The sequence below is a fragment of the Bombina bombina genome, chromosome 2 (assembly GCF_027579735.1).
Source record: "Bombina bombina isolate aBomBom1 chromosome 2, aBomBom1.pri, whole genome shotgun sequence".
Taxonomy (NCBI): Eukaryota; Metazoa; Chordata; class Amphibia; order Anura; family Bombinatoridae; genus Bombina; species Bombina bombina.
Genome location: NC_069500.1, coordinates 1436997553 through 1437069641, shown reverse-complemented (window position 1 = coordinate 1437069641; position 72089 = coordinate 1436997553). Strand labels below are relative to the sequence as shown.

At 37.3% G+C, this 72089-nt stretch overlaps 3 protein-coding genes across 3 annotated transcripts; 2 read left to right on the top strand and 1 right to left on the bottom strand.

The window, feature by feature from the left end:
- Window positions 1-43631: 43631 nt before the first annotated feature.
- LOC128647611 (uncharacterized protein F54H12.2-like) lies at window positions 43632-44939 on the top strand. Its single transcript, XM_053700366.1, has one exon. It carries the CDS (start codon window positions 43632-43634, stop codon window positions 44937-44939), a length of 1308 nt encoding a protein of 435 aa, XP_053556341.1.
- Window positions 44940-45802: 863 nt separating this feature from the next.
- LOC128648342 (uncharacterized) lies at window positions 45803-49001 on the top strand. The gene is made up of 6 exons (XM_053700943.1): window positions 45803-45833; window positions 46864-46915; window positions 46999-47052; window positions 47135-47335; window positions 47425-47535; window positions 47627-49001. Exons 1-6 carry the CDS (start codon window positions 45804-45806, stop codon window positions 47908-47910), a joined length of 732 nt encoding a protein of 243 aa, XP_053556918.1. The 5' UTR covers window position 45803; the 3' UTR covers window positions 47911-49001.
- A 1578-nt stretch (window positions 49002-50579) lies between these two features.
- LOC128647610 (uncharacterized protein F54H12.2-like) lies at window positions 50580-51887 on the bottom strand. Its single transcript, XM_053700365.1, has one exon. The coding sequence runs from the start codon at window positions 51885-51887 to the stop codon at window positions 50580-50582; it is 1308 nt and encodes a 435-aa protein (XP_053556340.1).
- Between the last annotated feature and the right edge of the window lie 20202 nt (window positions 51888-72089).

The following is a 72089-nucleotide window of genomic DNA, read 5'->3' as shown; positions in this document are numbered from 1 at the left end:
CATATTTAAACACCTAACCCTACTCAAATGATTTAAATCTACTATTAAAAATTACTAAGTTACAATAAAATAACAACTAAGTTACACAAAATAAAAAACACTAACGCCTAGATTACGAGTCTTGCGTTAGCCTTAAAAAGCAGCGTTGAGAGGTCCCAACGCTGCTTTTTAACGCCCGCTGGTATTACGAGTCTGGCAGGTACAGGTGTACCGCTCACTTTTTTTCCACGACTCGAGCATACCGCAAATCCCCTTACGTCAATTGCGTATCCTATCTTTTCTATGGGATTTTCCTAACGCCGGTATTACGAGTCTTGGAGAAAGTGAGCGGTAGACCCTCTCCTGTCAAGACTCCCACCGTATTTAAAAGTCAGTAGTTAAGAGTTTTATGGGCTAACACCGTAAAATAAAACTCTTAACTAAAGTTCTAAAAGTAAACTAACACCCATAAACTACCTATTAACCCCTAAACCGAGTCCCCCCCACATCGCAAACACTTAAATAAATTTTTAACCCCTAATCTGCCGACTGGACATCGCCGCCACTTAAATACATGTATTAACCCCTAAACCGCCACACTCCCGCCTCGCAAACACTAGTTAAATATTATTAACCCCCTAATCTGCCGTCCCTAACATTGCAGACACCTACCTACATTTATTAACCCCTAATCGCCGCCACTATACTAAATTTATTAACCCCTAAACCTAAGTCTAACCCAAAAACTAACCCCCCTAACTTAAATATAATTTAAATAAAACAAAATAAAATAACTACAATTAACTAAATAATTCCTATTTAAAACTAAATACTTAGCTATAAAATAAACCCTAAGCTAGCTACAAAATAACTAATAATTACATTGTAGCCATCTTAGGGTTTATTTTTATTTTACAGGCAACTTTGTATTTATTTTAACTAGGTAGAATAGTTATTAAATAGTTATTAACTATTTAATAACTACCTAGCTAAAATAAATACAAATTTACCTGTAAAATAAACCCTAACCTAAGTTACAATTAAACCTAACACTACACTATAATTCAATTAATTACCTAAACTAGCTACAATTAATTACAATTAAATTAAATAAACTAAATTACGAAAACCCCCCACTAAATTACAGAAAATAAAAAAGAAATTACAAATTTTTAAACTAATTACACCTAATCTAATCCCCCAAATAAAATAAAAAGCCCCCCAAAATAAAAAAGTTCACTACCCTATACTAAATTACAAATAGCCCTTAAAAGAGCCTTTTGCAGGGCATAATGAATAGTTTAATATAGTTTAATATAGTTTAATGTGATTTAATGTAATTTTAGTATAATAGTAAGGGTAGGTTAATTAATAGTTTAATATAGTTTAATGTATTTTTAGTATAATATTTAGGGTAGGTTCATTAGTAGTTTAATATAGTTTATTTTAATTCTAAAGGTAAGTTTAAATTTATTATAAGATAGGGATGAGTTAATATTTAATGTAAAGTTAGCGGGTTGCTAGGTTTATTTAGTTACGGTGGTGTCAGGGAGCGGCGGGATAGGGGTTAATACATTTATATAGTTGCAGTGGGGTCTGGGAGCAGCGGGATAGGGGTTAAACATTTTAGTATAGTAGCAGCGTTTAGTGACAGGGTGTAAATAAAGTTGGGAAAAAGCTGAATAGCAGTGAGATAGATGACTGTTAGTTAACAACAGTCCACTGCTCATCATCCCGTACTTGGTAACCGGCTTTTTGACAGATTTTTTTATAAATATGGAGAGCCTATTCAAGTCCTCGACCGCGATGTTAGGCGAGCGTATTTTTAATGCAGCATAGTTGACGGCTTAATAAATAGGCCTCATAGTTTTAACATTGCTTAATATGTAGCCAAATTTGAAAAGCCATTTAGAGATTTCCCTGATTTACTATCCTTCGCAGCTAAGCTTGAAATTCCCATTCTCCACAAGTATGGAAGTGATGTGCAATGTAGACAACGTATTCATTTCATTGCAAAAATAATCAGGGAAGATATTTTGGCCAATGTGAAAAAAATCCACATTCATAGGCATTATGATTGATGGGTCTACAGACCATTGAACATGCAAATATTTATCGGCTAGATTATGAGTTTTGCGGTATGAGTGAAAAAGCAGCGTTAAGGCTCTTTTTCACTACCGCTGGTATTACGAGTTTTGCAGGTTTAGCTGCAACACACATTTCTTTCATGTAATTAGCAAGAGTCCATGAGCTAGTGACGTATGGGATATACAGTCCTACCAGGAGGGGCAAAGTTTCCCAAACCTTAAAATGCCTATAAATACACCCCTCACCACACCCACAATTCAGTTTTACAAACTTTGCCTCCTATGGAGGTGGTGAAGTAAGTTTGTACTAGATTCTACGTTGATATGCGCTTCGCAGCAGGCTGAAGCCCGGTCTTCCTCTCAGAGTGCAGTGAATGTCAGAGGGATGTGAGGAGAGTATTGCCTATTTTAATACCATGGTCTTCCTCTAGGGGATCTATTTCATAGGTTCTCTGTTATCGGTCGTAGAGATTTCTTCTCCTACCTCCCTTTTCAGATTGACGATATACTCTTATATACAATTACCTCTACTGATTCTCGTTTCAGTACTGGTTTGGCTATCTACTATATGTAGATGAGTGTCCTGGGGTAAGTAAATCTTATTTTTTTGTGACACTCTAAGCTATGGTTGGGCACTTTATATGTAAAGTTCTAAATATATGTCTATAAACTTATATTTGCCTTGATTCAGGATAATCAGTATTCCTTTAAAATTCAGACTGTCAGTTTCATTATTTGGGATAATGCATTTCAAATTATTTTTTCTTTACCTTGAAAATTTTCAATTGACCATTTTTTCCTGCGTGCTGTTAGGCTCGCGGGGGCAGAAAATGTTTCTTTTTATTGCGTCATTTTTGGCGCAGACTTTTTTTGCCACAAAAATTTGTCATTTCCGGCGCCGTAGTTGACGCCGGAAGTTGTATTCTGTTAACGTCATTTTTTGACGCATGCGTATTCAGACATTTTTGTGCGCCAAAAAATGTGGGCGTCGGTTTCGGAGTCAGAGGATGTGGCATCATATTTGGTGCCAATAATGTGGGCGTCGTATTTGGCGCCAAAAAGTGTGGGCATCTTTTTTGTTCCACTTTTTTCTTCACATTATTTAAACCTCACTTTTTTATTGCTTCTGGTTTCTAGAAGCTTATTATTTTGCATTCTCTCCCATTCCTGAAACTGTCATTTAAGGAATTTGATAATTTTGCTTTAAATTTTGTTTTTTTCTATTACATATTGCAAGATTTCACTGTTCCTGTTTCAAAAACGTACTAAGGGATTCCGTTGACTGAGTTCAGTCCTACCAAAGCTAAGTTCATTTATTTTCAATGTTATGAATGTTTATCTTTAGCTATGGTTTGTTTTAAGTTTCATGTTAAACTTTTGTATGCAGAATCCATTAGTATTTATGCTTTATATATTGCTATTCTTTTTACATCTTATGTACAAGAAATACTTAGAAGATTTATAAGAATATTTTTCTGATTCTATTTTAAAGGCTTTGTCTGACTTCGTGCCTTCTAATAAAATTTTTAGGTCTTTTTCAAACTTCTTTTTTATTGAAGTTTCAAATGACCAACAACATACTAATTTATCCTTCTCTGATGATGTTTTTTTCTCATTCAGAATTTTCTTCATCAGATATTTGACACTAACAAATCTACTTTTTTATTTTTTTATTAAAGTACATTTGTTCTTTGTTGAAAAGGTTTTGATTATTTTGGATATTAAGGTAACTAGTTCTTTTTTCAAGACTAGCTAACATTTTATTTCTGCTTATTTATTCTTCTGTGTTTTCAGAGGTTTTTTTCCAGTTCCTCATACTAGGGAACGGAATAGGCTGAGAATTTTCTTTTATTCCTTCTTCAAAGGTTTTAAACTATATTATTTGCCGGCAGTTAAATTCAATTTGGAAGATTCTCCAATTTATTGGGGCTATCTCTACTCCTACTAATTATGCTATTGTTTCTATAGCAAAATAGTATTTATTTTCCTTTAGATGGTTGTATCTTATTTATGGAAAATTATTTAGTTTCAGGTACTTTTCTTGGACCTGTGATTTATTTGGATGATGTTGCAATTGCTTCATTTTTTCTGTTTACTTTAAGATCAAGTATCAGATTATGATTTATTTTAGCATTGTTAAAGGGACAAAATTTACTAGACTAGGTGCTGTTTCATTTGTCTTGTTGTTTTGCATTTATTGATTATGCAAGTCCAGTGTATTGACTGGTCCTTTAACTGGACTATCATGCTAATAATTTCATTTGTGTCTTCATTTTATTGAATATTTTTGCAAATGAGGTTTAATCTATGTCTTTAGCTGTTTTAGCTAGAAGAAATTTGTGATTTCTAAAAATCCATATTTCTTTTGTTCTAAGATAATCAATTATTTGTTTTATAATTGGATTCAATTCTTAACTGTTACTCTGGGCTTCAAGATTGAGTTCTAAGACTCAGGGGCCTAGTTATCAAGCCGTCAACCTCAAATACGCTGGAATTCTGCAGTGTATTTGTGGCGAGGCTGATTAAACTTAGTTATCAAAGGCTAGAGACCGGCAAAAGTAGAATTTTGTGACGTAAACTTTGATCCGCCTGACTCAGTCCGACACAGATCGATTCTTACGTCACTCCAGATGTTCCGCACACAAGTGCGGCACAATCTGACTACTTTTGCTAGTTATCAAAAAACTAGCAGGTACGCTCGGCACTTTTCCGGCCCAGCGTACCTGGTTTTCAAACCGCCACCCTGGAGGCGGCGGATCCCATAGGAATCAATGGGAGTCTGACCATAGCGAAAGTACAAGTTCGCTGCTGCCAGACATCCCATTGATTTCTATGGGAGATGTCTGAACCTAACACCCTAACATGTACCCCAAGTCTAAACACCACTAATCTGTCCCCCCTACACCGCCGCAACTAAATAAAGTTATTACCCCCTAAACCGCCGCTACCGGAGCCCACCGCAAGCTACTCTATACATATTAACCCCTAAACCGCCGCTCCCGGAGCCCACCGCAAGCTACTCTATACATATTAACCCCTAAACCGCCGCTCTCTGACCCCGCCGCAACCTATATTAAATTTATTAGCCTCTAATCTGCCCCCCTACACCGTCGCCACCTATAATACATTTATTAACCCCTATCCTGCCCACCACTACACTGCTGCCACTGTAATAAATTTATTAACCCCTAAACCTAAGTCTAACACTATCCCTTACACCCCCCTAACTTAAATATTAATTAAATAAATCTAAATAATATTTCTATTATGAACTAAATTAATCCTATTTAAAACTAAATACTTACCTGTAAAATAAACCCTAATATTGCTACAATATAAATAATAATTATATTGTAGCTATCTTAGGATTTATTTTTATTTTACAGGCAACTTTCAATTTATTTTAACTAGGTACAATAGCTATTAAATAGTTTTTAACTATTTAATAGCTTACCTAGCTAAAATAAAGAGAAATGTACCTGTAAAATAAATCCTAACCTAAGTTACAATTAAACCTAACACTACACTATCATTAAATAAATTAAATAAATTAACTACAAATAACTACAATTAAATACAATTACATAAACTAACTAAAGTACACAAAAAAAGCTAAGTTACAAAAAATAGGTTACAAACATTTTAAAAATATTATACCAATTTTAAGCTGCTTACACCTAATCTAAGCCACCTAATAAAATAACAAACCCCCCAAAATAAAAAAATGCCCTACCCTATTCTAAATTAAAAAAGTTCAAAGCTCTTTTACCTTACCAGCCCTTAAAAGGGCCTTTTGTGGGGGCATGCCCCAAAGAATTCAGCTCTTTTGCCTGTAAAATAAAAATACAACCCCCCCAACATTAAAACCCACCACCCACATACCCCTAATCTAACCCAAACCCCCCTTAAAAAAACCTAACACTAATCCCCTGAAGATCATCCTACCTTTAGTCATCTTCACTCAGCCGAGCAGCGATGGAACTGAAGAGGAGACCCGGAGCGGCAGAAGTTATCATCCAAGGGGCGCTGAAGAAATCTTCCATCCGATGAAGTGATCCTCCAAGCGGCGCTGAAGAATTCTTCCATCCGAGCGATGTCATCTTTCAAGTGGAGCTGAAGAAGCCTTCTATCCGGGCGATGTCATCTTCTAAGCGGGGTCTTCAATCTTCAATCTTCATCCCGCTGACGCGGAACATCCTTCTTTACCGACGGACTACCAACGAATGAAGGCTCCTTTAAGGGACGTCATCCAAGATGGCGTCCCTTCAATTCCAATTGGCTGATAGGATTCTATCAGCCAATCGGAATTAAGGTAGGAAAAATCTGATTGCCTGATGGAATATAAATAATATTTAATAGCTACCTAGTTAAAATAATTACCAATTTACCTGTAAAATAAATCCTAACTAAGTTACAAATACACCTACACTATCAATAAATAAATTAAATAAACTACAATTATCTAAACTAAAATATAATTAAATACACTAAATTAAATTACAAAAACAAACAAACAAACACTAAATTGCAAAAAATAAAAAAATATTACAAGAATTTTAAGCTAATTACACCTAATCTAAGCCCCCTAATAAAATAACAAAGCCCCCCAAAATAAAAAAATGTCCCTACCCTAAACTAAATTACAAAAAGTAATCATCTCTATTACCAGCCCTTAAAAGGGCCTTTTGTGGGGCATTGCCCCAAAGTAATCAGCTCTTTTACCTGTGGAAATAAAGAACAACCCCCCCATTACAACCCACCACCCACAAACCCCTACTCTAGAACCCACCCTATCCCCCCTTAAAAAACCTAAGTCTAACCCCCAAGTGGTCCTTACCTGTCCTGAAGACCGGCGGAGAATGTCCTGTTCCAGGCGGAGAAGTCTTCTTCCAGACGGCGACCTCTTCTTCTTCCAGGAACCAGCCGTCTCGGAGCGGAGGAGTTAAAGACCGATGACCGCGGAGCTGAAGACCGTCCTCTCTGGAACTGAAGACCGGCGATGCAGGAACTGAAGATTGGCGACGCTGGAACTGAAGACCGGAGCCATGGAGCGTGGAGGATCCTCTTCATACGATCGCCGCCGTAACTGAATAGGAATTCAAGGTACGCGATTAAAAATGGCATTCCTTGAATTCCTGTTGGCTGATTTGAGCCTTCAAATTCAAATCAGACAATTGGATGACAACTACTTTAATTCTATTGGCTGATTTGAATAGCCAATAGAATAACAGCTACTGTAATTCTATTGGCTATTCTAATCAGCCAATAGAATTACAGTAGCTCTTATTCTATTGGCTATTCAAATCAGCCAATAGAATTAAAGTAGCTCTCATCCGATTGGCTGATTTGAATTTGAAGGCTCAAATCAGCAAATAGGAATTCAAGGGACGCCATTTTTAATCGCGTACCTTGAATTCCAATTCAGTATACGGCGGCGATCGTATTATTATTATTATTATCGGTTATTTGTAGAGCGGCAACAGATTCTGCAGCGCTAACAGATTCCGCATGAAGAGGATCTTCCACGCTCCATGGCTCCGGTCTTCAGTTCCAGCGTCACCGATCTTCAGTTCCTGCATTGCCGGTCTTCAGTTTCAGAAAGGACGGTCTTCAGCTCCGCGGTCATCGGTCTTCAACTCCTCCACTCCGCACCGGCTGGTTCCTTGAAGAAAAAGAAGAGGTTGCAGCCTGGAAGAAGACTTCTCTGCCTGGAACATGACCTTCTCCGCCGGTCTTCAGGACAGGTAAGGACCACTTGGGGGTTAGACTTAGGTTTCTTAAGGGGGGATAGGGTGGGTTTTAGAGTAGGGGTGTGTGGGTGGTGGGTTGTAATGGGGAGGGGTTGTTCTTTTTTTCCACAGGTAAAAGAGCTAATTACTTTGGGGCAATGCCCCACAAAAGGCCCTTTTAAGGGCTGTAATAGAGCTGATTACTTTTTTGTAATTAAGTTTAGGGTAGTGACATTTTTTTATTTTGGGGGGCTTTGTTATTTTATTAGGGGGCTTAGATTAGGTGTAATTAGCTTAAAATTCTTGTAATATTTTTTTATTTTTTGTAATTTAGTGTTTTTTTTTTGTAATTTAGTTTAGTGTATTTAATTATATTTTAGTTTAGATAATTGTAGTTTATTTACTTAATTTATTGATAGTGTAGGTGTATTTGTAACTTAGGTTAGGATTTATTTTACAGGTAAATTGGTAATTATTTTAACTAGGCAGCTATTAAATAGTTATTAACTATTTAATAGCTATTGTACCTAGTTAAAATAATTAACAAGTTACCTGTAAAATAAATATAAACCTTAAAATAGCTACAATGTAATTATTAATTATATTGTAGCTATCTTAGGCCTAGATTTAGAGTTTGGCGTTAGCCGTGAAAACCAGCGTTAGAGGCTCCTAACGCTGGTTTTAGGCTACCGCCGGTATTTGGAGTCACTCAAAATAGGGTCTAACGCTCACTTTCCAGCCGCGACTTTTCCATACCGCAGATCCCCTTACGTAAATTGCGTATCCTATCTTTTCAATGGGATTTTTATAACTCCGGTATTTAGAGTCATTTCTGAAGTGAGCGTTAGACATCTAACGACAAAACTCCAGCCGCAGGAAAAAAGTCAGTAGTTAAGAGCTTTCTGGGCTGACGCCGGTTTATAAAGCTCTTAACTACTGTGCTCTAAAGTACACTAACACCCATAAACTACCTATGTACCCCTAAACCGAGGTCCCCCCACATCGCCGACACTCGAAAAAATTTTTTAACCCCTAATCTGCCGACCGCCACCTACGTTATCCTTATGTACCCCTAATCTGCTGCCCCTAACACCGCCGACCCCTGTATTATATTTATTAACCCCTAATCTGCCCCCCTCAACGTCGCCTCCACCTGCCTACACTTATTAACCCCTAATCTGCCGACCGCAAAGCGCCGCCACCTACGTTATCCTTATGTACCCCTAATCTGCTGCCCCTAACACCGCCGACCCCTATATTATATTTATTAACCCCTAATCTGCCCCCCACAACGTCGCCTCCACCTGCCTACACTTATTAACCCCTAATCTGCCGACCGGACCTGAGCGCTACTATAATAAAGTTATTAACCCCTAATCCGCCTCACTAACCCTATCATAAATAGTATTAACCCCTAATCTGCCCTCCCTAACATCGCCGACACCTAACTTCAATTATTAACCCCTAATCTGCCGACCGAATCTCGCCGCTATTCTAATAAATGTATTAACCCCTAAAGCTAAGTCTAACCCTAATACTAACACCCCCCTAAATTAAATATAATTTAAATCTAACGAAATTAATTAACTCTTATTAAATAAATTATTCCAATTTAAAGCTAAATACTTACCTGTAAAATAAATCCTAATATAGCTACAATATAAATTATAATTATATTATAGCTATTTTAGGATTTATATTTATTTTACAGGTAACTTTGTATTTATTTTAACCAGGTACAATAGCTATTAAATAGTTAAGAACTATTTAATAGCTAAAATAGTTAAAATAATTACAAATTTACCTGTAAAAGAAATCCTAACCTAAGTTACAAATAAACCTAACACTATACTATCAATAAATTAATTAAATACAATTGCTACAAATAAATACAATTAAATAAACTAGCTAAAGTACAAAAAATAAAAAAGAACTAAGTTACAAAAAATAAAAAATATTTACAAACATAAGAAAAATATTACAACAATTTTAAACTAATTACACCTACTCTAAGCCCCCTAATAAAATAACAAAGCCCCCCAAAATAAAAAAATGCCCTACCCTATTCTAAATTACTAAAGTTCAAAGCTCTTTTACCTTACCAGCCCTGAACAGGGCCCTTTGCGGGGCATGCCCCAAGAAATTCAGCTCTTTTGCCTGTAAAAAAAAACATACAATACCCCCCCCAACATTACAACCCACCACCCACATACCCCTAATCTAACCCAAACCCCCCTTAAATAAACCTAACACTAAGCCCCTGAAGATCATCCTACCTTGTCTTCACCATACCAGGTTCACCGATCGGTCCAGAAGAGCTCCTCCGATGTCCTGATCCAAGCCCAAGCGGGGGGCTGAAGAGGTCCATGATCCGGCTGAATTCTTCATCCAAGCGGGCCAGAAGAGGTCTTCCATCCGATTGAAGTCTTCATCCAAGCGGCATCCATCCGGAGCGAAGCGGCAGCATCCTGAAGACCTCCACCGCGGAACATCCATCCTGGCCGACGACTGAACGACGAATGACGGTTCCTTTAAATGACGTCATCCAAGATGGCGTCCCTCGAATTCCGATTGGCTGATAGGATTCTATCAGCCAATCGGAATTAAGGTAGGAATATTCTGATTGGCTGATGGAATCAGCCAATCAGAATCAAGTTCAATCCGATTGGCTGATCCAATCAGCCAATCAGATTGAGCTTGCATTCTATTGGCTGATCGGAAGGTAAAAGAGCTTTTCTACTTTAATTTTAGAATAGGGTAGGGCATTTATTTTGGGATCCCTTTTTGTTATTTTATTAGGGGGCTTAGAGTAGGTGTAATTAGTTTAAAATTGTTGTAATATTTTTCTTATGTTTGTAAATATTTTTTTATTTTTTGTAACTTAGTTCTTTTTTATTTTTTGTACTTTAGCTAGTTTATTTAATTGTATTTATTTGTAGCAATTGTATTTAATTAATTTATTGATAGTGTAGTGTTAGGTTAATTGTAGGTAATTGTAGGTAGTTTATTTAATTAATTTATTGATAGTCTAGTGTTAGGTTTATTTGTAACTTAGGTTAGGATTTCTTTTACAGGTAAATTTGTAATTATTTTAACTATTTTAGCTATTAAATAGTTCTTAACTATTTAATAGCTATTGTACCTGGTTAAAATAAATATAAAGTTACCTGTAAAATAAATATAAATCCTAAAATAGCTATAATATAATTATAATTTATATTGTAGCTATATTAGGATTTATTTTACAGGTAAGTATTTAGCTTTAAATTGGAATAATTTATTTAATAAGAGTTAATTAATTTCGTTAGATTTAAATTATATTTAACTTAGGGGGGTGTTAGTATTAGGGTTAGACTTAGCTTTAGGGGTTAATACATTTATTAGAATAGCGGCGAGATTCGGTCGGCAGATTAGGGGTTAATAATTGAAGTTAGGTGTCGACGATGTTAGGGAGGGCAGATTAGGGGTTAATACTATTTATGATAGGGTTAGTGAGGCGGATTAGGGGTTAATAACTTTATTATAGTAGCGCTCAGGTCCGGTCGGCAGATTAGGGGTTAATAAGTGTAGGCAGGTGGAGGCGACGTTGTGGGGGGCAGATTAGGGGTTAATAAATATAATATAGGGGTCGGCGGTGTTAGGGGCAGCAGATTAGGGGTACATAGGGATAATGTAAGTAGCGGCGGTTTACGGAGCGGCAGATTAGGGGTTAATAATAATATGCAGGGGTCAGCGATAGTGGGGGCGGCAGATTAGGGGTTAATAAGTGTAAGGTTAGGGGTGTTTAGACTCGGGGTACATGTTAGGGTGTTAAGTGCAGACGTAGGAAGGGTTACCGCATAGCAAACAATGGGGCTGCGTTAGGAGCTGAACGCGGCTTTTTTGCAGGTGTTTGTTTTTTTTTCAGCTCAAACAGCCCCATTGTTTCCTATGGGGGAATCGTGCACGAGCACGTTTTTGAGGCTGGCCGCGTCCGTAAGCAACTCTGGTATCGAGAGTTGAAGCTGCGTTAAAAATGCTCTACGCTCCTTTTTTGGAGCCTAACGCAGCCTTTATGTGGACTCTCGATACCAGAGTTATTTTTATGGTGCGGCCAGAAAAAAGCCGGCGTTAGTTTTTCGGGTCGTTACCGATAAAACTCCAAATCTAGGCCTTAGGGTTTATTTTATAGATACGTATTTACTTTAAAATAGGAATATTTTAGTTAATAATATTAATATTATTTAGATTATCCCCATAGGAAACAATGGGGCAGTTTGAGCTGAAAAAAAACCTAACACCTGCAAAAAAGCAGCGTTAAGCTCCTAACGCAGCCCCATTGTTTCCTATGGGGAAACACTTCCTAAGTCTGCACCTAACACTCTAACATGAACCCCGAGTCTAAACACCCCTAACCTTACACTTATTAACCCCTAATCTGCCGCCCCCGCTATCGCTGACACCTGCATATTTTTTTAACCCCTAATCTGCCGCTCCGTACACCGCCGCAACCTACATTATACCTATGTACCCCTAATCTGCTGCCCCTAACACCGCCAACCCCTATATTATATATATTAACCCCTAATCTGCCGTCCCCAATAGAATGCGAGCTCAATCTGATTGGCTGATCGGATCAACCAATCGGATTGAACTTGAATCTGATTGGCTGATTCCATCAGCCAATCAGAATTTTCCTACCTTAATTCCGATTGGCTGATAGAATCCTATCAGCAAATCGGAATTCGAGGGACGCCATCTTGGATGACGTCCCTTAAAGGAACCGTCATTCGTCGGGAAGTCGTCGGTGAAGATGGATGTTCCGCGTCGGTGGGATGACCATGGATCCGGAAGAAAGAAGATTGAAGATGCCGCTTGATAGAAGACTTCAGCCCGATCATGGACCTCTTCAGCTCCCGCTTGGATGAAGACTTCAGTCGGATCATGGACATCTTCAGCCCCCCGCTTGGGCTTGGATCAAGACATCGGAGGCTCTTCTGGATCGATCGGTGAACCCGGCGTGGTGAAGACAAGGTAGGGAGAACTTCAGGGGCTTAGTGTTAGGTTTATTTAAGGGGGGTTTGGGTTAGATTAGGGGTATGTGGGTGGTGGGTTGTAATGTTGGGGGGGGGGATTGTATGTTTTTTTTTTACAGGCAAAAGAGCTGAATTCTTTGGGGCATGCCCCGCAAAGGGCCCTTTTCAGGGCTGGTAAGGTAAAAGAGCTTTTCTACTTTAATTCTAGAATAGGGTAGGGCATTTTTTTATTTTGGGGGTCTTTGTTATTTTATTAGGGGGCTTAGAGTAGGTGTAATTAGTTTAAAATTGTTGTAATATTTTTCTAATGTTTGTAAATATTTTTTTATTTTTTGTAACTTAGTTCTTTTTTATTTTTTGTACTTTAGTTAGTTTATTTCATTGTATTTATTTGTAGGTATTGTATTTAATTAATTTATTGATAGTGTAGTGTTAGGTTTAATTGTAGGTAATTGAAGGTATTTAATTTAATTTATTTATTGATAGTGTAGTGTTAGGTTTAATTGTAACTTAGGTTAGGATTTATTTTACAGGTAATTTTGTAATTATTTTAACTAGGTAACTATTAAATAGTTATTAACTATTTAATAGCTATTGTACCTGGTTAAAATAAATACAAAGTTGCCTGTAAAATAAATATTAATCCTAAAATAGCTACAATGTAATTATAATTTATATTGTAGCTATATTAGGGTTTATTTTACAGGTAAGTATTTAGCTTTAAATAGGAATAATTTATTTAATAAGAGTTAATTTATTTCGTTAGATTTAAATTATATTTAACTTAGGGGTGTGTTAGGGTTAGAATTAGCTTTAGGGGTTAAAAAATTTATTAGAGTAGCGGTGAGGTACGGTCGGCAGATTAGGGGTTAATGCTTGAAGTTAGGTGGCGGCGATGTTAGGGAGGGAAGATTAGGGGTTAATACTATTTATTATAGGGTTATTGAGGCGGGAGTGAGGCGGATTAGGGGTTAATACATTTATTATAGTAGCGGTGAGGTCCAGTCGGCAGGTTAGGGGTTAATAAGTGTAGGTAGGTGGAGGCGACGTTGGGGGCGGCAGATCAGGGGTTAATAAATATTATGTAGGTGTCAGCGGTATTAGGGGCAGCAGATTAGGGGTACATAGGGATAACGTAAGTGGCAGCGGTGTGCGGTCGGCAGATTAGGGGTTAAATTTTTTTAATAGAGTGGCGGCGATGTGGGGGGGCCTCGGTTTAGGGGTACATAGGTAGTTTATGGGTGTTAGTGTACTTTAGAGCACAGTATTTAAGAGCTTCATGAACCGGCGTTAGCCCAGAAAGCTCTTAACTCCTGTTTTTTTTCTGCGGCTGGAGTTTTGTCGTTAGATTTCTAACGCTCACTTCAGCCACGACTCTAAATACTGGCGTTAGAAAGATCCCATTGAAAAGATAGGATACGCAAATGACGTAAGGGTATCTGCGGTATGGAAAAGTCGCGGCTGGAAAGTGAGCGTTAGACCCTTTCCTGACTGACTCTAAATACCAGCGGGTGGTAAAAACCAGCGTTAGGAGCCTCTAACGCTGGTTTTGACGGCTAACGCCAAACTCTAAATCTAGGCCTATGTTAGGGGTGTTAGGGTTAGATAGGGTTAATATAGTTAACATATATAATATAATAACTATATTAACTATATTAACCCTAATATAATTAGAGTTAATATAGTTAATATAGGTGGCGGCGGTGTAGGGGGGTCAGCTTAGGGGTTAATATTTTCAATATAGGTGGCGGCGGTGTAGGGGGATTAGATTAGGGGTTAATATATTTAATATAGGTGGCGGCGGTGTAGGGGGGTTAGATTACAGGTAAAAGAGCTTATTACTTTGGGGCAATGCCCCGCAAAAGGCCTTTTTACGGGCTGGTAATAGAGCAGATTACTTTGGGGCAATGCAGTGTAGGGACACTTTAGTATTTTAGGGGGTAATACATTTATTATAGGTGGCGGCGGTGTAGGGGGATTAGATTAGGGGTTAATACATTTAATATAGGTGGTGGCGGTGTAGGGGATTAGATTAGGGGTTAATCATTTTAATATAGGTGGCGGCGGTGTAGGGGGATTAGATTAGGGGTTAATCATTTTAATATAAGTGGCGTCGGTGTAGGGGGATTAGATTGGGGGGTAATGTAGTTAAAATAGGTGGCAGCGGGGTAGGTGGCTCACATTAGGGGGTAATAATTTTAATATAGGTGGCGGCGGTGTAGGGGGATTACATTAGGGGTTAATAATTTTAATGTAGGTGGCGGCGGTGTAGGGGGATCACATTAGGGGGTTAGATATATAATATAGGTGGCGGCGGTGTAGTGGGCTCACATTAGGGGGTTATCATTTTAATGTAGGTGGTGGCGGGGTCCGGGAGCGGCGGTTTAGGGGTTAAGCACTTTATTAGGGATTGCGGCGGGGGATTGCGGTTGACAGGTAGATGCTTTAGGTGTTAGGTTTTATTTTGCAGGCAGTTTAGGGAGTTACGGGGCTCCAATACTCAGCGTAAGGCTTACTACGCATGCATTTTGTGGCGAGGTGAAAATGGAGTAAGATTTCTCCATTTTCACCACGTAAGTCCTTACGCTGTATATTGGATACCAAACTGCGCAGGTTTGGTATACCTGTCTATGGGCCAAAAAACTACGGCCGAAGGCAGAAATATACGAGCGTAACTTCTAGGTTATGCCGTATATAGGATACCAAATCCGCGCAAAATTTGGCGTCGCCGGCTTGTGCGGGCAACGCTGCATATCGGATCGGGCCCCAGGTCTGAGATCCTACTCTCAGCTTCTGTTAGTCTATTTGCATATAGTCTTACTTCAGTAGAAAGAGAATTAATATCAAGGGAAATACTAGAAAGTTCCTTTTTAATTAAATCAAGTTGTGGGAAAAAGAATTCTGTCATTTGCGCCATTAGGGGCTGCAGCTCTGAGGTGGGTCTGACAGTTTCAGTAATAGATTCTAAACTAACATTGCTTATTCTGGTTTTCCTAGCTTTTATTTTTGCAGGCATTGCGGGTGAGTTGTGGTGATGAATCTTTCCATAAAGAAATATAATATACAATACAAAATGCTGCAGAGAGTACTGCAGACTGAATAAAAAAGTGATACAAAAGTGAGAGTATGTGAACTCGAGTGTAACCAAATAGTGTTATATCATCAAACAATATAACAATGTGTCAGTTGTGCAATTATTTGCCTTTTCTTTTTTTTAAAGCAAAGGCTTTCACATTAAATAAAAACACGTGCAATGTGAGCGATTGTGTTTAAGTTTAGTTAACTTTTCCAGAGAACAGAAAACAGCAAGAGGAAAAAAAAAATATATATATTTATTTTTTGTGTGTGTGATTTATAGTGACAAAGCCTGTTTTTTAAGCACTAGAGCTGTTAAAGCATTATGAGACCAGAAATCACTTATATAACTCTATTAAATAAACAGAGCCTTCAGAAGAACTTAACTTGACTACCTTGATCGGAGGCCCCAAAAGACTAAAAAGAATAAACAATAAAAAATCCGGTATCCCACCCTATTTCCCGGGCTCAGCTAGAGGTCTTAACAAACATTTTTTCTTTATGTAGATAACAATTTCTTAAGACTTTTCTGCTAGTGAGTCCCTCACAGGGTGTTGTATTTTATGAACAAACCTATACCTTTAATATTAGACTGTTATTTCCATGGACATTATTGGATATTGAAATGCTAAGGGACATTTGTCTACAACATCAAGGAAACAAAGGGTTAAATGCAGACTGACCTACAGTTACCAATTTTTCCAGTTCAGAGGTGACGAGACAAAGTTTGGTGAAAACCAGTTGGAAATCTGATCAACCACTGTATGTAAATAATAGATCAAAAGGATACCACAGGATTCACTAAGAAAGTTTACAACCCTTACAACATTTAGCATTTCAGCACAGATTTTGTACAAGGCCCTGATTTTATCTCTGTTTCTACCAATAGCCTAAGGAAGTGACATTCTACCACCACTGATCTAATGGTGTCATCTTGTCTCTGACTGAAGAATTTACAGCTAAGTGTGGGCTGGGCTGTGTGAGAGAATGAATGATTATATAAGTTAGTAAGTTGCCATTGTAAGCTAGGCTAAGCTCTCTTCTCACTCACCTCTTCTCTTCCATCTCTCTCCCTCTTTCCACCTTCCCTTTCCTTCCCTTACATTAGTCAGTAACTTGTTTCTATGTAAATGCTTATTTTCTGTCTAATAAAAGAAATAATTTGTCAAGGTATATGTAAGGTTAATAAATATATATATTTTAAGGTTAATAAATATATATTTCTTTCATGTAATTAACAAGAGTCCATGAGCTAGTGACGTATGGGATATACATTCCTACCAGGAGGGGCAAAGTTTCCCAAACCTTAAAATGCCTATAAATACACCCCTCACCACACCCACAAATCAGTTTTTACAAACTTTGCCTCCAAGGGAGGTGGTGAAGTAAGTTTGTGCTAGATTCTACGTTGATATGCGCTCCGCAGCAAGTTGGAGCCCGGTTTTCCTCTCAGCGTGCAGTGAATGTCAGAGGGATGTGAAGAGAGTATTGCCTATTGAATGCAGTGATCTCCTTCTACGGGGTCTATTTCATAAGGTTCTCTGTTATCGGTCGTAGAGATTCATCTCTTACCTCCCTTTTCAGATCGACGATATACTCTTATATTTACCATTACCTCTACTGATTCTCGTTTCAGTACTGGTTTGGCTTTCTACAAACATGTAGATGAGTGTCCTGGGGTAAGTAAGTCTTATTTTCTGTGACACTCTAAGCTATGGTTGGGCACTTTATTTATAAAGTTCTAAATATATGTATTCAAACATTTATTTGCCTTGACTCAGAATGTTCAACTTTCCTTATTTTTCAGACAGTCAGTTTCATATTTGGGATTATGCATTGAATTATCATATTTTTCTTACCTCAAAATTTTGACTTTTTTCCCTGTGGGCTGTTAGGCTCGCGGGGGCTGAAAATGCTTCATTTTATTGCGTCATTCTTGGCGCGGACTTTTTTGGCGCAAAAATTCTTTTCCGTTTCCGGCGTCATACGTGTCGCCGGAAGTTACGTCATTTTTTTGACGTTATTTTGCGCCAAAAATGTCGGCGTTCCGGATGTGGCGTCATTTTTGGCGCCAAAAGCATTTAGGCACCAAATAATGTGGGCGTCTTATTTGGCGCTAAAAAATATGGGCGTCGCTTTTGTCTCCACATTATTTCAGTCTCATTTTTTATTTGCTTCTGGTTGCTAGAAGCTTGATATTTGGCATTCTTTCCCATTCCTGAAACTGTCTTATAAGGAATTTGATCTATTTTGCTTTATATGTTGTTTTTTCTCTTACATATTGCAAGATGTCTCACGTTGCATCTGAGCCAGAAGATACTACAGGAAAATCACTGCCTGCTGGATCTACCAAAGCTAAGTGTATCTGCTGTAAATTTTTGGTAGCTATTCCTCCAGCTGTTGTTTGTAATAATTGTCATGACAAACTTGTTAAAGCAGATAATATTTCCTTTAGTAATGTACCATTGCCTGTTGCAGTTCCCTCAACATCTAAGGTGCAGAATGTTCCTGATAACATTAGAGATTTTGTTTCTGAATCCATAAAGAAGGCTTTGTCTGTTATTTCTCCTTCTAGTAAACGTAAAAAGTCTTTTAAATCTTCTCTCTCTACAGATGAATTTTTAAATGAACACCATCATTCTGATTCTTTGGACTCTTCTGGTTCAGAGGATTCTATCTCAGAGATTGATGCTGATAAATCTTCATATTTATTTAAGATGGAATTTATTCGCTCTTTACTTAAAGAAGTACTAATTGCTTTAGAAATAGAGGATTCTAGTCCTCTTGATACTAATTCTATACGTTTGGATAAGGTTTTTAAAGCTCCTGCGGTTATTCCAGAAGTTTTTCCTGTTCCTAATGCTATTTCTGCAGTGATTTCCAAAGAATGGGATAAATTGGGTAATTCATTTACTCCTTCTAAACGTTTTAAGCAATTATATCCTGTTCCGCCTGACAGGTTAGAATTTTGGGACAAAATCCCTAAAGTTGATGGGGCTATTTCTACCCTTGCTAAACGTACTACCATTCCTACGTCAGATGGTACCTCGTTTAAGGATCCTTTAGATAGAAAAATTGAATCCTTTCTAAGAAAAGCTTATCTGTGTTCAGGTAATCTTCTTAGACCTGCTATATCATTGGCTGATGTTGCTGCAGCTTCAACTTTTTGGTTGGAAACCCTAGCGCAACAAGTAGCAAATCGTGATTCTCATGATATTATTATTCTTCTTCAGCATGCTAATAATTTTATCTGTGATGCCATTTTTGATATTATTAGAGTCGATGTTAGGTTTATGTCTCTAGCTATCTTAGCCAGAAGAGCTTTATGGCTTAAGACTTGGAATGCTGATATGGCTTCTAAATCAACTCTACTTTCCATTTCTTTCCAGGGAAACAAATTATTTGGTTCTCAGTTGGATTCTATTATTTCAACTGTTACTGGTGGGAAAGGAACTTTTTTACCACAGGATAAAAAATCTAAAGGTAAAAACAGGGCTAACAATCGTTTTCGTTCCTTTCGTTTCAACAAAGAACAAAAGCCTGATCCTTCGTCCTCAGGAGCAGTTTCAGTTTGGAAACCATCTCCAGTCTGGAATAAATCCAAGCCTGCTAGAAAGGCAAAGCCTGCTTCTAAGTTCACATGAAGGTACGGCCCTCATTCCAGTTCAGCTGGTAGGGGGCAGGTTACGTTTTTTCAAAGAAATTTGGATCAATTCTGTTCACAATCTTTGGATTCAGAGCATTGTTTCAGAAGGGTACAGAATTGGTTTCAAGATGAGACCTCCTGCAAAGAGATTTTTTCTTTCCCGTGTCCCAGTAAATCCAGTGAAAGCTCAAGCATTTCTGAATTGTGTTTCAGATCTAGAGTTGGCTGGAGTAATTATGCCAGTTCCAGTTCCGGAACAGGGGATGGGGTTTTATTCAAATCTCTTCATTGTACCAAAGAAGGAGAATTCCTTCAGACCAGTTCTGGATCTAAAATTATTGAATCGTTATGTAAGGATACCAACGTTCAAGATGGTAACTGTAAGGACTATATTGCCTTTTGTTCAGCAAGGGAATTATATGTCCACAATAGATTTACAGGATGCATATCTGCATATTCCGATTCATCCAGATCATTTTCAGTTCCTGAGATTCTCTTTTCTAGACAAGCATTACCAATTTGTGGCTCTACCGTTTGGCCTTGCTACAGCTCCAAGAATTTTCACAAAGATTCTCGGTGCCCTTCTGTCTGTAATCAGAGAACAGGGTATTGTGGTATTTCCTTATTTGGACGATATCTTGGTACTTGCTCAGTCTTTACATTTAGCAGAGTCTCATACGAATCGACTTGTGTTGTTTCTTCAAGATCATGGTTGGAGGATCAATTTACCAAAAAGTTCTTTGATTCCTCAAACAAGGGTAACCTTTCTGGGTTTCCAGATAGATTCAGTGTCCATGACTCTGTCTTTAACAGACAAGAGACGTCTAAAATTGATTACAGCTTGTCGAAACCTTCAGTCACAATCATTCCCTTCGGTAGCCTTATGCATGGAAATTCTAGGTCTTATGACTGCTGCATCGGACGCGATCCCCTTTGCTCGTTTTCACATGCGACCTCTTCAGCTCTGTATGCTGAACCAATGGTGCAGGGATTACACGAAGATATCTCAATTAATATCTTTAAAACCGATTGTTCGACACTCTCTAACGTGGTGGACAGATCACCATCGTTTAATTCAGGGGGCTTCTTTTGTTCTTCCGACCTGGACTGTAATTTCAACAGATGCAAGTCTCACAGGTTGGGGAGCTGTGTGGGGATCTCTGACGGCACAGGGAGTTTGGGAATCTCAGGAGGTGAGATTACCGATCAATATTTTGGAACTCCGTGCAATTTTCAGAGCTCTTCAGTTTTGGCCTCTTCTGAAGAGAGAATCGTTCATTTGTTTTCAGACAGACAATGTCACAACTGTGGCATACATCAATCATCAAGGAGGGACTCACAGTCCTCTGGCTATGAAAGAAGTATCTCGAATTTTGGTTTGGGCGGAATCCAGCTCCTGTCTAATCTCTGCGGTTCATATCCCAGGTGTAGACAATTGGGAAGCGGATTATCTCAGTCGCCAAACGTTGCATCCGGGCGAATGGTCCCTTCACCCAGAGGTATTTCTTCAGATTGTTCAAATGTGGGGGCTTCCAGAGATAGATCTGATGGCCTCTCATCTAAACAAGAAACTTCCCAGGTATCTGTCCAGATCCCGGGATCCTCAGGCGGAGGCAGTGGATGCATTATCACTTCCTTGGAAGTATCATCCTGCCTATATCTTTCCGCCTCTAGTTCTTCTTCCAAGAGTAATCTCCAAGATTCTGAGGGAATGCTCGTTTGTTCTGCTAATAGCTCCGGCATGGCCTCACAGGTTTTGGTATGCGGATCTTGTCCGGATGGCATCTTGCCAACCATGGACTCTTCCGTTAAGACCAGACCTTCTGTCGCAAGGTCCTTTTTTCCATCCGGATCTGAAATCCTTAAACTTAAAGGTATGGAGATTGAACGCTTGTTTCTTAGTCAAAGAGGTTTCTCTGACTCTGTGATTGATACTATGTTACAGGCTCGTAAATCTGTATCTAGAGAGATATATTATAGAGTCTGGAAGACTTATATTTCTTGGTGTCTTTCTCATCATTTTTCTTGGTATTCTTTTAGAATTCCGAGAATATTACAATTTCTTCAGGATGGTTTAGATAAGGGTTTGTCCGCAAGTTCCTTGAAAGGACAAATCTCTGCTCTTTCTGTTCTTTTTCACAGAAAGATTGCTATTTTTCCTGATATTCATTGTTTTGTACAAGCTTTGGTTCGTATAAAACCTGTCATTAAGTCAATTTCTCCTCCATGGAGTTTGAATTTGGTTCTGGGAGCTCTTCAAGCTCCTCCGTTTGAACCTATGCATTCATTGGACATTAAATTGCTTTCTTGGAAAGTTTTGTTCCTTTTGGCCATCTCTTCTGCCAGAAGAGTTTCTGAATTATCTGCTCTTTCTTGTGAGTCTCCTTTTCTGATTTTTCATCAGGATAAAGCGGTGTTGCGAACTTCTTTTGAATTTTTACCTAAGGTTGTGAATTCCAACAACATTAGTAGAGAAATCGTGGTTCCTTCATTATGTCCTAATCCTAAGAATTCTAAGGAGAAATCGTTACATTCTTTGGATGTTGTTAGAGCTTTGAAATATTATGTTGAAGCTACTAAATCTTTCCGAAAGACTTCTAGTCTATTTGTCATCTTTTCTGGTTCTAGAAAAGGCCAGAAAGCTTCTGCCATTTCTTTGGCATCCTGGTTGAAATCTTTAATTCATCTTGCCTATGTTAATTCGGGTAAGACTCCGCCTCAAAGGATTACAGCTCATTCTTCTAGGTCAGTTTCTACTTCCTGGGCGTTTAGGAATGAAGCTTCAGTTGATCAGATTTGCAAAGCAGCGACTTGGTCCTCTTTGCATACTTTTACTAAATTCTACCATTTTGATGTATTCTCTTCTTCTGAAGCAGTTTTTGGTAGAAAGGTACTTCAGGCAGTGGTTTCGGTTTGAATCTTCTGCTTATGTTTTTCATTAAACTTTATTTTGGGTGTGGATTATTTTCAGCAGGAATTGGCTGTCTTTATTTTATCCCTCCCTCTCTAGTGACTCTTGTGTGGAAAGATCCACATCTTGGGTATTCATTATCCCATACGTCACTAGCTCATGGACTCTTGTTAATTACATGAAAGAAAACATAATTTATGTAAGAACTTACCTGATAAATTCATTTCTTTCATATTAACAAGAGTCCATGAGGCCCACCCTTTTTTGTGGTGGTTATGATTTTTTTGTATAAAGCACAATTATTCCAATTCCTTATTTTATATGCTTCGCACTTTTTTCTTATCACCCCACTTCTTGGCTATTCGTTAAACTGATTTGTGGGTGTGGTGAGGGGTGTATTTATAGGCATTTTAAGGTTTGGGAAACTTTGCCCCTCCTGGTAGGAATGTATATCCCATACGTCACTAGCTCATGGACTCTTGTTAATATGAAAGAAATGAATTTATCAGGTAAGTTCTTACATAAATTATGTTATTTATTCAGATGTCTGACTGGTCAGTAGAAAATGATTCATTTCTTTCAGACAAACTGACTTTAATCATGTTAGTTCTCCCCCACTCAGCATGTAAAGTTATGCTACACACACAGGTAAGAACAATGGAACATTTGGTACTTAATTAAAATGACCATTCCAGAGAAAAACAGATTACTTCAAAGATAATCATCTGTATGTTATATATATTTCACATCTGTTTCCAAGAATATCCCACGGAGGCGTGAATTTAGAATCCATATCAGATGATCACTGACCCCTAGTTCTGCTCTGAAGCCACCTATATTGCCTCTCATAAATTTTGGAGACATCAGTTCTATTTACTATAAAAACCCCCTTGCCAAATAGTTTCAGCTGAATGAAAACCTGTTTATCCTAATTAAAAGATAACATAGTCTTTATAACAAACAAAGAACGGATGGAGACAAAGTTCTGAGCATAAACCAGATAAGCTAGGCAAGATCCCTAGGAACTGATAATTAACATAAACTTGTTAAATAGTCCCTGCTGTGTCAAATATACAAGTATTGAACCATGGACTACAAAAAAAAAAAAATAAAAAAAAAAAAAACATTCTTTTTATTCTCTCTGTTCTCCAGAAATCTAAAGAAAATTATAAGAACAACTGGGTTAATGAGATATCTGCGTGAATAGATATATAACAATTAGTGATGTTGCAAACTTAAAAATTTCGGTTCGTGAACGGCGGACTCGAACCTCCGCTATTGTTTCGCGAACCGCACGAACCGCCATTGACTTCAATAGGCAGGCGAACTTTAAAACCCACAAGGACTCTTTCTGGCCACAATAGTGATGGAAAAGTTGTTTCAAGGGTACTAACACCTGGACTGTGGCATGCTGGAGGGGGATCCATGGCAAAACTCCCATGGAAAATTACATTGTTGATGCAGAGTCTGCTTTTAACCCATAAAGGGCCTAAATCACCTAACATTAAAAAATTGTTTGCAATAACGTGCTTTAAAACATCAATTATGATGTCGTATCGATCAGGTAGTGTAAGGGTTATGCCAGCTTCACAGTGACAGACCAAACTCCAAGTGTAATGCACCGCAAACAACCGCAAACAGTCCATTTGCACAACCACGAGATAGATTTGATAGATAGATACATAGATTACATAGCTCAATAGATGCAATATACATTTGATAGATACAAATTACATAGATCAATAGATGCAATATACATTTGATAGATACAAATTACATAGATCAATAGATGCAATATACATTTGATAGATACGAATTACATAGATCAATAGATGCAATATACATTTGATAGATACGAATTACATAGATCAAAAGATGCAATATACATTTGATAGATACGAATTACATAGATCAATAGATGCAATATACATTTGATAGATACGAATTGCATAGATCAATAGATGCAATATCCATTTGATAGATACGAATTGCATAGATCAATAGATGCAATATACATTTGATAGATAAGAATTACATAGATCAATAGATGCAATATACATTTGATAGATACGAATTGCATAGATCAATAGATGCAATATCCATTTGATAGATAAGAATGTTATCGATCCAAAGATGCAATATACATTTGATAGATACGAATTACATCAATCAAAAGATGCAATATACATTTTATAGATACGAATTACATCGATCAATAGATGCAATATACATTTGATAGATACGATTGATAGTTAGATAGATTTGATAGATAAATAGATAGATTTGAAAGATATATAATTTCCCTGACAGAGTATAACAATAAGACATGCGGTCTGGGACCCGTGGTGTGTTAAGTAGTACTATTCTTAGCAGTTTACTACCACCTGTTACTCCCCCTATTGGGGGAAGTCTATATGGCCTGCATTTTTGGAACAGGGAGATGGAAGAAGATGATTGGTCTGTCCTCCTACTTCAAATTTGTCAAAATCACAAGTGGCTGTCTCAAAACAGTCCAGACACGAGATAGATAGATTTGATAGATAGATATACATAGACTGATAGTTAGATAGAATCGATAGAAGATAAATAGATAGATTTGATAGATATATAATTACCCTGACAAAGTATAATAATTAAACATGCGGTCTGGGACACATGGTAACTAGGTTGTGTTAAGTAGTACTATTCTTAGCACTTTCATCCCTGTAACTCCTCCTATCGGGGGAGGTCTATATGGCCTGCATGATTACCATGACAAAGTATAACAACAAGACACGCGGTCTGGGACCCATGGTAACTAGGTTGTGTTAAGTAGTACTTTTCTTAGCAGTTTAATCCCTGTTACTCCCCCTTTCGGTGGAGGTCTATATGGCCTGCATGATTACCCTGACAAAGTATAACAACAAAACATGCGGTCTGGGAACCATGGCAACTAGGTTGTGTTAAGTAGTATTATTCTTAGCACTTTAATCCCTGTTACTCCCCCTATCGGGGGAGGTCTATATGGCGTGCATGATTACCCTGACAAAGTATAATAACAAAACATGCGGTCTGGGACCCATGGTAACTAGGTTGTGTTAAGTAGTACTGTTCTTAGCAGTTTAATCCCTGTTACTCCCCCTATCGGGGGAGGTCTATATGGCCTGCATGATTACCCTGACAAAGTATAACAACAAAACATGCGGTCTGGGACCCATGGTAACTAGGTTGTGTTAAGTAGTACTATTCTTAGCACTTTAATTTCTGTTACTCCCCCTACCGGGGGAGGTCTATATGGCCTGCATGATTACCCTTACAAAGTATAACAACAAAACATGCGGTGTGGGACCCATGGTAACTAGGTTTTGTTTATATTAGTACTATTCTTAGCACTTTAATTTCTGTTACTCCCCCTACCGGGGGAGGTCTATATGGCCTGCATGATTACCCTGACAAAGTATAACAACAAGACATGCGGTCTGGGAACCAGTGTTAACTAGGTTGTGTTAAATTGTACTATTCTTAGCACTTTAATCCCTGTTACTCCCCCTATCAAGGGAGGTGTATATGGCCTGCATGATTACCCTGACAAAGTATAATAACAAAACATGCGGTCTGGGACCCATGGTGGTACTGGTATAACAAGGTTTTCTTAAGTATTAATATTCTTAGCAGTTTAATCCCTGTGATTGGTCTGTCCTCCTACTTCAAATTTGTCAAAAACACAAGTGGCTGTCTCAAAACAGTCCGGACACAAGATAGATAGATAGGATAGATAGATATACATAGATTGATAGTTAGATAGAATCGATAGAAGATAAATAGATAGATTTGTTAGATATATATAATTACCCTGACAAAGTATAATAATTAAACATGCGGTCTGGGACCCATGGTAACTAGGTTGTGTTAAGTAATACTATTCTTAGCACTTTAATTTCTGTTACTCCCCCTATCGGGGGAGGTCTATATGGCCTGCATGATTACCCTGACAAAGTATAATAACAAAACATGCGGTCTGGGACCCATGGTAACTAGGTTGTGCTAAGTAGTACTATTCTTAGCACTTTAATCCCTGTTACTCCCCCTATCAGGGGAGGTCTATATGGCCTGCATGATTACCCTTACAAAATATAATAATAAAACATGTGCTCTGGGACCCATGGTAAGGTTGTGTTAAGTAGTACTGTTCTTAGCATTTTAATACCTGTTACTCACCGTATCGGGGGAGGTCTATATGGCCTGCATGATTACCCTTACAAAATATAATAATAAAACATATGCCCTGGGACCCATGGTAAGGTTGTGTTAAGTAGTACTGTTCTTAGCATTTTAATACCTGTTACTTACCCTATCGGGGGAGGTCTATATGGCCTGCATGATTACCCTTACAAAATATAATAATAAAAGATATGCTCTGGGACCCATGGTAAGGTTGTGTTAAGTAGTACTGTTCTTAGCATTTTAATATCTGTTACTCACCCTATCGGGAGAGGTCTATATGGCCTGCATGATTACACTTACAAAATATAATAATAAAACATGCGGTCTGGGACCCATGGTAACTAGGTTGTGTTAAGTAGTACTGTTCTTATTAGTTTAATACCTGTTACAACCCCTAAAGGTGGGAGGTCTATATGGCCTGCATGATTAGTCGCACCAAATAAAACAACAAGACATGCGTTCATGGACTCGGACCCATGGCTAACTTGGTTGTGTAAAGTAGTACTATTCTTAGCACTTTCATCCCTGTTACTGCCACCTCTCGGGGGAGGTCTACATGGCCATCATGATTTGCCTAACAAAGTAAAACAACAAAACATGCGGTCTGGGACCCATGGTAACTAGTTTGTGTTAAGTAGTACTGTTCTTATTAGTTTAATACCTGTTACAACCCCTAATGGTGGGAGGTCTATATGGCCTGCATGATTAGCCGCACCAAACAAAACAACAAGATATGCGGTCTTGGACTGGGACCCATGGCCAACTCAGTTGTGTAAAGTAGTACCATTCTTAGCACTTTCATCCCTGTTACTTCCAAACCTCTCGGGGGAGGTCTACATGGCCATCATGATTAGCCTAACAAAGTACAACAATAAAACCTGGGCTCTTGAAACCATGGTAAGTAGGTTTATTTCGGTAGTACTGTTCTTATTAGTTTAATACCTGTTACAACCCCTAATGGTGGGAGGTCTATATGGTCTGCATGATTAGCCGCACCAAACAAAACAACAAGACATGCGGTCTTGGACTGGGACCCATGGCCAATTCGATTGTGTAAAGTAGTACTATTCTTAGCACTTTCATCCCTGTTACTTCCAAACCTCTCAGGGGAGGTCTACATGGCCATCATGATTAGCCTAACAAAGTACAACAATACTGTCAATAGGGATGACAAATTTTAATTTAAACTAAACTTCTCACAGTGGTATAAATTACAGAAGTGTATAACGGTAACATGCCATAGTGGGAAGGTAAGAGCTAACAGTAGCCATTAACAGAGTCTCAGACAACCAGTACTCATGTGTATCATGGCTCATGAACTCGCTACAGGTCCCATTCCAACTAGCATGTCTCGCTCTTGATTTTAGAATGGCAGACTGGTAGTGTCCCCCTACCTCAGGTACAATAACCCTTATAACTCGGGTCTGTTGAAAAATTGCCAAATGGAGGAATGTATATAAAGAAGTCCACCATGCTACAGATTGTAGTTAGGTTTTTACCCCACTCCAGCTTTTACAGTATAACAAGGGTGAATGTCTATATAACTAGGTATTGCAAGTTGCAAAAAATATAGCGACCAAGTCTCTTCCACCACGGCACCCACAATTGTCTCAGTTGCCGTGGGATGTGTCAACAACAGTGAGAGATATAGTCTACTCTTATTTTTAGTAGTCCCGGGTCCGGTAGCCATGTGCTGCGTTCATCTAGAAGTCCTTGCAGGGGTATATGGCCACTCTTTGCAAAAGGACCCTGTAGGAGCGTCTTAGCTTTTTGGCTCTTGCGGACAGACCTTGGTACAGCCCGATCTCTCTGAGAACCAGTGTACTTACTTGTTACAGTTATGTATGCAAACAGGTGTATAATATGTGTTAATACTTTCCCCTTCTGGTAAACCGCAGCCGTCCCACAGTCTCTCCCAAGGTCTGTGTGATTAGATCAGGTGTGCTAGCTGGAGGCGCTGGTTCAGCTTAGTGCAAACTTGTATTAGTCGTTGGTGTCTTCCTTTCCTTCCTCGGTTGTATAACTCTAGGTGCAAAATAGTGGTGCTGAAATATCAGGCAATACACCATACAAAGGTGAATATCTACTCACAGTGTTTATTTCAGGTTACCGGCTCCTTCCCAATATGAAAAGACAATATCACAGATGCAGTAAAAAGGTTTGTCTTTATTTGGCTCAATGCGTTTCAACGGTCCCAGCCGTCTTTCTCAAGAGCAATAAAAGTGCTTTACAAACCAAAGCATACCTTTCCGCTGCATAGGCGGCCTTTAAATACATATCAGTAACGCTACATGCTTCCCCATTGGAGGAGAGCAGGTTTACACCCGATTCAAAATTTAAATTGTAAATTTAAAATAAACATCTAAAAGAACATAAAAAAACAATATTAATTATATTAGAAACTATAGGTTTGTTTTACAATATAAAATTTCTTTAGATATCATCATTTTCGCCGGTTAACCTATAACATGTGATCTTCGCTGACATACCGGACCTGAAAGAGAACTTAAAACAGAGAACTACCAGAAAGGGAACTACAAAACTGGTGAAAATGATGATATCTACAGAAATTTTATATTGTAAAACAAACCTATAGTTTCTAATATAATTAATATTGTTTTTTATGTTCTTTTAGATGTTAATTTTAAATTTACAATTTAAATTTTGAATCGGGTGTAAATCTGCTCTCCTCTAATTGGGAAGCAGGTAACGTAACTGACATGTATTTAAAGGCCGCCTATGCAGCGGAAAGGTATGCTTTGGTTTGTAAAGCACTTTTATTGCTCTTGAGAAAGACGGCTGGGACCGTTGAAACGCGTTGGGCCAAATAAAGACAAACCTTTTTACTGAATCTGTGATATTGTCTTTTCATATTGGGAAGGAGCCGGTAACCTGAAATATACACTGTGAGTAGATATTCACCTTTGTATGGTGTATTGTCTGATATTTCAGCACCACTATTTTGCACCTAGAGTTATACAACCGAGGAAGGAAAGGAAGACACCAACGACTGATACAAGCTAAACCAGCGCCTCCAGCTAGCACACCTTACTTGTTACAGTGGCTGTGTCGGCTGTAATGAATATATCATAATGGTTTCTTCCAGTTGTTGCTGTTTATATTTGTTGCAGTTCATATAATCTAACACTAGGGACAAGCATGAGGTATAACAGTGAAATAGATGTGTTATCTTCAGTTAATAAAACGTTCTTGAAGTTGAACAATGGTGCCTTAATGAGTTCTGTGCATTCTATAACAGGAGATCTTTACATGATGTCAGAATTAAACCGATTTATTTAAGTTTGATTGTCATGGCTGCAAGCAGACAGCAAGTGGACTTTGATAAAGGCAATGTATGTGAGCACAGGACAAGATGGAGAGAGCTCATGGAATTATTATTTGCTGACCCTGATGCTGAGAAGTGGACACAGGAGCAGAAGGCTGCACAGTATCTCATTTGCATTGGCAAGAAAGGCAGAGATATAGACCCCAAGTTATCAAGGTCTGTCGGACCTGATCTAACAGTGCGGATCAGGTCTGACAGACCTCGCTGAATACGGCGAGCAATACGTGAGCTCTTGTGAGCTGCTGGTGCAACACCACCCCCTGCAGACTCACGGCCAATATGCCTCCAGCAGGGGGGTGTCAATATTTCGGAGCTTGATAAATATGCCTCATAGTGAAAGTAATCTGTTTCATAGCAGAAAAGCAAATAACCTGCAGAGTTGTGCAGAGCAAACTCTTTACAGAAGCTGTACTTAATGTGCTACAAAACACACAGGGGCCTATTTATTAAATGTCAGACTGCACTGAATGCGGAGAGCAATACGCTCTCCGTATTCAGCGTTGCACCAGCAGCTCTTGTGAACTGCTGGTGCAACGCAATCTCTGTCCACCTCCTCAGAGCAGGTGGACAGATTATGGAGCAGTTAGACCGCTGCTTCATAACTGGTGTTTCTGGTGAGTCTGATAAATGGGCCCCTAAGAATACACAGTGTCCAGCACAGGGAACAATATGCTACAAATGTCAGAAAAACAACCATTTTGCCAGGGTGTGCAGAAACCACACTATAAAGTATAGGAAGTCAGTGGATCAGGTGGAGCAAGATGAAAATGAAACTGATAGTGACATTGATCAAAGTACAATATTTCTAGCTATGGTGGATAAAACAAATGTAGAACAAGATGAAGTATATGTTGAGATTCTTGTGAGCACACTAAACATACCAATTCAATTCAAGATTGATACAGGTGCACAAGTAAATTGCATTCCTGCTAGCACATAATGACAAACTGGCAAACATATGTGAGCTTGAAAAGTCTGCTCTGTCAAAACTTGTTGGTTATGGAGGACTCCGGCTGCATGTACTGGGAAAGTGCTCATATCAATGCATGTTACAAAACAAAAAAAACTTAATTAGACCGCTGCTTCATAACTGCTGTTTCTGGCGAGTCTGAAGACTCGCCAGAAACAGGGGCCCACAAGCTCCATACAGAGCTTGTTAAATAAGCCCCTATGTGTTTACTGTAAAGAATAGTACTGGTCTTTTGCTCAGCAGTCCCTATTAAAAGTACATCCAAATTTGGTATTTTCTCCTGGTGATAAGTGTAGGTGTTTTGCAAACCCATCTCGTTATCATTGAGGTAGGCTATAAATTCACTACACAAAACTTTATCACTGGACCAGACAAACAGGAGGTCATTGATGTATTTCTTATAACCCACAACCGAGTCATGTATAAATCAATGTAAATATTTGCATAGGAAATTAGTACATCTAGGCAAGTATCCCCGCTTGCTTTTCCCCCAGAAATTCTTAATATACAATGTTTCCAATGCACAAGAGAATTGTGGGTAAGATATGCAAATTAGATATGCAAATTCTCATTTTATTTGCTTCAAAAATACTGTTTTGACACAGCGATCCTTTTAAACAGGATTATGACAGCAAACCAGAAATCACTCACTTTCTGGTTTGCTGTCATAATCCTGTTTAAAAGGATCGCTGTTTAAGAGAGAAAGGGAGGGTGCGATGGCACTACTCTGAGTATTGAGGGTTGGGCTGGTAATAGTATTAGTGTTGGCCTTATTAACAGTCGTGCTTGCCCATAGGTGCTGTGTACCAAATTATTTACAAGCTGTACAACCAAAGAGGTTGTGAAAAAGGTACATTTAAATAGCACTCATATCCTCATATGCTACATGAATTTGTGTGGCGTGAAAGGTGTAAATGAAAAAAATGACACAATAAAAATTAAACTTTAATAATATACATTAAAAATTGGGCACATTTTAAAAACCCTAGGCAACTAGTAGTTTTGTATAACACGTCTGTAATACATCAGACAGGGTGATTATATTATATAAGACAATCCTCCTGAGGAGTATAGTAGTAATGTAATCAGTGCAATTTGTTACAGTACTAGTAACGTAATTGTTGAATTACTAAAGCTGAGTAAGTAATTGAGTTTTTTACCCCACTATGTACACTTGTGGGTATAGTATTACTTAAGAACTTCTATGATGATTCAGGGCCTATTAGATACAATTGGTGTGGCTGTATAATCATAAATACTTGACCACTTAGTAATTGAAGAATAGAAAAACAATTATAAGAAATAAAATTAATACTCAGATCCCTTGATAGTAGATTAGCAATCAAATGTGATTAGAAGTCTTATAATGATCTGCTATCTAATGTCTGTCTCTAGTAATCTTGTGTTGTCTATACAATTCTTCCTAAGTTTGGGGGTAAGAATCCCAGAAAGTATATAGAGAGCAGAACTTACTCGTGTATTGGATATAACGTAACGGAGTATCTTATAAATGCAGAGTTAGTTACTCTTGAATGGTTAATAAATTACTGCCATTGGTGTCATGTTAATGCATCTTGTTTCGTACCTGTGTGGTCTAATTTCTGCGCCTACAGTAATATGTGAGTATATGATGCAGATACCAGAATGGTATTTCTGCTTATCAATAATTTACCCTTTAAATGACGTGTTAGCAGTAGATAATAATTTGACTTGTATCGGATTAATATGCGAGATTCAAAACCTCATGTATTCAATATAAATTAAATCGTAACAGAGTGCCTTATGGATACCGAGTTAGTTACTCATAAATGGCTAATAAATTGCTGCCCTTGCTATAATGCTAGTGCATCTGATTTAGTACCAATGTGGTTAAATTACTGCGCCTTTAATAATGTGTTGGTGTATGCTGCAGAAACCAGAATGGTATTTCCGCTAGCCGAGTATTTAACCTGTAAATGGCGTGTTAGCAGTAGGTGATTAGTTTACTTGTATCAGATTAATATATGAGGTTCAGTGCTCATTGGAGAACATAATCAATAAAGTATTGTATGTCAAGTTGAGTTTCATGTGTATGTGGTTTCTGACATGAAAGGAGTAAACTCTCTTGAGATTTTGAACAGGTTCTACTATTAATATACACGAAGCAGGGTTTGCTTATGTGTTTTCCCTGCAACAATAACAGAGTGACTTATCTGATACAATGTAAGTTAGTCGTGAATGATTAACAAATTGCTACCTTTGTTAACACTGTTATTCCCAATTGTATGATCGGGTTAATATTCAGTTTGCACCACCATGTATCCTATGTTGCTATATATTATAGATATAGGCACAAACTTTCAGATGGCGTGTAAGTGGCAGTTTGTCAGTATGTTTGTGTCAGGCCAGTATACAAGACTCGATGTTGTTTAGAGAGCACAACTTAGGTTTACTGCTACCGCTAATGACAATAAAGGTTTCTGTATATTACGCCGGTATTACACATAATTGTCACGCATCCCTCTTTTTTTAAAAGTAGTTAAAGGTATATAGCATTTAGAAGGCAGCGTTATATTAGAGCTAACGGCTCCGTGTTTGTACAAATTATAACAGGTGATAGCTCAATATGTAATGTCACTTATCATATAGTATTGCTTAGTATTTAACAGTACTGTTTTAACGTAAAAACAATGTACCTTTGTTGGCTAATATTTTACAAATATGCAGTCCAAAGACTCAGTTGCCAAAGGTATTATCCGTATTATGCACTTGCAATTATAATTATAAAGCGAAATTCAGCAAACACTGTCATCATCAACGTATGAGACATCAGTCTCAAATATGCAGCGTTTGCATACCCCTTCGGTGAGATTGTCTGTCTAATTAAATCTGAGTATACATGATCGTCAGCTCAGATATCAATATTTACATCTGACTAGTGAGACTAGATTAAAACATGAGGGGTCCCAATTCCCCCTGCTCCTGACATGTTTCGCTGGGTATACCGGCTTTTTCGAAGGCGGGGCGCCGCGATTTTTGCGGTATTTTGTACTTGTACAATTCACGCCTTGAGGGTTTGGATGACGAATCAGATCCTGAGTTTGATCTAATGTATTTTGATTGACACATTGTTTGCGTTTCTCAATGATAGAGCGGTATACGGATCATCCCATGTTAAACACAATATATTTTTCAAATGTATTTGGTCCTGGGATTAGTTGAAGTCCCTCATTTTGGAATCAGCGGTTTTAGTAGTATTAAAGCACTTATGTTTAACATATTTTGTTTTCATAGCGTGGTATAATAAACATAGCTAGGTATGAGCCGTTAGCTCTAATATAACGCTGCCTTCTAAATGCTATATACCTTTAACTACTTTTAAAAAAAGAGGGATGCGTGACAATTATGTGTAATACCAGCGTAATATACAGAAACCTTTATTGTCATTAGCGGTAGCAGTAAACCTAAGTTGTGCTCTCTAAACAACATCGAGTCTTGTATACTGGCCTGACACAAACATACTGACAAACTGCCACTTACACGCCATCTGAAAGTTTGTGCCTATATCTATAATATATAGCAACATAGGATACATGGTGGTGCAAACTGAATATTAACCCGATCATACAATTGGGAATAACAGTGTTAACAAAGGTAGCAATTTGTTAATCATTCACGACTAACTTACATTGTATCAGATAAGTCACTCTGTTATTGTTGCAGGGAAAACACATAAGCAAACCCTGCTTCGTGTATATTAATAGTAGAACCTGTTCAAAATCTCAAGAGAGTGTACTCCTTTCATGTCAGAAACCGCATACACATGAAACTCAACTTGACATACAATACTTTATTGATTATGTTCTCCAATGAGCACTGAACCTCATATATTAATCTGATACAAGTAAATTAATCACCTACTGCTAACACGCCATTTAAAGGTTAAATACTCGGCTAGCGGAAATACCATTCTGGTTTCTGCAGCATACACCAACACATTATTAAAGGCGAAGTAATTTTACCACATTGGTACTAAATCAGATGCACTAGCATTATAGCAAGGGCAGCAATTTATTAGCCATTTTTGAGTAACTAACTCGGTATCCATAAGGCACTCTGTTACGATTTAATTTATATTGAATACATGAGGTTTTGAATCTCACATAATAATCAGATACAAGTCAAATTATTATCTACTGCTAACACGTCATTTAAAGGGTAAATTATTGATAAGCAGAAATACCATTCTGGTATCTGCATCATATACTCACATATTACTGTAGGCGCAGTAATTAGACCACACAGGTACGAAACAAGATGCATTAACATGACACCAATGGCAGTAATTTATTAACCATTCAAGAGTAACTAACTCTGCATTTATAAGATACTCCGTTACGTTATATCCAATACACGAGTAAGTTCTGCTCTCTACATATTTTCTGGGATTCTTACCCCTAAACTTAGGAAGAATTGTATAGACAACACAAGATTACTAGAGACAGACATTACATAGCAGATCATTATAAGACTTCTAATCACATTTGATTGCTAATCTACTATCAAGGGATCTGAGTATTAATTTTATTTCTTATAATTGTTTTTCTATTCTTCAATTACTAAGTGGTCAAGTATTTATGATTATACAGCCACACCAATTGTATCTAATAGGCCCTGAATCAAGAAATATCTCAAGACTAATTTTTCTAAGGTTTTATGGACTGATGAAATGAGAGTGAGTCTTGATGGGCCAGATGGATGGGCCCGTGGCTGGATTGGTAAAGGGCAGAGAGCTCCAGTCCGACTCAGACGCCAGCAAGGTGGAGGTGGAGTACTGGTTTGGGCTGGTATCATCAAAGATGAGCTTGTGGGGCCTTTTCGGGTTGAGGATGGAGTCAAGCTCAACTCCCAGTCCTACTGCCAGTTTCTGAAAGACACCTTCTTCAAGCAGTGGTACAGGAAGAAGTCTGCATCCTTCAAGAAAAACATGATTTTCATGCAGGACAATGCTCCATCACATGCGTCCAAGTACTCCACAGCATGGCTGGCAAGAAAGGGTATAAAAGAAGAAAATCTAATGACATGGCCTCCTTGTTCACCTGATCTGAACCCCATTGAGAACCTGTGGTCCATCATCAAATGTGAGATTTACAAGGAGGGAAAACAGTACACCTCTCTGAACAGTGTCTGGGAGGCTGTGGTTGCTGCTGCACGCAATGTTGATGGTGAACAGATCAAAACACTGACAGAATCCATGGATGGCAGGCTTTTGAGTGTCCTTGCAAAGAAAGGTGGCTATATTGGTCACTGATTTGTTTTTGTTTTGTTTTTGAATGTCAGAAATGTATATTTGTGAATGTTGAGATGTTATATTGGTTTCACTGGTAAAAATAAATAATTGAAATGGGTATATATTTGTATTTTATTAAGTTGACTAATAATTATGCACAGTAATAGTCACCTGCACACACAGATATCCCCCTAAAATAGCTAAAACTAAAATCAAACTAAAAACTACTTCCAAAAATATTCAGCTTTGATATTAATGAGTTTTTTGGTTTCATTGAGAACATGGTTGTTGTTCAATAATAAAATTAATCCTCAAAAATACAACTTGCCTAATAATTCTGCACTCCCTGTAAGAATTTCTGGGGAAAAGCAAGCGGGGATACTTGCCTAGATGTACTAATTTCCTATGCAAATATTTAAATTGATTTAATTTTGAGACATGGAGGATTTTAATTTCAGTTTTTTATCTGCCCCCATAATTTTAATGAATTTATATATATACTGTATATATATATATATATATATATATATATATATATATTGTATTTTTACAATAATTTATTAATTATGTAACTATATAGCTATTTGTAAATGTTATCCATTGAAAGCTTTTTAATGCCAAAACAATATATGTACGTATATATAAATGTCAACATAAAGTGCACTCTCACTTTAATACACAGCTGCCAGGGTGCCAACGGTTCAATACAGTAATATAGGGAGGCACTCACTTGTCCTTTTCAATCATGTAGTTTATTAAGCGTGACATTTCGGGGACACACTTCTGAGGAAGGGGAGTGTGTCCCCGAAACCTCACGCTTAATAAACTACACAATTGAAAAGGACCAGTGAGTGCCTCCCTATATTGCTGTATATATATATATATATATTATTATTATTATTATTATTTTTTCCATAGGTAAATAAAAAAAACACGTCTATATTTCTATTGATAGACAGTGATAGATGCCTGGTCATTTGGGCAGGTTTTGCTCTGTAATTTCCATTCTTGAAGCAGTTAAAGGAACATTGTACTCAGAATAAATTGCTAATGCAAGAGCAGTATTTACACATCAAACATATTTGTTTAGTTTTGTAATTCCTACAAAGCCTTGTTCTGCCCGATAAGGGTAGTGGTGTCTGCTTTACTGGTAGAGAGAGAAAAACACCTCTTGTAGTATGATAACCACACATTGATTCATCCAGGAGAGGAACATGAGAGGGTTTTTTTTTATACATTTTTACTACAAGGTCCCTGTAAGCACAAAAGTACAGAATGCTGGGAAGTTATATGCAGATATGTGGTGATACCAAGGAGCCAAGACCATAGCAACCATAAACACAATCTTTCTAACAGTTGTTAAATTAAATAAATAATTTGAATAATATCTATATAGTATATTGAATATGTTACTAATATAGCGATTAATCCTTTGTGTCTCCTATTTGTAGATCCTGTGACACAGCCTAAAACAATAAGTGAATGAAGAACATATGAAACCCCTTATCCCAACAGCTGTAGGAGTGGATAATATAGAGTGTGGTTATGGGACTGGGGTTGCCTTCTGGACCTGCACCATCCCCCAAGAGTTAGACTTCTTCCTTTTCTGTTATAAATATTGCAGGCAACTTGTGGCAGCAAATGGCAAAATATGATCCCATCCCAAATAAGCCATGGGTGCCGAATTATCAAGCGTGAACCTTCAGGCTTGCTGGAAACAGCAGTTATGAAGCAGCAGTCTAAAGACTGCAGCTCCATAACTTGACCACCTGCACTGAGGCCGCGGACAGCAATCAAACCAATCGAATACGATCAGGTTTATTGACACCCCCTGCTAGCGGCCACGAATCTACAGGGGACGACATTGCACAAGCAGCTCACCAGAACTGCTGGTGCAATGATAAATGGCGACAGCGTATGCTGTTGGCATTTATCAATGTGAGGCGGACATGACCCGCTATATTGGATAATGTCTGCTTGCGCCTTATTAAATAGGCCCCCATATGGACTCATTGCTTGAATATGTAAAAAAAAAAAAAAACATTTTTCAGAACTGTAATTCGTAGCTACTTTTCGTGGCATTCTAATTTCCAAAACCAATGACAAAGTCATACATGTCTCGATTTCTGAACACAGGAGATCATAAAGAGGTTTTATGGACAATTTGTCCTATGACTCCACATGTTTTGTCTAAATAATATCAGCAAGAACATTTTTTTTCTATTAATATGATTGCAGGTGACCTATATTTTATAAATAACTGGTGGCACAAAATGTAAAAAATGGACCTGGATGAATAACTTGTTTACTTTAAAAATATACGGATTTCTGGGTCAGTTATAAGAAATTAGGAAGTTATGCAATAGAAAATAAGTTACCCCATTGCACCATTTTAGTACACGATATACAGATATTATAGTTACAATTCTATACATGTGAAAAGCACATTCCCCTTATTGTGCTATGATACAACACCAATGTCCAACCGAAGATAAAAAAAACTCTGTCTCCAAAGGTCTTCCAACAAACAAAGAAATAAGAGTTAGAGAAGTCTCCCAGTATATAAAATAATATATCAATGGTAAAATAAAAATATATCAGTGATAATAAATATATATGAAATTCACTCTCTGAAAATAACTTCTATCATGCTTATGCAAGAGCAGTGTTTACACATCAAACATATCTTGGGTTTGTAATTCCTGCTAATTCGTATCCTGACTGATAAGGAAAACTATGCCTGATTTACTGGTAGAGAGAGAAGCGCCTCTGCTACTATGAGAAAAACACATTGATTCAGGAAAGAAACATGAGTTTTTTTTTCTTTTATAACGGTGATAAGAGTCCACAATCTATTATTCCTGGGAATTACCTTCCCTACCACTAGGAGGCAAAGATTATCAAACCCAAGAGCTCTATATAGCCCCTCTCAGCTCTATGGTAGTCAGTCTTATCTTTGCCTCTGCTGGAGGAAGGTGATTAACGGTGATGTGCAGATGATTTCTCTGTTGAGATGGGTTCTCAGACTGAGTTGAGGCCCATTTCCCTTAGAGTGCAGCGGTTGTCAAGAGGAATTTTTAAGTAGTTTGGTGTGTGTCTTTTTTTTATTTTCCCATGAAAATTTAAATTACTATCTTCCTGAGGGTGTCATTTTGGATCTACAGTTAACTCCTATAGTATATCCTCTGCGATATGTTTTCAGTATAGGATTGGTTACTCTTATGCGTAGCAGGAGAGTGTTTAAGGGTAAGTGTTTTCTAAATTTTAACACTCATTTTAAGACCTAAGTAGTACAAATAGGGATATCTCGTCAAACTTAATGTGACAGGTACCACGCCCCTTTATATGCAAACCACGCCCCTTTATAGGCAAATCCCCGCCCCTTTATAGGCAGATTCACGCCCCTTTATAGGCAGATCCCCGCCCCTTTATATGCAGATCCCCGCCCCACTCTCCTCCCAATATTTCCACCCTACCCGCCCACTATTTTCCATATTTTACGCCCCTTTTATGGCTTCTTCTAAGAGCATTTTAACATTTATTTTAATGTTAAAATAATTCCCTTTAATGGCTTCTTTTTAGAGCATTTTAACATTTATTTTAATGTTAAAATAATAAACAATATAATTTTATTTTAAATAGTATTGTGTTAATGTTTTATGTATCATTTAACTGATATTTTGTAACATTTCAATGCATTTAAATTTAAAACAAAACAAAAAAAAACAAAACAGAACACATTTTAATTCAATGTATTCCTAATAAGGCTATTAAGAAAAAAAAAGATACAAAATATCTTCTCTGCGTAATGTCCGAGGGCATTACGCAGAGAAGATATAAAAATAGATATCTTCTCTGCGTAATGGGACTCGATCATTAGACAGAGAAGATATTTTGTATCTTTCTTAATTAACCAAAAGTTGTTAAGCTATACAGTCTTTTTGAATCTAAAAAGTGTTCAACATGCAGTTTGTCTGATACATGCTGGAGAAAATATGAGCTAATTCACATATCTCTTACACAGACAGAAGTATTCTCCCTGCAAAAACTGCTGTCTGTAGATAATGTGTGCTAATCACACAGCTCTTGCACAGAAGCATTCTCCCCCTGCACAACCCCTCCCAACTGAAAAAAACCTCCCACATAGACACACCTCTTTTTAGTATAATTTCTTGTATCAAATTTATACTGAATATGAGCTAATTCACATATCTCTTACACAGACAGAAGTATTCTCCCTGCAAAAACTGCTGTCTGTAGATAATGTGTGCTAATCACACAGCTCTTGCACAGAAGCATTCTCCCCCTGCACAACCCCTCCCAACTGAAAAAAACCTCCCACATAGACACACCTCTTTTTAGTATAATTTCTTGTATCAAATGTATACTGATTCTACATGTACTTAATATTAAAAGCAAATAAATTTTATTTCTTCTTTTCACATTCTTTGTGAAATGCTATGATCAACACATGTCTAAAATTAGATAGGGTTGTTAAACACTGTCAAATGTTTATTTCAACATTCCTCCATGCTTTAAAATGACCACAGGTCACACAGGTCAGTGCAGGTGACAAAAAGATAATGTTTACATCTTTTTTTAAGACTAAATAGCCTCTGTTTCAGATTAGACATGCTTTCTTTCCTGGTGAATCGCTATTGATAACACATGTCTAAAATTAGATAGGGTTTGTTAAACACTGTCAAATGTTTATTTCAACATTCATCCTTGTGTCAAAATCATGCTTCCCTGGTGAATGGCTATTGATAACACATGTATAAAATTAGATAGGGTTTGTTAAACACTGTCAAATGTTTATTTCAACATTCATCCTTGTGTCAAAATGACCACAGGGCACAGTTCAGTGCAGATGACAAAAAGATAATGTTTACATCTTTTTTTTTAAAGACTAAATAGCCTCTGTTTCAGATTAGACATGCTTTCTTTCCTGGTGAATGGCTATTGATAACACATGTCAATATTTACAGCTTTAACAGTTTGCTAAACTATATGAAAAAAAAAAAATGTCTGATTTTGGGAGATCACCGGATAAAAACCATGAAGTTGTATTAAGAGATATATATTATAATCCATTAAAAACCGGGTCTTTTGGAGGGGTACATAATCTGTATCGTGTGGCTAATCAATATGATATTAGCAAAGCAACAACTCAAGCGTTTTTAAATTCTCAAGATACTTATTCACTCCATAAGCCTGTTAGACGTGTTTTTGAAAGAAACAAAATATATACAGCGTCTATAGATATTCAATGGCAGGCTGACTTGGTATCAATGATTGAATTTGCTAAATATAATGATGGTATCAAGTATATTCTCACCGTTATAGACTGTTTTTCTAAATATGCGTGGGTTGTCTGTTTGTCTAATAAAACAGGCTCATCCGTTGCAAAGGGATTTCAAGAGATTTTTCAAGGTCGTCGTATACCTTTAAAGATTCAAACTGATAAGGGTACGGAGTTCTTAAACGTGACTGTCCAAAAAGTATTTAAAAAATATAAAATTCAACATTTTGTAGCAAACAATGTTGTTAAAGCAGCCATTTGTGAACGCTTTAATCGTACATTAAAAACTAAAATGTGGCGGTATTTTACATACCACAATACCTACAGATATATAGATGTGTTAAATGCTCTTATATTTAGCTACAACAATACATATCACAGGACTATACGTTGTTCACCTGTAAACGTGACACAGGAAAATTCACTGCTCATTTGGAAAAATATTTATGGTGTTTCTTCAAAATCTAAGAACATTAAGCCTGCTTTAAAAGTTGGTGACCATGTCAGGATTTCAAAGTTTAAAAATTGTTTCACCAAAGGTTACGAAGTAAATTTTACTGACGAGATATTTGTAATAGATGGTGTGAATACACGTGGTTCTAAACCTCTTTATAAACTGAAAGATTTAGCAGGTGAAATTATTGAAGGTAGTTTCTACACTGAAGAAATTCAAAAAATATCACATGATGACAATCGTGTGTACAGAATTGAAAAGGTTCTAAAACAGAAACATATTAGAAGAAAACTATACTGCTATGTGAAGTGGAGAGGTTACCCAAATAAATTCAACAGTTGGATACCCAAAAGTCAGTTAACTACATTATAGTATAATGGAGCAGTCCTCTTTTTATTTAACTCTACTAAGTAACGCCTCCTATCATATGTTCCCTAACAATGAAATTTCTAGTTTTACAACAAAGCTAGCTAAACCTGTTACATTAAAAGGCGAATGGGAGGTTGGCGTAAGAGAGGTTATGTACCCCCACACTTTTGATCTTCTTGAATCTGCTGATTCCAAAATAACTATAACAACGCAGAACAAACCAATCACTTATGTGCATTTGAAGCCTGGTTATTATAAAGATATGAATGATATAGTTAGAGCTATTAATGATAAATTATCCACGCTTCAAAATTTAAGTATTGACGTGAAGCTAAAGTACGATGAATTATCACGGACAGTTCGAGTAGTAGGTAGTAGTGGCAGTATTATTACGGTTTCAGAAAAGTTAACTCATATCTTAGGACTTAATAATTACGGATTAAGAAATGACGTTAACACACAGGCTGTCAAGAATGAGAATGGAAAGATATATTGTGATATAAAAGCAGGATTCTACACACTTTTTATCTACACCGACATCATAGAACATCAGCGTGTAGGTGACAGCTTTGTACCATTGCTGCTCGCTGTCGATATTACGGGTGGAAATAACGAAATTATTACGCATCGTTATATCGATCCAGACTATGTGCCTGTCAGTAAACATCATTTTGACCGTGTTACAATTGAGATAAAGAACGACCAGGATAAAAACGTGGCATTTAAGTACGGAAAGGTGATCATTAAGCTACACTTTAGGCCACGTAAAAAAGAGTTGTTCTAAAAAAGATAAAATGGTTGCAATGAAAGTTTATGGTGACCCCGACATATACAGCAATTATTACAGAACACAAGCAGGAAATGGCCTACCTGGATTTCATGGTAGTTCATACATGTATGGCCGTGGAATAGGTGGTGTGTTTAGGAACTTATTCAGGATGGCAGTACCTTTGTTTAGGCGTGGGTTTGAAATTGTAAAACCACATATGAAAACAGCAGCACAGGGTATAGCAAAGGATGTGGTGAGCCGTGTGTCCTCAGCTGTTATGAATAAAATGAATAATGGTCCACAAGAGGGAACTGGCATTGTGTATATTGCTAACAAGAGAAAAACAAAAAGAAAGCATGATATTGCTTTTCCACCAATGTTAACACAACACATAATTAAAAACCGTGCACGCAAAAGCAGAAAGAGACAGAGGCCACCAAGGCGTTCACCAGGTGACATCTTCTAATAACCACACAGTTGTCATTAAAAAAAAAAAAAAAAAAAGCTATGGCGTTTATTCATAATGGATCCTTAGAATGTGCCAAGTCAGAATTGGATATCTTTCAAATACAGCCTACACAAACAAGTATAGAAAAATCACTCTATGTGGAAATACAACCCCTGACAGCAATTATTGAAAATGCACCTTTAGAGTTCTATATAGCTGGAAGTGGAGATCATTATTTTGATCTGAACAACACCCTTTTGTTCATAACATGCAAAATTGTTAAACAAGACAATACACCACCTCCTGAGGGGGCCCGAGTCAGCCTCATCAACTATCCACTGTCCACACTGTTTAATCAAGTGGATGTCACATTAGGAGACAGACTTGTATCACAATCAAATAATCTTTACGCTTACCGTGGGTACATTGAAACAATTCTTAATTATAGTGCTGATACACTATCAACGCAATTCACAGGTGGACTGTTTTATAAAGATACAGCGGGGCACCATGACACACGTGTCTTGGGTGGAGACAATCAAGGTTTTAACAAAAGAGCGCACATGTTAGAAAGGGGTAAAACTATTGAATTACTAGGTCATCTTCACAGTGACCTGTTTTTCCAAGAAAAGTTAATGTTAAACGGAATTGATTTGAAAATAAAACTTACTAGAAATAAAGATGCATTTTGTCTTATGTCTGCAGAAGCAGAACAGTATAAAGTACAAATCTTGAATGCATCACTTTTTGTCAAAAGAGTGCAAATATCACCAGCAGTGCGAATAGGTCATGCGCAAGGCCTGCAAACAGCAAATGCAAAATATGCTCTGGATAGAGTCGGACTGAAAGTGTATTCTATCGCTGCAGGTAGCCGTGTATGTAATCAAGAAAATTTATTTCTGGGACAATTACCAAAGCTTGTGGTTATAGGATTTGTAGACAATGATGCCTTCTCAGGAGCTTATGACAAGAATCCACTATGTTTCAAACACAACCATGTAAATTTTGCTGCACTCTATCTGGATGGTGAGCAAATACCAACAAAGCCATTTCAACCAGATTTTGAAAATGGAAATGCAGTACGTGAATATATTTCTCTAGTGAACATTGCAGGAAAGCAGAATTGTGGCTCTGCAATCCTAATTAACAGAGATGAATATATAAATGGATACACCCTTTTTGCCTTTGATCTCACACCCGATGGAGAAAGTGGATCTCATTATTCCCTTATACGTAGCGGAAATTTGAGAGCTGAGATTCGATTTTCAAGAGCACTTGAGAGAACTGTTAACATGATTGTATACAGTGTTTTTGACAACATTATTGAAATCAATCAAAGACGAGAAGTTTTGTATGATTATTTATAAAAGAAAAAGAAAAAAATGAATACATTGGAAATAAATAGAATTTTAGCAGCTGATCCATATGCACGTTCTACTTTTGTTGGCGTATTTCCATGTGATTTACTGCCAAAGCAGAAATTAACAAACTATCCTGCATGTTTTATTATTAACACTGACCCCCATACAAATGCTGGAGAACATTGGGTTTCCATTTTTTTTGATGATAAGAGGACTGGCTATTTCTTTGACTCTTACGGTATACCACCAGGAGACCCCATATTTCCTAAATCATTTTTAATTTTCTTAAAAAGGAATGCAAAGCGTATAGTATTTCAGAATAAACAGTTACAAGATACGTTTTCTATTGTATGTGGTGAATATTGTATATTTTTTATACATTGTATGGCTAAAGGTATGAGGTTTAATAAAGTGTTGAGCTACTTTTCATCAGATTTAAAAAAAAATGATAAAATAGTGTCTTATTTTTTAAGGGATTGTAAACAATTATGGCGTACAAGAATTATATGTAATGAACATGTCCAGACATGCAGACCTTGCTGTAATCAGACGTAAACACTCACGTGATCAAAGCTGTTACATTAAATATTTTCTTTTTATTGTATTGTTTATAATAATCATTTAATAAAAATTGTTAAACATACATTCATTGTTGTTCTTCTTTATTTCTCAATTATAATTAAATAAAATTAACATAATATTCAAGAATAAAGAAAAGTTAAAATAAAAAAATAAAAAAATCCCCCCCCCCCTCCCTTTGAGAGTTGTGACAGCCCCATGATGTGAGACACCATGGGGGCTGGGGTCTATATAAGCAGAGCAACAAAACACTGCTTACATCAACATTTGCCAAGAATGGAGAAGACTGGAATGAACATTTCATCACTAGTCTATGAAACGGTAATTATTTCTTTATTTTTAATCTATAATATATTGTTATATTTTTATTTATATTTATGTTTTTTTAAAATTTACAGTTTTATTTTTATGTTCTGATTCTGTTTTAAAATAACTGAATGACTTGGTTTTTGTTATATTTTTTTTTGTTTAATTATTTGTTATTGTTGTAATACTTAAAGGGACGGTCTACCATAGAATTGTTATTGTTTTTAAAGATAGATAACCCCTTTATTACGCATTCCCCAGTTTTGCATAACCAACACTAGTCTATGAAACGGTAATTATTTCTTTATTTTTAATCTATAATATATTGTTATATTTCTATTTATATTTAGGTTTTTAAAATTTACAGTTTTATTTTTTATGTTCTGTTTCTGTTTTTAAATAACTGGATGACTTGGCTTTTGTTAAATTTTATTTTGTTTAATTATTTGTTATTGGTATAATACTTAAAGGGACGGTCTACCATAGAATTGTTATTGTTTTTAAAGATAGATAATCGCTTTATTACCCATTCCCCAGTTTTGCATACATTTGTTATTGTTTTTTTAAAGATAGATAATCCCTTTATATTATATTTATCAATAAATACTGTAGCTGTAAAATAGTGTCAAATACTGTAGTAAAATTTTTGCCAGACTATAGCACTAAGACACAGACTTTAACTAACATACAGTATATTAGGGGTGCAATAGTGGTATATTTAGTTTAACATGGTGCTATATTTAGTTTAACACTAACACAGCACAGCATTCAATAAATACTGTAGCTGTAAAATAGTGACAAATACTGTAGTAAAATTTGCCAGACTATAGCACTAAGACACAGATCCCACAGTAATGAAGCTAGTGAATTTTCTCCCAATATCACTATGATTGCTGTAAAGTGAGGTATACCTTTAGTTACAGTCTGTATAGAATACTAGCAATTTGTGACACGTCTTTAATATTGTGTATTTGTGTCTATATCCTACTGTTGTTTACATCACAAAATCCTTAAAAGCTATAATTTTTTTATTTATTTTTTTAAGGATGCAGAAATTCAGAGAATATATGATGATTTTAGTGTGCCTTTTTCTGAGTGTAAGTAATTAATTTATTTACATTTGTAACTGAAATTGTTCAAGTTTAAATATAAATATATATATATATATATATTTTAACAGGTGTAACATTTGATACAGAATTGCTGGAAATTGTAGATGCTGTTGAACAAATGGGTAAGCCTGTGGAAATGAAAATGTGTTTAATTAGCTGTTTTCTTTTCAGTGTGAATAGTGATTATAATCTCTATTTTAACAGATTTTACAAAAATCAACAATGCAGATGTTAATGAAATATTTCCTGACCGTACTAATTTGACAAGTCCCTGTGTAAGCAGATTGGAGATGCAGACACCAAAGAGACCTTGTAAAACAGATTTAAAACGACAGCTGAATTTTAACAGAATTGATGGCCCTACTGATTGTGGGAGTGATAAAATACAACAGGCACCAAAAAGTGGTTAGTCTATGAGTGATGTTCGTTAAAACCTATTCCTATTTTTTTTTTTATTTTATTTTTTTAAATTATATATTTTTTTATTTTAACAGATGTAACATTGAAACCTAAAACAACAGTCGTTACGGCAATAGTTCACAAGCAACCAGTAAATAAGGTTCCCAATGAATGTGTAAAACAAGCACTAAAAGCCTCTACTACTGGTGAGTTCAAATTGTTGGGGGTCTCTTGTTATTTTGTATTTACTTAGAATTAAAAGCACAATACTTAACAATTATTTCTTTTTTCCACTAGTCTCATCACGCTCCAGAAGTAAACAAACACACCCCATTTCATCTGTGGCTTCTAGAAAATCTATAGCTGTAGAAGACATCATAACCACCATTGATGATGATGAAAAGTCTCCAACAGCAGTACCCACACATTGCAGAGCCAAGGGTTTTTCTAACAATCCAAAAAAATCTTTGAATTCTCTACAATTACCAGGTTTGGGACAGAAAACACAACACACAAACACAACTAAGAAATCATGTGTTAAAAGAAAACCTAGTGATGAGACTAGTGGAAAAAAGAAATAATTGTAAAGTATTGTGCTTTTAATTCTAAGTAAATACAAAATAACAAGAGACCCCCAACAATTTGAACTCACCAGTAGTAGAGGCTTTTAGTGCTTGTTTTACACATTCATTGGGAACCTTATTTACTGGTTGCTTGTGAACTATTGCCGTAACGACTGTTGTTTTAGGTTTCAATGTTACATCTGTTAAAATAAAAAAATATATAATTTAAAAAAATAAAATAAAAAAAAAAATAGGAATAGGTTTTAACGAACATCACTCATAGACTAACCACTTTTTGGTGCCTGTTGTATTTTATCACTCCCACAATCAGTAGGGCCATCAATTCTGTTAAAATTCAGCTGTCGTTTTAAATCTGTTTTACAAGGTCTCTTTGGTGTCTGCATCTCCAATCTGCTTACACAGGGACTTGTCAAATTAGTACGGTCAGGAAATATTTCATTAACATCTGCATTGTTGATTTTTGTAAAATCTGTTAAAATAGAGATTATAATCACTATTCACACTGAAAAGAAAACAGCTAATTAAACACATTTTCATTTCCACAGGCTTACCCATTTGTTCAACAGCATCTACAATTTCCAGCAATTCTGTATCAAATGTTACACCTGTTAAAATATATATATATATATATATATTTATATTTAAACTTGAACAATTTCAGTTACAAATGTAAATAAATTAATTACTTACACTCAGAAAAAGGCACACTAAAATCATCATATATTCTCTGAATTTCTGCATCCTTAAAAAAATAAATAAAAAAATTATAGCTTTTAAGGATTTTGTGATGTAAACAACAGTAGGATATAGACACAAATACACAATATTAAAGACGTGTCACAAATTGCTAGTATTCTATACAGACTGTAACTAAAGGTATACCTCACTTTACAGCAATCATAGTGATATTGGGAGAAAATTCACTAGCTTCATTACTGTGGGATCTGTGTCTTAGTGCTATAGTCTGGCAAATTTTACTACAGTATTTGTCACTATTTTACAGCTACAGTATTTATTGAATGCTGTGCTGTGTTAGTGTTAAACTAAATATAGCACCATGTTAAACTAAATATACCACTATTGCACCCCTAATATACTGTATGTTAGTTAAAGTCTGTGTCTTAGTGCTATAGTCTGGCAAAATTTTTACTACAGTATTTGACACTATTTTACAGCTACAGTATTTATTGATAAATATAATATAAAGGGATTATCTATCTTTAAAAAAACAATAACAAATGTATGCAAAACTGGGGAATGGGTAATAAAGCGATTATCTATCTTTAAAAACAATAACAATTCTATGGTAGACCGTCCCTTTAAGTATTATACCAATAACAAATAATTAAACAAAATAAAATTTAACAAAAGCCAAGTCATCCAGTTATTTAAAAACAGAAACAGAACATAAAAAATAAAACTGTAAATTTTAAAAACCTAAATATAAATAGAAATATAACAATATATTATAGATTAAAAATAAAGAAATAATTACCGTTTCATAGACTAGTGTTGGTTATGCAAAACTGGGGAATGCGTAATAAAGGGGTTATCTATCTTAAAAAACAATAACAATTCTATGGTAGACCGTCCCTTTAAGTATTACAACAATAACAAATAATTAAACAAAAAAAAATATAACAAAAACCAAGTCATTCAGTTATTTTAAAACAGAATCAGAACATAAAAATAAAACTGTAAATTTTAAAAAAACATAAATATAAATAAAAATATAACAATATATTATAGATTAAAAATAAAGAAATAATTACCGTTTCATAGACTAGTGATGAAATGTTCATTCCAGTCTTCTCCATTCTTGGCAAATGTTGATGTAAGCAGTGTTTTGTTGCTCTGCTTATATAGACCCCAGCCCCCATGGTGTCTCACATCATGGGGCTGTCACAACTCTCAAAGGGAGGGGGGGGGGGATTTTTTTATTTTTTTATTTTAACTTTTCTTTATTCTTGAATATTATGTTAATTTTATTTAATTATAATTGAGAAATAAAGAAGAACAACAATGAATGTATGTTTAACAATTTTTATTAAATGATTATTATAAACAATACAATAAAAAGAAAATATTTAATGTAACAGCTTTGATCACGTGAGTGTTTACGTCTGATTACAGCAAGGTCTGCATGTCTGGACATGTTCATTACATATAATTCTTGTACGCCATAATTGTTTACAATCCCTTAAAAAATAAGACACTATTTTATCATTTTTTTTTAAATCTGATGAAAAGTAGCTCAACACTTTATTAAACCTCATACCTTTAGCCATACAATGTATAAAAAATATACAATATTCACCACATACAATAGAAAACGTATCTTGTAACTGTTTATTCTGAAATACTATACGCTTTGCATTCCTTTTTAAGAAAATTAAAAATGATTTAGGAAATATGGGGTCTCCTGGTGGTATACCGTAAGAGTCAAAGAAATAGCCAGTCCTCTTATCATCAAAAAAAATGGAAACCCAATGTTCTCCAGCATTTGTATGGGGGTCAGTGTTAATAATAAAACATGCAGGATAGTTTGTTAATTTCTGCTTTGGCAGTAAATCACATGGAAATACGCCAACAAAAGTAGAACGTGCATATGGATCAGCTGCTAAAATTCTATTTATTTCCAATGTATTCATTTTTTTCTTTTTCTTTTATAAATAATCATACAAAACTTCTCGTCTTTGATTGATTTCAATAATGTTGTCAAAAACACTGTATACAATCATGTTAACAGTTCTCTCAAGTGCTCTTGAAAATCGAATCTCAGCTCTCAAATTTCCGCTACGTATAAGGGAATAATGAGATCCACTTTCTCCATCGGGTGTGAGATCAAAGGCAAAAAGGGTGTATCCATTTATATATTCATCTCTGTTAATTAGGATTGCAGAGCCACAATTCTGCTTTCCTGCAATGTTCACTAGAGAAATATATTCACGTACTGCATTTCCATTTTCAAAATCTGGTTGAAATGGCTTTGTTGGTATTTGCTCACCATCCAGATAGAGTGCAGCAAAATTTACATGGTTGTGTTTGAAACATAGTGGATTCTTGTCATAAGCTCCTGAGAAGGCATCATTGTCTACAAATCCTATAACCACAAGCTTTGGTAATTGTCCCAGAAATAAATTTTCTTGATTACATACACGGCTACCTGCAGCGATAGAATACACTTTCAGTCCGACTCTATCCAGAGCATATTTTGCATTTGCTGTTAGCAGGCCTTGCGCATGACCTATTCGCACTGCTGGTGATATTTGCACTCTTTTGACAAAAAGTGATGCATTCAAGATTTGTACTTTATACTGTTCTGCTTCTGCAGACATAAGACAAAATGCATCTTTATTTCTAGTAAGTTTTATTTTCAAATCAATTCCGTTTAACATTAACTTTTCTTGGAAAAACAGGTCACTGTGAAGATGACCTAGTAATTCAATAGTTTTACCCCTTTCTAACATGTGCGCTCTTTTGTTAAAACCTTGATTGTCTCCACCCAAGACACGTGTGTCATGGTGCCCCGCTGTATCTTTATAAAACAGTCCACCTGTGAATTGCGTTGATAGTGTATCAGCACTATAATTAAGAATTGTTTCAATGTACCCACGGTAAGCGTAAAGATTATTTGATTGTGATACAAGTCTGTCTCCTAATGTGACATCCACTTGATTAAACAGTGTGGACAGTGGATAGTTGATGAGGCTGACTCGGGCCCCCTCAGGAGGTGGTGTATTGTCTTGTTTAACAATTTTGCATGTTATGAACAAAAGGGTGTTGTTCAGATCAAAATAATGATCTCCACTTCCAGCTATATAGAACTCTAAAGGTGCATTTTCAATAATTGCTGTCAGGGGTTGTATTTCCACATAGAGTGATTTTTCTATACTTGTTTGTGTAGGCTGTATTTGAAAGATATCCAATTCTGACTTGGCACATTCTAAGGATCCATTATGAATAAACGCCATAGCTTTTTTTTTTTTTTTTTTTTAATGACAACTGTGTGGTTATTAGAAGATGTCACCTGGTGAACGCCTTGGTGGCCTCTGTCTCTTTCTGCTTTTGCGTGCACGGTTTTTAATTATGTGTTGTGTTAACATTGGTGGAAAAGCAATATCATGCTTTCTTTTTGTTTTTCTCTTGTTAGCAATATACACAATGCCAGTTCCCTCTTGTGGACCATTATTCATTTTATTCATAACAGCTGAGGACACACGGCTCACCACATCCTTTGCTATACCCTGTGCTGCTGTTTTCATATGTGGTTTTACAATTTCAAACCCACGCCTAAACAAAGGTACTGCCATCCTGAATAAGTTCCTAAACACACCACCTATTCCACGGCCATACATGTATGAACTACCATGAAATCCAGGTAGGCCATTTCCTGCTTGTGTTCTGTAATAATTGCTGTATATGTCGGGGTCACCATAAACTTTCATTGCAACCATTTTATCTTTTTTAGAACAACTCTTTTTTACGTGGCCTAAAGTGTAGCTTAATGATCACCTTTCCGTACTTAAATGCCACGTTTTTATCCTGGTCGTTCTTTATCTCAATTGTAACACGGTCAAAATGATGTTTACTGACAGGCACATAGTCTGGATCGATATAACGATGCGTAATAATTTCGTTATTTCCACCCGTAATATCGACAGCGAGCAGCAATGGTACAAAGCTGTCACCTACACGCTGATGTTCTATGATGTCGGTGTAGATAAAAAGTGTGTAGAATCCTGCTTTTATATCACAATATATCTTTCCATTCTCATTCTTGACAGCCTGTGTGTTAACGTCATTTCTTAATCCGTAATTATTAAGTCCTAAGATATGAGTTAACTTTTCTGAAACCGTAATAATACTGCCACTACTACCTACTACTCGAACTGTCCGTGATAATTCATCGTACTTTAGCTTCACGTCAATACTTAAATTTTGAAGCGTGGATAATTTATCATTAATAGCTCTAACTATATCATTCATATCTTTATAATAACCAGGCTTCAAATGCACATAAGTGATTGGTTTGTTCTGCGTTGTTATAGTTATTTTGGAATCAGCAGATTCAAGAAGATCAAAAGTGTGGGGGTACATAACCTCTCTTACGCCAACCTCCCATTCGCCTTTTAATGTAACAGGTTTAGCTAGCTTTGTTGTAAAACTAGAAATTTCATTGTTAGGGAACATATGATAGGAGGCGTTACTTAGTAGAGTTAAATAAAAAGAGGACTGCTCCATTATACTATAATGTAGTTAACTGACTTTTGGGTATCCAACTGTTGAATTTATTTGGGTAACCTCTCCACTTCACATAGCAGTATAGTTTTCTTCTAATATGTTTCTGTTTTAGAACCTTTTAGATTCTGTACACACGATTGTCATCATGTGATATTTTTTGAATTTCTTCAGTGTAGAAACTACCTTCAATAATTTCACCTGCTAAATCTTTCAGTTTATAAAGAGGTTTAGAACCACGTGTATTCACACCATCTATTACAAATATCTCGTCAGTAAAATTTACTTCGTAACCTTTGGTGAAACAATTTTTAAACTTTGAAATCCTGACATGGTCACCAACTTTTAAAGCAGGCTTAATGTTCTTAGATTTTGAAGAAACACCATAAATATTTTTCCAAATGAGCAGTGAATTTTCCTGTGTCACGTTTACAGGTGAACAACGTATAGTCCTGTGATATGTATTGTTGTAGCTAAATATAAGAGCATTTAACACATCTATATATCTGTAGGTATTGTGGTATGTAAAATACCGCCACATTTTAGTTTTTAATGTACGATTAAAGCGTTCACAAATGGCTGCTTTAACAACATTGTTTGCTACAAAATGTTGAATTTTATATTTTTTAAATACTTTTTGGACAGTCACGTTTAAGAACTCCGTACCCTTATCAGTTTGAATCTTTAAAGGTATACGACGACCTTGAAAAATCTCTTGAAATCCCTTTGCAACGGATGAGCCTGTTTTATTAGACAAACAGACAACCCACGCATATTTAGAAAAACAGTCTATAACGGTGAGAATATACTTGATACCATCATTATATTTAGCAAATTCAATCATTGATACCAAGTCAGCCTGCCATTGAATATCTATAGACGCTGTATATATTTTGTTTCTTTCAAAAACACGTCTAACAGGCTTATGGAGTGAATAAGTATCTTGAGAATTTAAAAACGCTTGAGTTGTTGCTTTGCTAATATCATATTGATTAGCCACACGATACAGATTATGTACCCCTCCAAAAGACCCGGTTTTTAATGGATTATAATATATATCTCTTAATACAACTTCATGGTTTTTATCCGGTGATCTCCCAAAATCAGACATTTTTTTTTTTTCATATAGTTTAGCAAACTGTTAAAGCTGTAAATATTGACATGTGTTATCAATAGCCATTCACCAGGAAAGAAAGCATGTCTAATCTGAAACAGAGGCTATTTAGTCTTTAAAAAAAAAGATGTAAACATTATCTTTTTGTCATCTGCACTGAACTGTGCCCTGTGGTCATTTTGACACAAGGATGAATGTTGAAATAAACATTTGACAGTGTTTAACAAACCCTATCTAATTTTATACATGTGTTATCAATAGCCATTCACCAGGGAAGCATGATTTTGACACAAGGATGAATGTTGAAATAAACATTTGACAGTGTTTAACAAACCCTATCTAATTTTAGACATGTGTTATCAATAGCGATTCACCAGGAAAGAAAGCATGTCTAATCTGAAACAGAGGCTATTTAGTCTTAAAAAAAGATGTAAACATTATCTTTTTGTCACCTGCACTGACCTGTGTGACCTGTGGTCATTTTAAAGCATGGAGGAATGTTGAAATAAACATTTGACAGTGTTTAACAACCCTATCTAATTTTAGACATGTGTTGATCATAGCATTTCACAAAGAATGTGAAAAGAAGAAATAAAATTTATTTGCTTTTAATATTAAGTACATGTAGAATCAGTATAAATTTGATACAAGAAATTATACTAAAAAGAGGTGTGTCTATGTGGGAGGTTTTTTTCAGTTGGGAGGGGTTGTGCAGGGGGAGAATGCTTCTGTGCAAGAGCTGTGTGATTAGCACACATTATCTACAGACAGCAGTTTTTGCAGGGAGAATACTTCTGTCTGTGTAAGAGATATGTGAATTAGCTCATATTTTCTCCAGCATGTATCAGACAAACTGCATGTTGAACACTTTTTAGATTCAAAAAGACTGTATAGCTTAACAACTTTTGGTTAATTAAGAAAGATACAAAATATCTTCTCTGTCTAATGATCGAGTCCCATTACGCAGAGAAGATATCTATTTTTATATCTTCTCTGCGTAATGCCCTCGGACATTACGCAGAGAAGATATTTTGTATCTTTTTTTTTCTTAATAGCCTTATTAGGAATACATTGAATTAAAATGTGTTCTGTTTTGTTTTTTTTTGTTTTGTTTTAAATTTAAATGCATTGAAATGTTACAAAATATCAGTTAAATGATACATAAAACATTAACACAATACTATTTAAAATAAAATTATATTGTTTATTATTTTAACATTAAAATAAATGTTAAAATGCTCTAAAAAGAAGCCATTAAAGGGAATTATTTTAACATTAAAATAAATGTTAAAATGCTCTTAGAAGAAGCCATAAAAGGGGCGTAAAATATGGAAAATAGTGGGCGGGTAGGGTGGAAATATTGGGAGGAGAGTGGGGCGGGGATCTGCATATAAAGGGGCGGGGATCTGCCTATAAAGGGGCGTGAATCTGCCTATAAAGGGGCGGGGATTTGCCTATAAAGGGGCGTGGTTTGCATATAAAGGGGCGTGGTACCTGTCACATTAAGTTTGACGAGATATCCCTATTTGTACTACTGACCTATACCTGGCACTATTATATAGTAACTATATATAGGGGCCTATCTATCAAGCTCCGAATGGAGCTTGATGCCCCGTGTTTCTGGCGAGCCTGCAGACTTGCCAGAAACAGCAGTTATGAAGAAGCGGTCACAAAGACCACTGCTCCATAACCTGTCTGCCTGCTCTGAGCAGACGGACAGACATTGCCGGAAATCAACCCAATCGAGTGCGATCGGGTTGATTGACACCTCCCTGCTAGCGGCCGATTGGCCGCAAGTCTGCAGGGGGCAGCGTTGCACCAGCAGCTCTTGTGAGCTGCTGGTGCAATGCTGAATACGGAGAGCGTATTGCTCTCCGTATTCAGCGAGGTCTGGCGGACCTGATCCGCACTGTCGGATCAGGTCCGCCAGACCTTGATAAATAGAGGCCATAGTCTGGGATCAGATTAATTTGTACCACATATATAAGGGGCTCTATATTGGGTAAACTCCTGGGAATTATCTAAGACATTTTAAGTTAAAATAACTCCCTGAGTGTATGCATCGTAAGTGTGTGGGAGCACACGGTATGAGGGGTGCACGGGTGCTTGTGTTGGGATGTGCGGGTGCTTGCATGCATTCGTTCGAGACTTTCCAGCTTTAGCTGTGATACCAGGAGTGGGTATTGTATACTCATTCCCTTAGAGCTCTTTTGCTTTTGGGGGTTATTATTCCTGTGTTTGTTTACTATTGAATCTTCTGAATCTGTCCCTAATCCTCCTTTAGCAGCTGATATTTCTGAACACCTTTCTATCTGTATTAAATGTTTATTGTAAGCAGGCTGAGATTTCCCCTCCATATTTATGTGAGTCCTGCCTCAATGTTATAATGCATTCAGACCAATCTAATGCTGCACTTGCTTCCAAAGGTATAATTGCTCTTTCTGTTTTTTCTGTACGGGAAAGTACAGCTCAAATTGCTCCTGGCATTAAGGATTTTATTAAGGCTACAGTGTATGAAATATAATTGTAAAAGGTCAGTATAAGATATTCCTTCTACTAGTAATAATATTCCTGTGTCATGAGGCTAATGAAGCTTCTGAGGATGAGGTTTTGTCTTATGATCAGGGGCCAGCCTCAGATCCTGATTCTGCTTCTTCCTCCTTTTTATTTAAGATTAATCACATGTGTTCTTTATTAAAGGAGGTTTTGCTTACTTTAAAAATTAACCCCTTAATGACCACAATGTACCCTGTATGTCACTGGTTGTTAAGGCTTTTTTCAGGACATAATAGTACAAGTATAGCAAGAACACTCTATTAATGCCCTCCCTCCAGCAGGCTTTGTGGAATAGAGCAGTCTCAACGCTGGTGGCAAGACCGCGCTATAAAACAATCAAGTCCAAAAAAAGGCCAGTGACATACAGGGTACGTCGCTGGTCCTTAAAGGGTTAAGGAACTCTCACAGGGGTCCTCTATTTGTTTAAATTCTTGTTTTAAACTTGCTAAGGATTCTTCTGAGGTTTTTCAGAGTTAATTTTTCATAAAAAACGTTTTTTATTAAAAAAAAGGTTAAAAGCAAAATACAAAAAGTGGATTAAAGAAATATAGGGGGATATTTGAATACCCTTATTCCACTTTTTGTATTTTGCTTTTATTCTTTTTTTAAATAAAAAACATTTTTTATAAAAAATTAACTCTTAGTGGAAACACTTTACCTGCCTGTGTTCATCGATATTTTATGAGAATACAACTAATACTTCCTTGCACTTGAATCCTGCCCATTGGGAGAACCTTTTTGGGGTGAGCTGACACACCTTCCTTAAATCTGCCAGCCTGCTTCTACTAGCACATTGATGTGCTTGGTCAGCATGTGAGTAACCATTTGGCATTTGCAAACTAGATATAATCATATTTTGATTGATCTGCACATATAGTGCTTTTTGTCTGTTTCATCTATTCACTGCAGTGCACGGGAAGTCCTAGCTGGGGGTGAGCTGTTACACCGATAATTCTACAGCCTGCACCTGCCAGCACATTGGTGTGCTCTACTAATATGTGAGTATCCACTTGGCTTTAGTTATATCTTGTTTACACATGTATTTGATGATCCTGCACATGAGGTGCCCCTCTGTTCTTCTTTATATTCTGCAATTAAAATTCCTAAATTACATGATTAAAACAACACAAAAAAATAAAAAACCTAAATAACAAATTTAAAAAATCCCAATACTACGAAAACATTTAAAAAATCTAACATTACAAAAATAATAAACACTAAAATATAAAAAATAAAAAATTCTAAGATTACAAAAAATAATAAATTAAATTATCAAAACTAAAAACAATTTCATCTAATCTAATAGCCCGATAAAAATAAATGGGGGCGTCTTCTATCTTTATCCCGGTGGCGCGGAACGGAGCTATCCAGGACCAGCTGCTCAAATCAGCCAATAGGATTTCAGTAGGTCTCATCCTATTGGCTGATTTGAATTAAAAAAAATCAAATCAGTCGGGGGCGGAGCCTAGCCAGTCAGGGAGATGGCTGCCTAATTCAGTAGCTCCTAAGCCCCACTTCCAGATCGCACGCATAGACCTGGGGGATCGCCACAAAAACATCAACATAGGTGCATGAAAGGCTTGTGAACACACTGGGCAAAAAATTGGATAGTTTCTAGCCCACACCACAAAAACAAAGCCATTTTTCCGAAATTGGAAGTGCGGCCCTGCGCGTAATTTGCTACAGCTCCCCTGCCACTATGCACTAGAAATTAACCACAGTGCCGTTTTCCATACAGGGGCAGAGCCTGGAGCTGGTCCTTAGTTGCCACCTTCCTCAGCTGCTTTTACAAAAGAAGATCCACCACACAGGGCACTGTCTTGGATATCCCCAGCCAGAACCTTCTCTAAGCTATAGGAAACAGGCTTCTCTATACATGGGGCACTGGAAGAACACAGAGGTGAGCTGGCTCTTGCATACACACAAGTGCCACAGCACACTGCATGAACTGCCATACTCTAGAACATTTGGGGCATTTTGAACACAAATCTTAGGGTCCTCACTATCCAAAACCCCTGCGCTAAGCCTCAGCATATAGTTTGCCATCTCAGGTGGGGAAGCTTCTTCTTCCTTCTACAATAATTTACACGCATACTGCGCTGGGGCCTGGACTGCGACAGCCTGCAGGGCTACATTGACCTCACACTGCCACCCCACTCTGCACGTATCAGCCTTTAGGCATCTGAACCCTCCCTGACATTAAGCGCTTCTGGATATGCCTGGCCGCAGAAACTCTAAGACCAACAACGTAAACAGCTACAAGCTAATGCAACAATTCCTCAAACAACAAGACCTAGCCGCAAAACCACCAAAAATGGCCGCACTCTCAGAACCGCAGCAACACAAGAAAGAAACAATAAGCGCGCCTGCCATTACGAAAGATGATCTGCAAAACCTATGCACAAAAGATGATATTAAAGATATCTTAGGAGATGTCAAAAACTGGAATGGGGAACTAAAAAGAGACCTATCTAAAGTCACACAAAGGGTCTCAGTCTTAGAGGAGAGCCACAACACGGTCAATAATGACATACAGCACATTTCCAAAGTTGCATACGATCAGGAAGAAACTATACATCAACTAATGGAGAAAGTTGAGGACCTGGATAACAGAGGCAGGCATAACAACCTGCGCATACGCGGGATCCCAGAGACAATCCAGCCAAATGCCATAGAAGGCTGCCTCCTGGACATGTTCAGGACCATGAAGGGCCCAAAGAGCACCGCAGATATATGCATTGAAAGAGCCCACAGGGCCCCCCTGAGAGCAAAGCCCCCCCCCCCCCCCCGAAGGCGCCCCCTCGGGACATAATTGTAAAATTATTAGATTACAAGGACAGAGAAGAAATCTTGAGACAGGCCAGACAAAAACAAAAAGTAATGTATGCTGGAATCCACATCCAGAACTTCGCAGACCTCAGCCCAGCAACACTGTAGAAGATGAGGAAGCTGAGCTTCATCACCACAGTCTTGAGGGAGCAGCAGATTCCATACCGGTGGGGATTCCCGGTCAGCATTACCGCATCTAAGAGAGATACAACAGCCACCCTCAGGTTTTTGGAGGACCTGCCAAGATTCAACAAAACCCTCCAACTCAACACCACGCACCCAGAGGACCGACAACTCTCCCCCAGAGACTCTCAGCGGGATAAACAACCAACCGCACAAAACTCACAATTCTGCCAGCCCAGGGTCTCACTCTGTATCTGAAAGTGTGGATCAGGTCTCGATGCCCATTAGATCCATGGCATCTCCCACCTCGAACTGACATCCCATTCTAGCCATGGCGCTTACAGGTTGTATGACATAACATTCTTTTCTTTTTCTACAATTCTTTAGGTTTGGAAGTGGGGATACTACCCCAATTTTTTATTGTTGCAGGACTGTAACTTTTTGTTAATTGAACTTTCCAGTAAGAAAAGAAGAAATCGAAACAAAACCGTTTAAAATTTGCCTTTATTAGTGTTATTGTATTGTGTTTTTTTCCCGCTTATTACTGTTATTGCACATCTTAAAATTTTTTGCACTATTATTTTTGAACGTTTTACATTGTCTCAGTTTATAGTACAGCGGTAGATTATATTACTTACCTCATACCAGACACAGAGTAAAACCTACATCAGGCAGACAGGCTATCACTCGGCCCGCAAACCCATACCTGTTAGATCCACCATGGCACATACCATATCCATTACCACCATAAATGTGAAAGGGCTGAATAGTCCAGAAAAGAGGTCCATGGCCTTTAAAGACCTTTAAAAAGTCCCCAGTGATATCCTATTTATAAGTCAAAGTCACAGAGAAAGCTCTTGATAGAGGTGCGCTCAGTACTAGGGTAGTCAAGGTCTGTCCAAGACATCCAATGGGAGGCAGCTCTTCCGATGCATGGAGGGACGATGAAGAAATCTGTAGCGGGAGAAAGGAAGGCGCCAATAGGGTAATAACGCTAACAACCCTGACAGATTGTGGGGAGGGTGAGAAACAATACTCACAAAGAAGCGGCACTATGGCGTGCCTGAAAGTGCAGACTGGGACCTCAGCGTTGCCCGGAAGACCAGCGTAGGCAGCAGCAAATCCTCAGTCAGGATCGTGTTCAGTGTGACCAATCCGGATCCGAATGTAGTGACACACCTTCCTCTCTGTGTTCCAAGAATCTGTACACTTACAGGAGGAAAAACAGGTGACAGTAGACAGTGTATAGAACTCCGGTCACTCGAACTTGCACAGTCCAAAGTAGGAAAGAGGGGAGATCAGACTCCAGCAGGATAAAAGTAAAACAAATTTATTAAAATGTTTTAAAAACAACTAATGTGTTTCTCGGCTACACAAAGCCGTTTCATCAAGCTATTATAGCCTGATGAAATGGCTCTGTGTAGCTGAGAAACGTGTTGCTTGTTTTTAAAACATTTTAATAAATGTGTTTTACTTTTATCCTGCTGGAGTCTGATCTCCCCTCTTTCCTACTTTGGACTGTGCAAGTTCGAGTGACCGGAGTTCTATACACTGTCTACTGTCACCTGTTTTTCCTCCTGTAAGTGTACAGATTCTTGAAACACAGAGAGGAAGGTGTGTCACTACATTGGGATCTGGATTGGTCACACTGAACACGCTCCTGACTGAGGATTTGTTGCTGCCTACGCTGGTCTTCCGGGCGACGCTGAGGTCCCGGTCTGCAATTTCAGGCACGCCATAGTGCCGCTCTGTTTGTGAGTATTGTTTCTCACCCTCCCCACAATCTGTCAGGGTTGTTAGCGTTATTACCCTATTGGCGCCTTCCTTTCTCCCACTACAGATATCCTATTTATACAGGAGACACACTTTAAGAGAGGTCACAAACCCAAACTCCTGAGCCACAAATATAGAATTAGCTTTCTGGCTTTGGGCGATACCAGGAAAGGAGTGGTAGGCATTCTTCTTAAAAATTCCCTACACTTCCAAGCGACCCACATAGAGAAAGACAAGGATGGCAGGTACCTGATTCTGATTTATTATTCAATAGGCCAATTACCCTTGCAAACTTATATCTCCCAAATAAAGACCAGCATACTTTATTCAGACACATAACCAACCTCCTACTAGAACACACCCAGGGGACACTATTCATGGGAGGCGATTTTAATTTGTCACTGGACCCGACAATGGACACCTCTACACACATCACTAATACCCCTAAACGAGTCCGAAAATCGGTACCTAATAACCTACACCTATTACGGCTGCACGACATCTGGAGGAACATTAATCATGACATCAGGGACTACACCTTTTACTCACACACACACAACACATACACCAGAATAGATCACATACATTCAGACCAGTTGGGCCTCTCCATAATCACTGACTCACAAATTTTGTCAATCACATGGTCGGATCATGCCCCCATACAATGCACGGTGGCATGGCTGGACATGCCACAGCGCCCCTTCATCTGGCGGATGGATGCCTTCCTACTAGGGAATGTACTAACTAAACAGGCTGTAGACCAGTCCATAGAAAACTATTTTAGAGAAAATGACACAGAACACATAACCTCAGCCACCCTCCGGGAGGCGCAAAAGTGCGTCATAAGAGGTGAACTGATAGCGCACAAAGCCAGGGAAAAAAAATCGAACAGACAATTTATAAACTCTACTATGTCCCAAATTAGTTACTGAGAAAAAGAGCACAAAAAACACCCACAGGCCACTAGTATACTAGAATCCCTAACACTATCTAGGAAAGACCTCAAAGACCACCTAATCAAAGAACACCAAAAGAAAGCAGCACTGCTGAAACAAAAATACTTTGATATCAAAGATAAAGCGGGGTCCTCTCTCGCTAAAACACTTATTAAATGCACACATCCACTCTATTATCAACAAATATGGATATCTTCAAAAGGAGAGTAAAAATATAGCAGACGTGTTCAGACAGCACTATGCAACCCTGTACAACTTAGACAGTACCCCCACCCAACAAGACATAGAAACCTATCTTGAGTACTTGGACTTACCAACTCTGGATAGAGATGAATCAGATAGACTGAATCTGCCTATCTCAGTGGAAGAAACAAAAAACGCGATTAAAGACCTGCCTGGAGGTAAAAGCCCAGGCCCAGACGGGTTTAACATGACATACAATAAGACATACATCCACCACCTCGCTTGTCCCTTAACAAACACTTTTAACTCATTAATTCACTCCAGAGGATTCTCAGGTAACTCACTTGAGGCTCACATCACAGTCCTCCCCAAACCAGGGAAAATGTCAAATAGACCCGAAAATTTCCACCCCATATCTCTCTTAAATTCTGACATAAATATCTTCGCCAAGATACTAGCAACAAGACTGAACAGATACTTACCTAAAATATAGCTGCAAGCAGCAATAGAGGTGGCCATGTGCATTGCCTTTGCAATGGCATAGAAGTTGCTAAGTCGCAATATATAGCTATACAGCAAATTTCATAGCTTTAACATAAGCGGTTGCAAAGAAATCACATTTTCGAAATTTTTGCGTAAACCAATATGGCTGCCATAGCTTATGACCAATTCCTTCAACATGAACAAATGTGACTCTATGTCACAATATAAGGTTACACAGCTAGTTTTACAGTTCTAACATAAGCAGTTGCAGAGAAAATAGATTTTCAAAATTTTTGAATAAAACAAAATGGCTGCCAGTACAGTTCCTTGGACAATGGTCCATAGAAGAGTGAAACACCTTTGTGACCATCTAGTTAGATCAGATGTAGGCCCCAGTAGGGGAAGTACACAATCCCATATTAGCAGTAAAAATCGGGGTACATACCCTTGTTTGAACTGCATGAGTTGTAGTTCCATAAACAAAGGAAAATCCTTTTTTTCATCCACACAATGGGAAACAATACAGAATTAATGGATTCTACACTTGTGAAACAACTCAGGTGATATATCTCATCAAATGTCCTTGTTCTCTTGTATACTTAGGCGAGACCACACGTAAGGCAAGAGATAGGATAAGCCAACACTGATCTAATATACGGTGTGGCAATACTGAAGCTCCTTTATCTAGCTATTTTGTTTGGAAAGGTCATAATATTAGCCAGATGAGATGGCAGATTATAGACCATATACAAATACAGAGGAGTGGCTTGGATAAGGAGAAATTGCTTAGACAAAAAGAAACATGGTGGATACATAAATTGGAGACCTTGGTTCCCAAAGGTCTCAATAGAGATTATGATATGTCAGTATATTTGTAATCGCCATCCTTTAAATAAATAATGTAAATATCAGATGAATTTTGCAATTATTAGCCAATCAGCAAGAAACTATGTATGTTAAATTTAGCTACCATTAAGAATATACATTGTATATAATATATTTGATTTTAATTTTGGAATAAATTTATATTATGCAGATTCACCACTAGGTGGAGTAAGAGAAGCATGTATCCTCGAAAATTAGCTCTTTGGCGCCGAAGCTTATGGTATAAAAGTCTGTGATTCATATCAAGAACCCATGCATGATTAAGGGGTATTAACTCCAAAACGTTGCTGTCATTTTGATGTCCTAATAAAAGATATTGATATTTTAAGTGCTGTGGACATTTACATATTCTGCATTACTTTTGGGTGAATAGGCAGCTCACCTGTCTTCACGAGCACTGGACACAGATAGTGCTGTTCTAGCTACACAGTCTTGGCTATTTAATATATGTTGTAACTCATGTAATATCCCAGAGACTGTAATATAGAATCATGGGTCATACAGGCCTCTGCACTGAACCTATGTACTGAACTTGTTGCACTTTTATGTATGATGTATGGACCTTTTACTGCTGTACCTCATTGTTATGCTATGGAAATATTCTTATCTACGTTTTGTAAAATCTGTTATTTTTTCAAAATAAAACTTCTTAAAAAAAAAATAAAAAAAAATCAAATCAGTCAATAGGAATGCAAGGTATGCCATTTTTAAACGGGTACCTTGCATTCAACTTCAGTGTACGGCGGTGATCGTATGGAGAGGATGCTCTGTGCAGGATGTCATTGCCGGTCTTGGATAGCTCCATTCCTTGCCGCCAGGATGAAGATAGAAGATGCCCCCTTGATAGATGAAGATGTTGCGGCCTGGATGAAGACTTCTCGCCGCCTGGATGGGGATGAACCTGGATGAAGACTTCTTGCTGTCTGGATGGGGGATAAATGTCCGGACTTCAGGAACTGTGAGTAGATATTCTGGGGTTAGTGTTAGTTTTTTGTTTTGTTTTTTTGGGGTGTTTTTTTTTTTAAGATTAGGGCTTTGGGCATTGTTAAAGAGCCGAATGCCCTTTTAAGTGCAGTAAAAGAGCTGAATGCCCTTTTAAGGGCAATGCTCATACAAATGCCCCATTAGGGGCAATGGGTAGCTTAGGTTTTTTTTACACTTAGGTTTTTTATTTTGGGGTTGGTTGGGTGGGGGGTTTACTGTTGGGGGAGTTTGTATATTTTTTCTAGGTAAAAGAGCTGTTTAACTTAGGGCAATACACTACAAAAGGCCCTTTTAAGGGCTATTGGTAGTTTATTGTAGGTTAGGGGTTGTTTTTATTTTGGTGGCTTTTTATTTTTATAGGGCTAATAGATTAGGTGTAATTGTTTTTATTTTTAATAATTCCGTTTAATATTTTTTTTAATCTTAAAGTTCTTTTATTTTTCAAACGAGAGAAGAGACAGATGCGCCACATGGCCCAATATTGTTTGATCCACAGAGTTTAAACGTCAGGTTGTGTTAAATTAAACTCACAATCTTGGGAGCACTCCAGTTAGTGCAATGGGAGCAGTCTGGGATCTATAACAGTCACCCAGCAGACCGACCTCTTGGGGTAAAGATGGATAATCTGTTGTAAAGTACAAAAAGACACAAAGGTGCCTATATGGCCTAGTACAGTCTTATACCAAGGAGCAGTAGTATATGTGGTAAGATATATACTCACAAAAGGTGATGCATCTCCATTGATGCTATTCAGACAGGAAGGGATCAATACAGTCACCCAACAGACTATGGCAAGGCTTCCACAGGAGGCAATCAGCTAAGGTCCAGTGGACCAATAAAGATCCAAATAATACACAGTAGCAAGTGTTTAAGATAAAAAAGTATTAAACTTTACTAACAAAGGTTAAAATCAAGCGACGCGTTTCTCAGCAGCTAGCTGTTTCATCAGGCTTATACAATGTAACTCAAACACTTGCTATATATGAACCACATTTCTATCAATTTGATTAGCAACACCTGTGAGAGGGGTGGCTAGAAGTAACTCCCTCAGGGTTGAACCTATCAGCATTCAGTATATACAAATGACAGACCTAATTCAAAACAAACTTAAATGTTGATTCATCACAGTAAGATCTGTCAGTATTCAATCCATTAAAACAACAAGTATAATACAAGATGAACATGAATGTTAATATCTATTTGCAATATAAGTTTACATTTCTCACAATTGCTATCTTATGGATGTGCACTATATAAAGGATATTGTTTGATATCTCCAATTTTCGCTTAGTGCCATCTATTTAAAACAGTTTCAACCAAAAGTCCCTATTGGGGAATAGGACCATATGTCTTTCATAACTCTTCAACTTTCTCTCTACTTACTTGATTAAAGTCTATATCTCGATCTCTAGGTTGTCTGAGTGATGGTTTATTTTCATAAGTGCTGGCGCTCCCTACTGTTCATTGCGCATGTCTGTGATGTCATCCGTCAAACTTTGTGTTCTGTTATTTCTCCAAACAAATTGAGAAACTATAATGCACCAAAGTCGTATGTAAATGTGACTCAACTATGTGATACACTCTCTAATGGGTCTGATCTAGCTCATAGTAACTTACTGAGAACAGGTACTATATTGTACCGATATAGAGTGCCGTCCCTATTAAAATACCGGGATTTTACCGGTGTATTCGAGTGGTGAGGATAGGCTGTGTGTGGGCATATCGAATCAGCCAATCACAATTAGAAACGTCACAGGGGGTATGTCCTGAGTCTAGCAAATAAATTCAAGTATATACAAAAGGCTGGACTGTGATGCAATTGTAAACATACGGCTTTGATTAAAAATAAATGTTGGCCCAACTTGTCAATTTGATATTAATGACTATAACTTACATAGAATACAGTGTCAATACTGGTTCCATAGCGATATGACTGCAAATTATATTATATTATACTGGCTATGTGTAGGTTTCATAGCGATATGGCTGCTAGGTAAATTATATTATGCTGGCTGTGTGTAGACATATCAACTCAGCCATTCACAGGTCGAGACGTCATGGGGGGTATGTCTATCACACTGACATCCTTCCTAGTATAATCTCTAGATATGAATATCATACTGATAGGTTGAATCAGTATTATATATATTATATATTTTTTATATAATTTCTGTATTTATAATGACACTTTATTTCAGTTGACGTAATCACTTATAGAAAATATTAGCCGATAGACATACCCCCCATGACGTCTCGACCTGTGAATGGCTGAGTACTCTATATCGGTACAATATAGTACCTGTTCTCAGTAAGTTACTATGAGCTAGATCAGACCCATTAGAGAGTTTATCACATAGTTGAGTCACATTTACATACGACTTTGGTGCATTATAGTTTCTCAATTTGTTTGGAGAAATAACAGAACACAAAGTTTGACGGATGACATCACAGACATGCGCAATGAACAGTAGGGAACGCCAGCACTTATGAAAATAAACCATCACTCAGACAACCTAGAGATCGAGATATAGACTTTAATCAAGTAAGTAGAGAGAAAGTTGAAGAGTTATGAAAGACATATGGTCCTATTCCCCAATAGGGACTTTTGGTTGAAACTGTTTTAAATAGATGGCACTAAGCGAAAATTGGAGAGATCAAACAATATCCTTTATATAGTGCACATCCATAAGATAGCAATTGTGAGAAATGTAAACTTATATTGCAAATAGATATTAACATTCATGTTCATCTTGTATTATACTTGTTGTTTTAATGGATTGAATACTGACAGATCTTACTGTGATGAATCAACATTTAAGTTTGTTTTGAATTAGGTCTGTCATTTGTATATACTGAATGCTGATAGGTTCAACCCTGAGGGAGTTACTTCTAGCCACCCCTCTCACAGGTGTTGCTAATCAAATTGATAGAAATGTGGTTCATATATAGCAAGTGTTTGAGTTACATTGTATAAGCCTGATGAAACATCTAGCTGCTGAGAAACGCGTCGCTTGATTTTAACCTTTGTTAGTAAAGTTTAATACTTTTTTATCTTAAACACTTGCTACTGTGTATTATTTGGATCTTTATTGGTCCACTGGACCTTTGCTGATTGCCTCCTGTGGAAGCCTTGCCATAGTCTGTTGGGTGACTGTATTGATCCCTTCCTGTCTGAATAGCATCAATGGAGATGCATCACCTTTTGTGAGTATATATCTTACCACATATACTACTGCTCCTTGGTATTAGACTGTACTAGGCCATATAGGCACCTTTGTGTCTTTTTGTACTTTACAACAGATTATCCATCTTTACCCCAAGAGGTCGGTCTGCTGGGTGACTGTTATAGATCCCAGACTGCTCCCATTGCACTAACTGGAGTGCTCCCAAGATTGTGAGTTTAATTTAACACAACCTGATCGTTTAAACTCTGTGGATCAAACAATATTGGACCATGTGGCGCATCTGTCTCTTCTCTCGTTTATAGATTACCCTCTTGGATCCAGGCCGGGTCCTCTACAGATTGCTGCCTAAACATCTCCTCATTTCCCCATCCAAAAGACTTTATATTATAGTTTCTTAAGTTTTATTGCATTTTTGTCTTAAATATATGATAACTAGTATATGATTTGATAATATTTTATAATTTACACATTGCGTATCTCTGGTGTACACTATATATATTATATACATCATATAGCCCATTGAGTGCTATTTTTTTATTCCACCCTTAATATATCTATCAAATATATCTATCAAATTATCTAGGGCGCCCCCTATCTTATAGACATTCTTTTATTTTTCGTAATTTTAGTGTTTTGACTTTTCAATTTTTTTCATAGTATTAGGTTTATTTAAATTTGCAATTTAGCAGCTAGATTTAGAGTTCTGCAGCCAAAGGGGTGCATTAGCTACGCGTGCTTTTTTTCCCCCACACCTTTTAAATACCGCTGGTATTTAGAGTTCACAGAATGGCTGCGTTAGGCTCCAAAAAGGGAGCGTAGAGCATAATTTACCGCCACTGCAACTGTCAATACCAGCGGTGCTTACGGACGCGGCCAGCTTCAAAAACGTGCTCGTGCACGATTCCCTCATAGGAAACAATGGGGCATTTTGAGCTGAAAAAAAAACCTGCAAAAAAGCAGCGTTCAGCTCCTAACGCAGCCCCATTGTTTCCTATGGGGAAACACTCCCTATGTCTGCACCTAACACCCTAACATGTACCCTGAGTCTAAACACCCCTAACCTTACACTTATTAACTCCTAATCTGCCGCCCCCGCTATCGCTGACACCTGCATTACACTTTTAACCCTTAATCTGCCGCTCCGTACACCGCCGCAACCTACATTATATCTATGTACCCCTAATCTGCTGCCCCTAACACCGCCGACCCCTATATTATATTTATTAACCCCTAATCTGCCCCCCACAACGTCGCCGCCGCCTACCTACAATAATTAACCCCTTATCTGCCGACCGGACCTCACCGCTACTATAACAAATGTATTAACCCCTAATCCGCCTCCCTCCTGCCTCAATAACCCTATAATAAATAGTATTAACCCCTAATCTGCCCTCCCTAACATCACCGACACCTAACTTCAAGTATTAACCCCTAATCTGCCGACCGGACCTCACCGCTACTCTATTAAATTTATTAACCCCTAAAGCTAAGTCTAACCCTAACACTAACACCCCCCTAAGTTAAATATAATTTTTATCTAACGAAATAAATTAACTCTTATTAAATAAATTATTCCTATTTAAAGCTAAATACTTACCTGTAAAATAAACCCTAATATAGCTACAATATAACTAATAATTATATTGTAGCTATTTTAGGATTTATATTTATTTTACAGGCAACTTTGTATTTATTTTAACTAGGTACAATAGCTATTAAATAGTTAATAACTATTTAATAGCTACCTAGTTAAAATAATTAAAAAATTACCTGTAAAATAAATCCTAACCTAAGTTACAATTAAACCTAACACTACACTATCAATAAATTAATTAAATAAAATACCTACAATTATCTACAATTAAATAAACTAAATAAAGTACAAAAAATAAAAAAAGAACTAAGTTACAAAAAATAAAAAAATTATTTACAAACATTAGAAATATATTACAACAATTTTAAGCTAATTACACCAACTCTAAGCCCCCTAATAAAATAACAAAGCCCCCCAAAATAAAAAAATGCCCTACCCTATTCTAAAATACAAATAGAAAAGCTCTTTTACCTTACCAGCCCTTAAAAGGGCCTTTTGCGGGGGAATGCCCCAAAGAAAACAGCTCTTTTGCCCATAAAATAAACATACAATACCCCCCCCCAACATTACAACCCACCACCCACAAACCCCTAATCTAACCCAAACCCCCCTTAAATAAACCTAACACTAAGCCCCTGAAGATCTCCCTACCTTATCTTCACCACGCCGGGTATCACCGATTGGTCCAGAGGAGCCTCCAAAGTCTTCATCCAAGCCCAAGCGGGGGCTGAAGACATCCATCATTGGGCTGAAGAGGTCCATCATCGGGCTGAAGTCTTGATCCAAGCGGGCGCTGAAGAAGTCCATCATCGGCCTGAAGTCTTGATCCAAGCGGGCGCTGAAGAAGTCCATCATCGGCCTGAAGTCTTGATCCAAGCGGGCGCTGAAGAAGTCCATCATCGGCCTGAAGTCTTCTATCAAGCGGCATCTTCAATCTTCTTTCTTCCGGATCCATCTTCTTCCAGCCGACGCGGATCCATCCTCTTCTACCGACGCCTACTCGCCGAATGACGGTTCCTTTAAATGACGTCATCCAAGATGGCGTCCCTCGAATTCCGATTGGCTGATAGGATTCCATCAGCCAATCGAAATTAAGGTAGGAAAATTCTGATTGGCTGATGGAATCAGCCAATCAGATTCAAGTTCAATTAGAGGTTAATAATTGTAGGTAGGTGGTGGCGATGTTGGGGGCGGAAGATAAGGGGTTAATAAATATAATATAGGGGTCGGCGGTGTTAGGGGCAGCAGATTAGGGGTACATAAGGATAACGTAGGTGGCGGCGCTTTGCGGTCGGCAGATTAGGGGTTAAAAAATTTTAATAGAGTGGCGGCGATGTGGGGGGACCTCGGTTTAGGGGTACATAGGTAATTTATAGGTGTTAGTGTACTGTAGAGCACAGTAGTTAAGAGCTTTATGAACCGGTGTTATCCCATAAAGCTCTTAACTCCTGGCTTTTTTCTGTGGCTGGAGTCTTGTCGTTAGATTTCTAACGCTCTCTTCAGCCAAGACTCTAAATACCGGCGTTAGAAAGATCCCATTGAAAAGATAGGATACGCAAATGGCGTAGGGGGATCTGCGGTATGGAAAGTCGCGGCTGGAAAGTGAGCGTTAGACCCTTACCTACATGACTCTAAATACCAGCGATAGCCCAAAACCAGCGTTAGGAGCCTCTAACTCTGGTTTTGACGGCTAACGCAGAACTCTAAATCTAGGGGTAGGTTTTTTAATTGATTTTTTTATTTATTTTTTAGAATAGTTATGTTAGGTTAATTTATAGTTTAATCTAAGTTTTTTATTTTATTTCACAGGTAAGTTTTTATTTATTTTAAGATAGTTATATTGTAACTTTAAATACAAAGTTAGGGGGTGTTAGATTTAGGGGTTAATAGTTTAATTTAGTGTTTTGCAATGCGGGGTTCTGGTGTTTTAGGGGTTAATAGGTTTGGTTTATTAGTTACGATGTGGGGGGCTGGCGGTTTAGGGGTTAAAAGGTTTATTTATTATTTGCGATGTGGGGGGCCAGCGGTTTAGGGGTTAATAGGTTTATTTTGTGTGGGCGATGTCGGGGAGTGGCGGATTAGGGGTTAATAACTTTTCTTTCATGTAATTAGCAAGAGTCCATGAGCTAGTGACGTATGGGATATACATTCCTACCAGGAGGGGCAAAGTTTCCCAAACCTCAAAATGCCTATAAATACACCCCTCACCACACCCACAATTCAGTTTTACAAACTTTGCCTCCTATGGAGGTGGTGAAGTAAGTTTGTGC

Coding starts and splice junctions, on each gene's coding strand:
- LOC128648342 (XM_053700943.1), top strand. CDS start 45,804: ATGAACATTTCATCACTAGTCTATGAAACG. Junction 47,336..47,424: donor ACAACAGGCACCAAAAAGTG/GTTAGTCTATGA, acceptor TTATTTTAACAG/ATGTAACATTGAAACCTAAA. Junction 47,536..47,626: donor ACTAAAAGCCTCTACTACTG/GTGAGTTCAAAT, acceptor TTTTTCCACTAG/TCTCATCACGCTCCAGAAGT.
- LOC128647610 (XM_053700365.1), bottom strand. CDS start 51,887: ATGGCGTTTATTCATAATGGATCCTTAGAATGTGCCAAGTCAGAATTG.
- LOC128647611 (XM_053700366.1), top strand. CDS start 43,632: ATGGCGTTTATTCATAATGGATCCTTAGAATGTGCCAAGTCAGAATTG.